The sequence below is a fragment of the Hibiscus syriacus genome, unplaced genomic scaffold (genome assembly GCF_006381635.1).
Source record: "Hibiscus syriacus cultivar Baekdansim isolate YM2019G1 unplaced genomic scaffold, ASM638163v2 tig00110391_pilon, whole genome shotgun sequence".
Classification (NCBI taxonomy): domain Eukaryota; kingdom Viridiplantae; phylum Streptophyta; class Magnoliopsida; order Malvales; family Malvaceae; genus Hibiscus; species Hibiscus syriacus.
In genome coordinates, this window is record NW_024062719.1 from 908,045 (window position 1) to 980,133 (window position 72,089).

The window sequence follows — 72,089 nt, forward strand, 5'->3', positions numbered from 1 at the left end:
TTTGTAGTTTTTTTCCTTCCTAATATGCATTTATGAAAGGCTAATATAATGTTCATAGTTTATTGTTCTTTTCAACATAATTTACCACATTTTGGAGAGAAAAAAAATATATCAGGACTCGTTACCTCGACAAACGAATTCCACTGTATTTTTTTATCTTTTCAACATTAAATTTGCATAATAATCTAAAAAATATTTTTTTAATAAAACTTGTCACCTCGAATTTTTTTAAATATTTGACTCGGAATATAAAAATTATATCTCATGAAACTCATCATGTCGAGGTAACAAATTTACCTTGAATTGTAAAAAATACCATAGATCCCGAATTAATTTGTGGGTGTCCAATTGAGCTAAATAACTAAAGCAGGTGCTGTTGGGCCAAGAAAGCCTTACCTCTAACAATAGTGGACCCAGAGGCTGTCATTTCCTTTTTTTCGAAAATTTCTTGCATTTTCACATTGCCACCAAACAAACATCGTAACTAGGACATTATAGGAGATTAACTAATTATCCCTTCAATCTTAGTGTGCTTACGTGAAAAATAATTGTTGCCAAGGACCCACAAAATTATAAAAATAATAAAATAAAATAACCAGCAATAAACCACTTTTCTCGAGATTCAAGTAGTGCATTTTCATCTGCACTCAAATTTGAATTAAATTTAACTTTTCAAATAAACACGAATTTTAAAATGTTCTCAACAAATCATCAAAACAAATAACGACTTCCATTTCCTCCGCAATTCCACTATCAATTTTTTTATTATCTTCTTCTCCAAATATATATATATATATATATATATTAATGTACTGTGAGAAATCATAATCTTTTTTCCTGATACCTGGAGATTAATCTGAGATGACACATAATATACTGGTTCAAAACATTGTAGAAAATCGATCTACTTCTCGATCTCTCTATAATCGTCAGACAGACCCGTTCAAGAAGCTGTCAACTCAACCTCTGTAATTTGCCCATCTATGGTAAAGTTGGCCTCGAACAAACCACCTACTCCACCACTGAAAATAGTTTATCGCCAGAGCTTTGTGGTGCATCTTGATTCTCACGTTGTGCCAACAATAGAAGGATGGCGTGAGGTTTGTCCATAAAGTTTAAGTGATGGTGTTGAATGACTCCAAGAGCGTTAGAGAGCTGGATGTATTCTAAGCTGGTAGCTTGTAAGATTCAGGTTTTTCGTCTTGTTATCTGAACGACATGTTTCAACAGTAGTAATAATAAATTACTTCTAAATTGTTAAAAAATGTACTGCTGAAAAAAAGAGAGGTTAGCATTGACTAACATAAATAATAGATAAATAAAACGATATAATCATTATATCATATAATCATTATATCATATAATCACTGTTTTATAATCAATTTCATCCGATTGGTATAATCCCTAAACTGGACGTTGTCTCAAAGGTTAATATAATTTTTTAGATTTCATACACTTGAAATAAAGAAATCTAACTCGGTTGGAATTGCTCTTTTCAAAGATAAAGTATAAGAGAATTGTAGAGAAAAGAATGAATTGCTATATAAAAATAGTGTAGTTTGATATTTATATGGAAAAGAATCAATTAAAAACTCTTTAATATCTCCCAAATATTAAAAAAAGTTTTTTCTAAAAAAATATTTATTTTCTATTTAATTTTTTGTTTTATCCAACACATCCATCATGCATGAATCGCTCCAACATCCATGCTCGGCTAGAGATAGTCACCGACATTTGAAGGATTGCGTTCCATATTCGGAACACGTAGTAATGAGGGAACTAACATACTTCCGTTTAAAATGTTTTAAAATACAATGAGTAAAATAAGACAGATTAAAGTTCAGTGAGTCAATTTATAATTGAGAAAATAACCTCAGTGATCGAAAATGCCTTATAATATACGATTTTGACCAACTTTTTTTTCGATTTGCCAAAATGACCAACAAAATCGCAATGCGATCTCTAAATCGCAACGCGATCTCCAGTATCTCAAATCAGTTTCCAGATCCGCAACGCGATTTTAACTATCGCAATGCGAATATGTAAATCGCAACGCGATTCTGACTATCACAACGCGATAATACAAAATCGCTATGCGATTTTCAAAGTGTCATTAGTATCGCAACACGTATTTTATTTTCAAATTCCAAACACGAATATTAATATATCCCGTAATCGCAACTCATAACCTAAAACCCTAAATCATAACTCAGTCCCATCTCCATCTCTCGCTCTCTATGGCGACATCCGTCCCCATCTCCGACAAAATCCGTCCCCATCTCCGGCGAAATCCGTCTATCTCCATCTCTCAGAGCCACCCTCACAATCATTCACGGTCAGAAATGAAAAATCAACCAAATCAACCACCGATGGTTAGTTTTTTTAATTATTTTTATTTTAAAATTTTTGCATTATTATTAGGTTTTTCATATTGAAATTGATGATAAGTTTATTGGTAATTTCAATAATAGATTAACCATTTCACTTAGATTGCTTATTAAATTCATTCGATTGCTACCAATACTGCTAAACTGTTTAGTCTTTAACCCTGTGAAGTTAGTATTTGTCTTTGTTTTGTCTTTTGGTTGAAGTAATGCAATTCATTCAAGTTTCAATTTTAGACAATGACTATTTGAAACCGAGAATCGTAACGCGAAATGAAAATCGCAACGACAAAATCACAACGCGATTTTAGTTTCGCGTTGTGATTTTCTCGTTGCGATTTTCATTTCGCGTTGCGATAGTAAAATCCGTGTTGCGATAATCATTTTTCGTGTTGCGATTTTCATTTTCGCATCACGATTTTAAGTTTCAGAAATTATTCTTCTTCTGCAAATTGAAACTTGAATGAATTGCATTTACTTGAAACGATGCTTCTGGCGACCCCCTCAACAATTCCAAGGCATAACATTTGGCTCTCCAAGCTTGAGAATATGAGATACTAATCTTGAACCAAGCATTCATGTCAGTCATAATTTCATGTCCCCGATATACCCTGCCATTCAAAACATTAACTCAGCCAGAAAACCACCCAACACCTTTTTGTTTGCCTGTCTATGGTGAGGAAAAACTTGGGTTCTTGAACATGTATGTTTATCAATAAAAGTCCTAACTTGAAACATTTCGCAATCTTTTATCCTCTTTGCAATCATATGTCACGTACAGTTTTTGTCAATCATACACCTTGTTTCGAAACGATCTTTGCTCGATTTGTTAACTTTTAGTTGATAGCCATCTTCCACACATTTCGTATACAAAGCTATCTTCAAGTCTTCCTTTGTATCAAAACAATCATCTTTCTTGATACGAATAATTTTTGTGTAACAATCAACTGCTGTCTTTACCAACTCTTCTTCCGGTATCTGAAGTAATTCTGGCATATTCCAGTTATACTCCCGTGGTATTTTCTTTGGGGACTTTTCTTCGGGGATTTCTTCTTCTTCTTCTTCTTCTTATTCAGGATTATATGAGTTACATAATGGATGTTCAACATGTTCATTCACAGTCGTAACTTCCTCCTCATTATCATGAACAACATCTTCCTCGGCATCAACTGTTTCATCATCAAAATTCGGGTATTAACCAATATCAAAATCATTACACGCAGGGTCTGTTTCTTCTTCTGAAACATCATCAAAATCCGAGTATTGATCAAGATCAAAGTTCGGGTATTGACCAAGATTAAATTTCGAATACTGACTAGTACTCACAATTTTTTCTGTTGGCTCATCATCGTCTAACTGGTCAATACGAAAACCAGAATTTGGTGCTGAAAGTTGATTGGGATTTGGATTAGGTAAAGGTTGTGGGTTTTGAGATTTTGTTTGGTATTGGAAATGTGGTGAAACAAAATTTGCTTGGTGATGAAATTGTGGTGGAACTATTAAATTTTGAGCACCATAAACTGGGGTTGAAAAACTTAGTTGATTACTACCCCGCTACTGACCCAACTTCACTACTTCTAGGTTCAACAACATACAATGTAACATCATCTTGCGAAACACTAATGTAAGCAATGAATCGTTCAACATCTTCATTGTCGGTTAACAAATAAACTTTACCTTTTCTTTGATAAGATAGCCTAAATCCACTTAGGGGCTCTAAATTCAATTTATTTGCAACACGTAACATTAGAGTTTCATAAGTTAACTTTTTAATGACAGTTTTAGTTGAAGATTCATGGGTAAAGGCATATATTGTAAAACACCATGAACATTCTCCCATGACCCTCCAAAACACAAATCTATCCAAACATGATCAACATTAGATGATTTCATTATTGTAAATTAATTTACTAAACAAATGAGCCTGCGAAACTAAAACCTGTTGCCGGATGAGGAAGGATGTCGTTGGATATAGAAATGGATGTCGCCGGAGAGAGTGATAGATAGAGATGAAATGAGTTGCGATTTAGGAATTTAAGTTATGAGTTGTTGCTGCTATGTAGTTATATACCCAAAACATTTGTGTTGCGAAACTAAAACCTGTTGCGAATTTGAAATTCAGTGTTGCGATAGTCAGAATTGCGTTGCGATTTACATATTCGCATTGCGATTTTCTAAAATTGCAACGCGAATTTGGAAAATCGCAATGTGATAGTCAAAATCGCGTTGCGAATCTGAAAACTGATTTGCGATACTGGAGATCGCATTGCGATTTTTTTGGTCATTTTGGCAAATCGAAAAAAAATTGGTCAAAATCGTATATTATAAGGCATTTTCGGTCACTGAGGTTATTTTCTCTTTATAATTTACCCATAATTGAAATCATGAAAATTCAATTGCTATTGGCAGTGGCAAACGGTTCATGATATCAACCCGTAAAACCGGCGTCATCCATGCACAAGCGTAACTACGATCAGATGAAAAAGAAACTCTACAACCAAAAATTAATACTTCAAACTTGGAATGAAATTTTAAAATTTTAAGTAATCTTAGAAATTTGATTTTTAATATTGTATGTAAAAAGTGTTTTTATAATCAATTTTTATTATATATGATTTAAATTGATTGATTAATAAATTAAATAATAATAATCTAATAATTATTATTCTCAACATTAATAATGCATAAAAAACCTTTTACGACTGTATTGATCTGGACCGAGTTTGTTCGACCAGAACGCTTGCATAAATTTCTTACGTTGGAGTTTAATACATGGCTTTTGGTTAACCTAACCAATGGTGCAAAGTTTGCATCAAGCATGCAGGACTGGACCATCTTGTCTGGTTCGGGTTTATAGAATATTTGGCTGGAGCGTAATCCTAGGGTTTTCAATAATCCTGTAGATGAATATGGAACCATTATCGAGCGGAGTATGCGGCTGCAGCAACTGTGCAGTGAAGCTAGACGAGACGTCAGGGTATGTCGAAGTATACCAGTAGAAAAATGCAGGAAGTGTTCCTTGGCAACACCCGAGTGATGGATGGGTTAAATTTAACTCGGATGGAGACCGTGACACCTGAGCGATGGGTACACAACCTGTGGGGGAGTCATTTGTGATGGTGATGGACGTTGATTAACTAGTTTTTATAAGTTTATTGGTACTTGCACGGTTATGGAAGTGGAGTGGTATTAAATTGCGGTCGCAACGTAATGTAACGGTCGCATCGTAACGGTTTTGAAGGTCACCGCGATGTAATATTAGCGCAACATGATAAAAAAAGCGTATTACGACTGTTGCGGTCTAAAACCGTTAGGTAACACCGCAACAAGTTATAAATTGTGCTGCAACGTCGCAATACCACAACAAACTTTTAAATTATCCAAAATATAAAATTACATAAATGAAATATTTTCATTTAATCCTTAAAAATCAATTATAAATATATATATCATTAGTAATATTGTAATAGTTATGTTTAAAACTAATAACTAAAATATGAATTATTTAAATTATTTATTCATGTTATTTTAAAAGTAAACTAATTTTCCTTTAAATTATTTATTCACGTTATTTTAAAATTAAACCAATTTTACTTTAAATTGAATCATTTCTCATAGTTAAAATTGATTGAATTAATTTTAAAATTAAATTCTTAGATTAACATTAAATATCATAATTTTATGTTTATTTATTATTATAAAAATTTTACATAAAAGAAAATTTCATTTTCTGATACTATATTTTTAAATATAATTTAAAGAAGTAACAAAAATATTTCTTCTTATTATATATTATAAAATGGATTGTTCAACCATAAAGGCCAGAACGGTAGGTTGGATTGATGTACCTATTCATAATACAAAAAATATATAATAAAAAAATACATGTAAATAAAAAAATATTATAAAAAATAAAAAAATATGATTCTTGGACAAATAAATTTGAAAAAAAGAAGAGTGTAAGTAAAAGTAGTAAAGTATGTAGTAAATGATGCAGGTGTGTAAAAAAGTACTAAAGCAAATAGTAGAGAATTTTTTTAGAAGTGTTAAAAATAATTGAAAAAAATAAATTTAAAAATCAAAATATTAAAAAAATTCACAATCAAAGTAAGAAGTAAAGAAGGAAATGGTAGGAAACATAGAAACTCTAGTTTCAAAGTGTAAGTAAAAATAGTAAAGCATGTAGTAGATGATGTAGGTGTGTAAGACAATACTAAAGCAAATAGTAGAGAATTTGTTTGGAAGTGTTAAAAATAAATAAAAAAAATGAATTTCACAATTAAAATATTAAAAAAATTCACAACCAAAGTAAGAAGTAAAGAAGACAACGGGAGGAAGCACAGAAACTTTAGTTTCAAAGTGTAAACTTTTCATCTTTATCTTCTCTACATTTTCAAGAGATAAGTTCTTCAAAAAAAATATTTTTTCTCCACCATTTTAAGAGATCAATTTTTCCCCTTTCATTCCAACTTCAAGTCTTGTTCGTGGTTCATCTTAACTCAACATTGAAGTGAAACAAGTAAATTATATTATCATTATTTTGTTTATTATTTAGTTTAAAAATTAAATTTATCTTATTAATTGAATTTAGGATTATTATAGGATTGTTATGAAATTATTATATCTTTTGGTGTTAATTATAAATTTATTTCATTTGTTTAAAATTATATAAAGAAGATCCAATTGGTCATTAAGTCTTTATATCAAATTGGTTTATGTGCATGTATAAGAAAAAATGCCACGTTCAAAAAGTAAAGAAGGTGAAACTCCTAGTGATGATTATAGTTGGAGGTGGGGAGAATTTGTTGAAGGTCATCGTAATAATGTTAGATGCAAATTTTGTGATAAAGTTATTAAAGGAAGAATAACGAGATTGAAATAGCATTTGGCTGCAAAAAAATGAATGTAGCACCTTGTCCAAATGTCTCAGTCGAAGTTAGAAAAAAACATTGCTCAACAACTGCAGGAATTTCACAATGAAAAAGATTTGAAGAAGAAGAGGAAAGAATAATTAGAGGAAAGAATAAGATTAGAAGATCATGGAAATTATGATAACAATGATTCTGATGATTAAAAGTTGACTATTGCAAGACAATAAAGTATAGGATCCAAAATGGAATGGGAAGAAAACAACGTCGAAGAGCAAGAACTGGTGAAGATTCAGTTAATGAACCTGGGGGAGGTAGTACTTCTGGATCTTGAGAATTCAGAAGATCATTCAATACCATTGATTCTAAAAGAAGTGGGAAGGAACATCAGTGGAGTAATTCTAACTCTGCTGGAGCTAGATTGGAAAATATGGATCCCATTCTTGAAAAATCAAAGAGTTCGAAGCAACCAAAACTCGCTGCAAGCTTTTTGAAAAATGCAGAAGAAAAGCTAGGAAAATTAAACTCAAAATTAATATTGCATGAAGCTTTATCGAAAAGAATTGTAGAGTCACCATTTCTACAGCCCGTACTTCAAGTTGCAGCCAGAGTTGGAAAATCAGTTAGGGGTCCTTCAGCTTATGAGGTGACAAGAGTGTATTTGGAAGAAGATTACAAAGAAATACAAGAATGAGTGAAAGAATTTATGCCTATATGGGGAAAAAGAGGTGTGACCATCATGTGTGATGGGTGGAAAGGGACTAGAAATCAACATATAATCAATTTCTTGATTTATAGTCCTAGAGGTACCATCTTTAGAAAATCAATTGATGGTAGTTGTGTCACATCTCGTACTGCTGGGTATTATTTTGATATAATGGACAAAATGATGGATGAAATTGGTGAAGAATTTATTGTTCAATTTGTTACAGATAATGAAGCAACAATCAAAGCCAGTGGTAAGATGTTAATGCAAAAGAGAAAGCACATGTATTGGTGACCAAAGGTATAGAACTCTTACGGCCAGGGATTACAAGATTTGCTACCAATTTCATTGCTTTAGAGAGCATTGTTAGAAGCAAACAAGCACTCAAAGAAATGGTGATTTCTGCATAATGGAAAAGGTCTAAGTATGCAAGAAAAAAAGCTTGATTAGAGATGATGGAAGTCATTAACTCCACACATTTTTGGAAAAGGCGGGCGATGTCTCAAAGATCCAAGAACCGTTGGTTAAAGTATTAAGGATGTGCGAATGTAATGAAAAACCGACTATGGTTTTATTTATGAAGTTATGGATAGATCAAAATTGATGATTTGAAGAGATTGTCGGTATTGCTAGAAATATTGGGAAGTAATTTATAGGCGATGGAACAATCAACTTCACAATGATTTGCATTATGATGGTACATTATAAAACTTTTAAATTTAAATTGTGATATGTTGTTTAAATATTTATTATATTATTTTTATATAGGATATTTCTTAAATCCACAATTTCTATACAGAGGAAATTCCACAAGTGATGTGATTTATGAAACCATGAATGGGGTGAGAAATGTCATACAAATGACGGAGCCCAACTTGAATGATCAAATTTTGGCAATGAACCTGGTATGTATTTTATATACTTTAAATTGTTGAGAGAACTTATATATTATTATGTTTAAACTACTAATTCATTTATTTATAATTATTGTTATATCGAGATAAAATGGATTCTTTTGGAACACCATTAGCTCAAGCTTCAATTTTGAAGACTAACCCTGGTAAATAAATAGAATTCAATCTTTATAGTTTTGTAGATAATGATGACATATTTATAAATACTTTATGAATTATATATTAATATTTGTTTTTTTTGTTGAATGGCGGATCAATTATGGAAATTGTGCACCTCAACTTAAACGCATTGTTGTCAGAGTTTTGAGTCAAACAACCTCTTCTTCAAATTGTGAGCGTAATTGGAGTACATTTAGTATAATACATACAAAGAAGAGAAATAGACTCAAGCATAAAAAACTTCAAAAATTGGTTTATGTCCATTATAATATGAGGATGGAGCCAAGACACATGAAAAGAAAAAGTGCACAAGAGCTAGAAATGGGTTTTAATCCAATTAATCTTGAAATTATTTTTGAAGATGATCCACTAAATGCATGGGTTGAAGAAAGAGAAGATGCTACAATCGATAGTGAAAAACATTTCTCACGGTTTCCTGAAGAGTTACTTAATGAAACAGATAAAGAAACTCAAGGTGAATATATGGATGACATTTTGTAACACCCCCAACTCGCACTCGACCCGGATCCGAGTCCGAGGTGTCATATTAACTTTTCAAAATATTTTCTTTATAATTTGGTAAAAATTTATATCCATAATTCAGGAAATGAATAATTTTCATTAATTAAAACATTTAGTTTTACAAAACCTATCAGAGCATATCAATACAATTTTCTTAGTACATGCCAACTAAATATAACAAGGTACACATGATTCCAAATTCTTTTATGATCTGCAATTCGTAAAGGAGTAACTAAATACAATTCTCTTCTTGCTTCCCGGACCTACGTGTAAAAAAATCACACGCTAAGTCGATGACTTAGTGGGGAATATAAAACTTATGACATAACTCTAACTTCTAACAATGCATGAACATGAAGTATTATAATATCATATCAAATCATATATCAATTCATACATACTCATATATAATCACTTTCATCGTTACCAATACACACATATACATATATCATTAATATTCTTATCAGTACTTATTTTACAATCACTGATTCCTTTTTATTATATAAGCATAGACTTAACATTTCTATACATATCATAAAACACATATATCACTACACAACGAACACACATAATATCATATCTATTGATTTATTTATTCTCTTTAAAGCCCATGTACACTTCTGAGAACTTAAGGTATGTGAGTACATAGAGGTTGTGCACATATGCTGTCGCCATAGCTCATATAATTCCCACTAGGGGCGCATAGAATTTTTCCTAAAGGACCACTATGTCCCAGAGGACCACATAGAACACATATGTCTCGAAGGACCATGCCAACTATACCCCTAGCTCTCATTACACATAACATGGGAATTATTATTTATGTTATCACACTTTCACTTATTCATATCATATACACATGTAAGCTCATGGCTTCTTATCACATATATCATGTATTTCATATCACATGTTCTTGCTTTCATATGGTCACATAGCTCATGTCCATTAATCACTTATATTCACATATCACATTCATATCACATGATCACATTTTACATGACACTTATTGTATTCGCATAAATATATATTCACATATATTACTTTCACTTATCTCTTGTCATATATCTTATCTCATAAATATATATTCAAATGTATATATCCTCATATAATTCATTTCATTTCTTATACAATCACATAATTCAATTATATCATTTAACATATATAGCATATCATTTATCACACATACATACATTCACATAGATCATATGTACATATGCACTTAACATCTAGGCATATACCTTTATTCCGATACATCTAACATCATAACACTACATGTTTATGTTCCAATATCCATATATCCTACAATCGGAATTAGACTTATCACAAGTATTAATTCCCATACGTAACTCAATCTTAAAATCATGTACTCACTTGGGTCTCAATGGACACTACCAATCTCTTATCAATGACTATTGCTTATTGACTTGTCCGGACATTACTCTCGATCGATATTTACATAATCATATGTATTATATACATATCAGCATTCCTAATATCATGATTCTAATCCTTCATTTCTTAAATAAAGGAAAGGCTACTTTCATTTCTTGATTAAAATAGGTATCGATACACTCTATAGGGTATCGGCACATCCCTCAACTAGGGTATCGGTACACTGCCTAGGTATCGATACCCAAATTATATTCGATAATTTTTTTTCAAGGGGGTGTCGATATCATCCTTAAGGTATCAGTACCATTTGAATATCTTTAATCTCAAAATCCTATCTTCCATATGTAATTCAAGAATTACACCAAATTTACAACATGTTCTAAATCCACTTCTAACACTTCATATCTTTTAATTTAACCATTGACAAGTCAAATTCAACTTCAAAATCTATTAACTTCTTCTATTTCAATAATTCACTCAAAAACTCATTTTAGTAATTCACCAATAACTCCTCATTCATTTAGCTTCTAATTATCTTTAAGCTTCCTTAAGTTTCCATACCACCCAAGTATTAAAACCCAACTCCAAAAATGAAAGAAAAACCAACTTGAAAGGTAACTTACCTTAGCATGGAGTTTCATAGGGAAAAGAGGAAGAAGAGGAAAGAAAACTTCCAGACTTTTCATTTCTTTCTTTTAATCCCATAAATAAAGCCTTAATAAAAGATATTTTAAGATCTTTTATGCTAAAAGACCATTATGCCCATCTATTTATCCATCTTTGAAAATAAATCCTATACAAAAATTCCTAAATCAGTCCTTGAACTCTCAATTTATCAAAATTAAACCACTAAAATTTCAATCTTTACACTTTAGTCACTGACCCAAAGTTTGGGATGTTACGCATTTCACCTACTCTATCTAATGATGAAAGTGTTCAACTATCAATGTCATGTGGTGGTGATGATGATGATGGTGGTGGTGGTGATGATGATGATGGTGGTGGTGGTGGTGATGATGATGGTGGTGGTAGTGGTGGTGATGATCATGGTGGTGATAATGAAGGTATGCACCAACTAGAATATGTGCACACTTATTCCAATACTTTTTATGGAGATCAAGGTACGTCTAGATATCCTTATGTTGATGATTCAGGTTTGTATGGAACAAATAAATCTATTGGTTTGCAAAATATAAGAGATGAGGATGATAGAACTCATAGGAGGACGAGGTAACACTTTTATGATTCATTTTTAGGTTCATCATCATATAGTTTGGCTACAAATGATAATAAAATTAGTGAATCATCTCAGGGTTCTCATTCCAACCAACCAAATGCATATTATCCACCTTACCTTGAACAAAATCCAAGTTATGGATATTTTGATCATCATTTATCATACAACATGTTTCCTACCAATGATGCATCTTATGATGCACACAATGTGATGTCTTCACATGGAACATGAAAGAATTAAAACCAAAACAATGATGAAAATGAAAATGCTTTAGATCCACCACGTCATTCATTTTGGTGGTGAAGAAATAGAACTTTGTATTTGTATTTATGTATTTTTTTTTCTTTTTAAGTTATGTAAAATGAATTCTCTTATGTTAAAATATGAGAACTTTGATATGTTTTTAATGGAATTATTTATATGTCTCCTACCCATTGTTATTATCTACTATACAGGAGAGTCAAATGATAGTACTATATTAAAATGTAGTTGTAAAATGTATAAATATAATATTTTAGAAGCATTGTGATTTTTGAGGAAAAAATCACACCCACGACAGTCGCAACACATTACGTAACGTCCGTAACATCTGCAACAGTGATACCACAATGGCAATTGCGACACCACAATGGCAACTGCGACAGATGCCGCAACCACTATTTTATACTATGCCTACAATTCAATGACCTTAATGTGACACCATTTCCATCATTTTTCACATTATTGATCTGGTTCAGAAGGATTGGTGTATTCGGTTTAACATGTCTCTCATTTGGGTAATCAGGTAGCAGGCTGTTTGGTTAAGTTGACTAATGTGGGGGGCTTTGAGATTCATCACTTGAATCACCCCCAGTGGAAGTAAGAACCTTAGTAAAGTATCATGAATCAAGCTTGTTGAGTTGATTGCCTTTTATTTCATTAAGTCTTTTTAGGAGTTATTGATCTGCTATTTTATTTTAAGTAATTTGTGTGTATTCTTTTTCTCCATTTAGGATTAGAGAGATTTTTATCGAGACACGTATGATATTTCCTGTGTATGATTCTGTAACATCCCCAAAATAGGGCTAGTGACCAAATTATAAAATTAAAAGTTTAATGGTTTAATTTGAATAACTTGAAAAATTCAAGGATTTATTTTGGAAATTTTATTTAGGGCTTGATATCAAAGTTGGATAATTGGAAGGGTATTATGGACTTTTCAGTTTTCTTCTTCCTCTCCACCGTGGTTTATATAAGGTGAGTTTGATTCAACTTGATTTTTCTTTAATTTTAAGTTTTCTTTTGATTCTTAGAGTGATAAGAAAGCTTAAGGAAGTTTTAAATGGTTTAAAACTAAAAGATGGACAAGTTATGAGAGATTAAGTAAAATAAGTTTTTAAGTAAATTGTTAGGAAAGAAAGAGTAAATGGATTTTGAAGTTGAATTTGACTTGTCATAAGTTGAAATAAGAAATTCAAAGTATTAGAAACGAATTTAGAACATGTTGAATTATTGGTTTGATTATTGAATTCAAGATTATATATGGGATATTGGATACTAGGATGAGTTAAAGTGATCTAAGTTGGTTAGAATAAGTATAGTTGAGCTTAAAGGACTTAAAGAAGGTTATGGTAGAAGAATTAAGTAAGTTTGGTAAAATTTTCGGGTAAAATTTATGAATTTTGGGCAGGGGGTATCGGTACTATTCATCGAGTACCGATACTTCAAAGAGGAAATAAATGTTATTTAAAGCATGGGTATCGATACTGGTTGAATGAGTTTCGATACTCTAAGGCACAAATTTATAATTGTTCAGAGAGTATCGATACCAAAGGAGCAGTATCGATACTGGGGGTATCGATACCATATAGCAAGTATCGATACCATCTCGAAAATAAGGATCATCGAATCAAATTTGGGTATCGATACCGTGTAAGGGTATCGATACCGTGTAAGGGTATCGATACTACAAGCATAGAGTTATCGGTACCATGCTTGTAGTACCGATACTACTTAAGCTGGAATTTAGAAATTAGTGCTTTGATTAGCTTGCAATAGTAAGAATCTTTGCAAGTAATTCGAATTTCGATATTTATTGGATTGTGTGTTCGTGTAGATAACGATCGAGAGCAAAGTTGGACAAGTCGACCAAGTAATATTCATCGAGAAAGAGATAAGAGATCGGGATGGACTAGTGAGGCCAAGTGAGTGTGTATTATTAGGTATATGAAGTTTTATGGAAATAAGACTAGCGATGAGTCTATTTCGATATTAAAGTATATGAATTCATGAATACAAGCATGTGTTTGTTATGATTTGTATGTGTTCCTGAGTATGTGTGTTGACATGTTATTGTATGGGATGTATGATCGATGTGCTACTTGTGGTATGTATCATCGATGTGCCTGAGTATGTATGACAAGTTTCAGATTTGTTGAAATCGAGCTCTCCACCGTTCAAAATTGTGAACCGAGCTTTATAAGTGCCTTAAAATCGCTTAAAATAATTTTTAAAAAAATTTCTGTGATTTTTCAGAAACGGTCGCACGTGGCCCCACGCACCGTCACTGCGTGTGGGGGAGCTTCGAATGATGGTAATGCAGTTGAATCGGGTGCTAGTTTTGTAAATATTTTAAAATAGTGCCTCATATGTAATTAATTTATGTTATGGTGATATTTATGTAAAATCGTTGACCGTGCTAGTTTTGTAAATATTTTTAAAAGGGTGCCTAATTTGTAATTAATTACTGTTAGGGTGATAATTGTGTAAAACAGTTGACCGTTAACCGTAATTGACTGTCGTTGACCACCTTTGACCAGCATTGACCGGCCATTAAACGACCGTTGACTTTTTTCGTGTATACCTATTCTGACATTTTTCAACGTCTCGAATCCGTTTTTGGGGTGTGTTTCGCCAAATTCTAAATCGAAAGCCTCCAAATCGTCAGTCAAATCCGTTGACTTTGACCAAAAATTCAAATTTCCGAAAGGTCATATTTTATGTTTTTCGACGTCTTGAATCTGATTCCGAAGTTTGTTTTACCAAATTCTGACTCGAAAGCTCCAAATCGAGCTTGTTAGCCCAAAAATGCTTAGTATTTTAGCATTTTTGATTATTTATTTAAGATATGGTTATGGAATTAATCCAATAAGATATTTTATGAAGGTACTCGTATTTCACCTGAGCGAGGACCAGTTAGGTCCGGTGTTGTCCGTTCGTCAGATCAATCCGAACCGCGTACTACGAGAATTACCCGTAGGTTTCCGTAAATTATTTAAATAAAGGTTAAGATTATTTATATTAAGATTCCAATATAGATTTTTTCCGATTCGTAGGATCTAGCGCTGCAGCAGAGCGTGATTGACATATCCAGTAGTAGGTTTCCCTATCCGATTTCTCAGACTGTTACAGGTGTGTTTCCTGAAGGTGTTATCTTACAGTTTTAAACTATCTATCTGAACTGTTTTATATTCTGAGGATATTAAATATTTTTATGAGAAAAATATATGATGTTCTGAATAATGTTTATTTAATGTCTGATTTACCGTATATTTCTAATATGGTTTATAGGTACATTATTTTTGTACATGATTTCTAAATATGGAACATTTCCATATTTAATGGATTAATTACCGTTTTTACTCCAATACATACATGTTTATTATTGTCATTGGGGGTATGATTGAAGGAAGTATTCCAGTTCCCTTTGTTGTGTGCAAGGGTAAGCCTTATAGTTTCTCAGGTCCCTTTGCTATGTGCAAGGGTAAGCCTTACAGTTTCCCAGGTCCCTTTGCTGTGTGCAAGGGTAAGACTTACAATTTCCCAGGTCCCTTTGTTGTGTGCAAGGGTAAGCCTTACAGTTTCCCAGGTTCCTTTGCTGTGTGCAAGGGTAAGCCTTACAGTTTCCCAGGTTCCTTTGCTGTGTGCAAGGGTAAGCCTTACAGTTTCCTAGGTCATTTGCTGTGTGCAATGGTAAGCCTTACAGTTTCCCAGGTTCCTTTGCTGTGTGCAAGGGTAAGCCTTACAGTTTCCCAGGTTCCTTTACTGTGTACAAGGGTAAGCCTTACAGTTTCCCAGGTTCCTTTGTTGTGTGCAAGGGTAAGCCTTACAGTTTTCCTAGGCTCCTCTGCTTTGTGCATATGTTAAGCCTTACTGGTGTACAGGTGGTGTATGGTTTGGGTGAACCTACACATTCTGGTGATTGGATGGGGGTAGTGTTCATATTTTTAAAACATATTTGATCATTTGATTTTTCATCTGAATTACTTTGATATGTATGTTTTTATACACTGTATGGAGCACACTGGCTTTTTAGCTCATTTTGTGAATTTTACCCCTTTCAAATAACAGCAGACCGTAAGCTAGCAGATTTGGCATCAAGGGATATCAACTACTTTTACTTTTGTATGAACAAATAACTCTATATGTTTTTTAGTTGTATTTGGTGACATGTATTTTTCTATCGTTTTGGATATAAACGTATTATCAATATGTTGTTCCGTATTACCTCTAATGTTTTACAAGATGGTTTATAAAATGTTTTAAATATAAAAAGAAACTCTGAATAGGATATGTGACTGCTTAGGTTTGGGTCTAGCATTCAGGTCGGGTCTAGGGGGTTACAAATGTAATGGTATGTAGTGATATAAAGGTTGAGATAAGTTAAATAGCATTAATATATATGATAATAAATAAGAATTAGATATAAGCTCGTAAATATTGGTATAAGTTATTATACTAACATATAATATTAGTGGCATGGTAATATATAGGAACTCATATGAGAATACATTTTTAAGCAACAACATATGTGAAGATGAATTAAGTGAAAATATGAAACTAGTATAAACTTTATATGATATACAGATGATTATAAAAATCGGTAGGATAAGTTATATGGTATTATTATACAGGTTATATTAAAATATGTATAAGAGTCACTGCTTGAAGTATATAAGTTGAAAGGTGATCCTAAGAGAATAAAGAATAAGTTATATGATATAATTTATCTGAACACATGTATGTATTAATACATCTGGCTAGCATTATATGTTATATGATACAAAGTTATGTGAGATGTGTTATAAGACAATGATCTATGAGAACACATAAAAATGTTACATGAATTATGTGATGTGTGTTATGAGATATGACTCAATGTGACTACATGATAAATGATATAAGTTATGTAATGATGGATGTGAATCTTTGAATATGTGATAAGAATAAATGATAATGCCCATGTTATGTGATATGAGAGCTAGGGTATAATTGGCATACCAAGAGTTGAGGGTTATATATGGTCCTTCGGGACAAATATGTGATCCTTCGGGATAAATATGTGGTTCTTTGGGACAAATATGTGGTCATTCGGGACAAATATGTGGTCTTTCAGGATAAATTCTATGTGCCCCTAGTGGGATTTTATACGAGCTGTGGTGACAACATTAGTGCACAACCTCAATGTACTCACATATCTTTAGTTCTCACAAGTATACCATGGGAAAATAAAAGATATAACATAATAAGAAGCCTTGTGTGATATTATATGTTTTGTTGTGTGTGAAATATATGATCTGATGTGTATAAATGTTAATATACCAAATTAGATGATAAAATGAATTAAGAATAATAATATTAACAATTATAAGAATGTGAATGACCGATTTGACGAGATATGTGTCGGTATGTATTTGCTACATAAAATAGTACATGATTTTGTATGATATGATGATATGAAATAAGGTTAATGATGTTAAAGATGAGATATGGGTATGTCTACATTTGATTATATAAATATTCCATGGTCTTGTGTGATATCATAGTATAAAGTGTACATGCATTATTAATTATTTAGAGTTCTATTATATGTTGTATGCCTCACTAAGTCATCGACTTAGCGTGTGAGTATTTCACACGTAGGTTTGAAGAGATACAGGAGCAAAGAGGAGTAAGACAGGTTAGATTCTCCTTCCCAAAGATCAGATCAAAAAAGCATTTTGCATTATATGTACTTTGTTTTATTAAAAGGAGTTGGCATGTAATTAAAGATTTGGATCAATTGGGCTCTGATAGGTTTTGTAAAAACCATATATTATATATATTTTGTTTTATAATAAATGTCAAATGAATTTTTTTATCCACCTTGTAAAAGTAAATGCTTTGAAAAGTCAATGTGACACCTCAGACTCGGATCCGGGTCGGATGCGGGTTGGGGGTGTTACAGGTTCCTTTTCTATCATATACTATTTAAAAAAACTTTTACAAATAGGTTCATGTTATTATCGATTTAATATTTAGTCAATATTTTTATTTAATAGATATTGGTGAGAATTTTTAAGGTTGAGAGTCGATATATCTTTTAAAAAATAAACTTGTAAATATTTAAATTTATTATTAGATCATACTTTTAATATAATTTAAAGACACATGATAGTGTTAATTTTTTATTATATTTTTAATACCTTGAGAAGGCGTATGATAGCGTTCCCCGCGATACGATCTGGAAGACATTGGAATCGAGACGGATCCCAACTGCGTATATCCGTGCGATTCGTGATATGTACTGTAGATACACTACCTACGTCAGGACTACAGTTTGTGACACCGAGGCATTCCCGGTGGAAATCGGACTCCACCAAGGGTCAGCTCTTAGCCCTTACATCTTCGCTTTGATTATGGACGACATCTATTGTGTGACACCAGACGGTGTTCCATGGTGTATGCTTTTCACTGATGACATTATCTTATTGGCTGAATCAAAAACTGAGCTGAATAGTAGACTGTCTACCTGGAAAACAGCTTTGGAAGAAAAAGGACTAAGGATCAATATTGAAAAGACAGACTATTTATGTTCAAACTTCAGTGGGAACCAAAACGATGAAGATGTAGAAATATGCATAGAAGGACACGTTCTCCCCTCAAAGGATTGTTTCAAGTACCTAGGGTCTATGATACGTAAAGATGGGGGTGTAGATAAAGAAGTTTCACACTGTATAAAGGCGGGATGGCTAAAGTGGAGGGCAGCTACTGGAGTTTTGTGTGACAAGAAGGTACCTCTAAAACTTAAGGGAAAATTTTATAGAATGGCAATAAGACCAGCGTTGTTGTATGGATCAGAATGTTGGGCTATCAAGAAGGATCACGTAAGGAAGATGGAGGTCGCAGAAATGAGAATGCTTGATGGGTGTGTGGTAGGACTCAATGGGACATGACACCAAACTCTGCTATTAGGATGTCCTTGGGGGTGGTGCTGTATCCGAAAAATTGAGGGAGGGAAGACTACGGTGGTTTGGGCATATCCAAAGACGACAACCATCTGATGTGGTTAGGAGGGTAGAGTCGATTACAGTCGATGGTACCATAAGGAGAAGTCGACCAAGGCGGAAATGGGAAGACTGCTTGAGATCGGATTTGAAGGATTTAGCCCTTACTGAGGACATGACCTCTGATAGGAAATTATGGCGACTTAAGACCAGGGTAGCCGAGTAGGGCGAGTCACATCCATTGGGTGTATCATCTTTGTCTTCTTTTAATGCATTTGTAGTAATTTCATTACTTATACTTTTTATACGTTTCTGTCATTGAATTAATGAAGGCCTAGAACTAAGGTAGCGGAGTAGTGTTGCCTTAGTTTAGGTTTTAACCCATTTGACTTTATCCATTCTCGAATCCTGCTATCGTTGAATTCTTTGTATACTGTTCATCATGTTTCCTCTTTATAATTTTGGACGGGTCTTACTTTTCTGTCTATATGTAGATATTTTTACGCAGGGGTGTATTTGCAGGGATTATTTCCCATTACAGACGTGCATATGAAGATTGTCCAACTACGTATTTTATTTATTTATTTAAACATGCATTGTATTTTTATCTTTATTTTTAATTTTTTGACTGCCGGAGGTCTTCCACGGAAGCTGATATCAACCTGGCGTTGGGGGACAACCTACTACCCTACCTCCCTCTTACCCCATTACATATGGGAATAGGGTTTTGTTGTTGTTGTTGTTGTTGTTTCATTTTTAGGCATATGATGATTTAGTTATTATTTTTATAATCTGGGTTTTATTATTTTTTTTTGAATTAAAATTGATATTTAATTTTTAAATAGATTTAAAAAAAATAATAGTGCATATATTAAGGTAGTATTTGTCAAAAACAATTCTTAATTAATGATAATGCAGACATACCCTATTGATGTAATTACTTGAACCCAAAATAGTTAACAAAAACAATACTCCTTTTTATTATTAAATTTACTCAATATGTTTAATATTACATAGACTTAAATTATTGTGTCAATGTTGACAAAATTTTAAGGGTAAACTACGTCAATGGTAAATAATGTTTGGGTAAGTGTTCGTTTTCACCACTTATGTTTGAAAAGTCAAATAGATCACTAACGTTAACGTTTGTTATAAAATGGTCACTCAATATTAATAGTCGTTACTGTGGGTGATGGAAAGCTATTGTGGCATGTTAATCTGACATTAATAGTCGTTATTGTGGGAGATGAAAAGTTGGTGTGACATGTTAATTTGATTTTTTGGCACTGTTTTACCATTACTTTGACTTACCCTTCTCTTCCATCTCCACTCTCTCATCTTCATACTTTTTTGTAACTCAAAGTCACCATTTTTGGATGAATGGGGGGTTTCTTGCACAAACAAGGAATGGAACTAAACAAAGCCAAAGGGAGCTAAACAAAGAAGTAGAGAGAGTTTAACGGCTCACTATTCACCCTCATTCATCCAATTCCATATTAAATAGTCAAAGACAAGGGCTTTGTTTAGTTTCATTCCTTGTTTGTGCAAGAAAGCCCCCATTCATCCAAAAAAGGTAGATTTTGAGTTACAAAAAATTATGAAGATGAGAAATAGGAGATGGAAGAGAAGGGTAAGTCAAAGTAATGGGTCAAACAATGCCAAAAAATTAGATTAAACATCAAAGATGAAAATAAATACTTACCTAAACATTAGTGACCATTGACATAATTTACCCAAATTTTGACAGGTTCTTGATATTTATATTAAAAATAATCTTTGGACTCTTTTTTTAAAAAAGTTAGGTGTTGATTTGTTATTTTCAATTAAATTTCAAACTTGATTTAGAAAAATATAGATCAATAAAGATAATAAATATTGTAAGATAAATATATTATTGAATGTTTATAATATGATTAAGGTGCCGCATCCGTCTTTCGGGTGGGCCCAAAATTGGGCTTCGACTTAAATAAGTGGGTTAGAGTCGCCACCGATCATTTATTTTAAGAACAAAAATTGGTTGATCGGATACCTCGATTTCTTACCTGATCTGCATCTTACCAAAGATATGTCGGATTCGAGAGTCAGTTACAGTCAATGAATGATTAGCTTCCTTGAACTGCCCTTTCGGTACTCATCTAATTTTCAGTTGTCTTAATTGAGAAAATTGCAAGTTAAATTAAAAAGTAAAATTTGATCTAAATTACTTACCTCCGATCGATTTAAAAAGAATACCCTTAAAAAGTTAAAAAATGTTAAATTGGTAAAGTAACATACTAAATCAAAAGAAAAAAAATAAAGTTTAAATTATGACACTTTAAGCAAACAAAAGAAAAAAAAGTATTTTTATACATGCTGAGGAATTAACAGAAACTAAAACAAAATAAGTTGCACATACTAAAATAAAATAATGTAGGAAAAAAGTCTATTAAATTAAAGGTAAAAAATGTTAATTGTGAAATTAAATATAACCCTTACTAAAAAATAATAAAAAACTAAATATAAAAGGAAGATAATAAAATCAATAAAAAGAAAAAATTAGAAAAAATCAAATTGAAAAAGAAGGAAAAATGAATAAAAAAGAAAAAATGGCTCAATTGAAATGAAATAAATGAAATAATATAAAGGTTAGTTAAATTGAAAAAAATAAAAGAAAAAAATTAAAATTAAAACACGAATTAAATAAAAAAGGACCAAATTAAAAGAAAATTAAAATAGATGGTAAGTTTAAAAATGAAGTAGGGGTTAAAATTGAGTTTAGAGGGCAAAATGAACTTTAAAACAAATGGGGGTTGAACCCATAATTACACCATTTTCTCAGCAAAACATGTGGATCCCCTAGGGGGTCCGACCGGGTCAATTGGGTTCAGTATAAAACCCAATAATTCACAAACAAGTCTCATTCTTCCCCCTCCCATCGAAAATGGATCAAACAAAAATCCTAAAATCCTCTGCAATGTTCTTCATGTTCTTAAGCAGATGAAGAACACGGCTGCCTGGGTTCATAAAGAACCTATATTTCGGCCACTGTCACCGTTCATCGGCAGCGAAACCAAAAAATTTAGTTTTTCGAAAGCTCTTTTCCCCTCGTTTCAAAAATCAAGTTGGTTTTTACAAAATAGCCTAGGGGAGGGCTAGATCTGAGAAAGATCTTTCGAAAGCCCTCCCCTTTTTCATCGGTTTTTCGAACCAAAATGAGAGAGAAAAATCGAAGCAAAAACCCAAGGATTACAGCGCGTCAAGAACTGAGAAATGATAGAAATTTTACCCTTTTTATTTTCTTTTTGAAGTTTTACAAGTGCTCGTATTTTCTAGTATTTTCCTTGTGTATTCTTGTGTTTCTCACTTATCTTCCCTTTTGATTTTGTAGGGATTTATAGCTTTACAAATCCCCTTTTCCCGTTCAGTTTAGAGTCCTAATTAGGCTAGTTCATTGAGTTTATTGGTTTACCCTAACAAAAATAGTCCCCCACTAGGTGATATTATCTTCGAAATCAGCCAAAAAAATAGGGGTTGTGGATGAACCCCCCCTTGCTTGGCAGCTGGGGTTGTTAGGTTTAGAAACCTTAGCCTTGATCTTCATTTTGGGCCGTTGGATCTATCTTGATCCAACGACATAAGCACTAGCGGCTGGGAGCAGAAAATAAGAGGCGACGACTGACTCTCTAGGGTTTCAAAAACCCTAAGATATTGATTGGGTCGGGTCGGATCTGCTACAGGTTAGAGCCGAGTTGTTCTGTGGGCGGGTTGGATTTCAATCGGATTCTAGGTTAGCTTATTTGGGCCTGAGACAAAACCAACACAACACATTTTAATTAATAATATATACTAATATCACTCATATATTATATAAAATGAATATATACGCCAACATATATACATTATATATTATATAATGTAAGTATATATTATAAATATGTTTGTACCACATAATATTAATGGGCAACATAAATAATATAATATATATTATACAAAGTAATATAAATATATAATAAAACCATATATTATATATAAGGTCGGACGAAAATGAGTGTCTACAGTTGCCCCTCTTTGTCTTTTTTCGTGTAACAAAAAATAGGACAAAGATAAAATGACACAAATTTTCGTTCAGTATGACGGGGTCTTTGAGTCTAATATCCTCCCTTGTGGATTTGAAAATTGACTCTGATATTTCAATTAGGAATAACTCCTTGTTAAATTGAGTTGCGGATGACTCCTTCGTCGCGAAGTCGAGTCCGTCTTGAAATAATATCCTTCTTCATGAAATTGAAACCGTAGTTTGGCATTTGAATCGGAAGGTGGCTTCTTGTTGTCAAATCGTAGTCAACCTTGGTCTTTTCCTCGATTTAAAGACCTTGGTTTGAAAATTCGACTGGAAAGTAGTTCCTCTACACTACCATGTAGTTGATAAGCCCTCGAGCTGAATGGAATCGAACTCAAAAGTTTTCATTGACATATAGTTTTTCTCAACTTAAGTTATGTTGTACTAGGCTAATAGATTGCCTCAGATCTTCTTCTTGACTTAAAGACCTTGGTTTAAACTTTACCCGAAAAATAGTTCCTCGCTCTGAATAGAATCAAACTTGAAGGTTTTTGTTGACAAATAGCCCTTCTCGCCTTAGCTATGGTATAAATTTGATATGCCCTTTAGCTGAATGTAATCAAACTCGAAGGTTTTCGTTGACATGTAGCCCATCCCGCCTTAAGCTATGCTACAAATTTGATATGCCCTTGAGCTGAATGGAATCGAACTCGAAGGTTTTTGTCGACAGATAGTCCTTCTTGCCTTGAGCTATACTGTAAATTTGATATTCCCCCCTGAGTTGAATGTAATCAAACTCGAAGGTTTTTATTGACATATAGCCCTTCTCGCCTTGAGCTATGTTGTAATTTGATATGCCCTTGAGCTGAATGAAATAACCCTTCTCGTCTTGAGCTATGCTGTAAATTTGATATGCCCTTGAGCTGAACAGAATTGAACTCGAAGGTTTTTGTTGACAGATAGTCCCTTCTTGCCTTGAACTATGCTATAAATTTGATATTCCCTTGAGCTGAATGGAATCGAACTCGAAGGTTTATGTTGATGGATAGTCTTTCTCGCCTTGAGTTATTATGTAAATTTGATGCCCTTGAGCTTAACGGAATCGAACTCGAAGGTTTTTGTTGACGAATAGCCCTTATTGCCCTGAACTATAATGTAAATTAGATATGCCCTTAAACTGAATGGAATCGAACTCGAAGGTTTTTGTTGACAGATAGCCCTTCTGGCCTTGAGCTATACTGTAAATTTGATATGCCCCTTGAGCTGAATGTAATCCCCTTGAGCTGAATGTAATCAAACTCGAAGGTTTTTGTTGACAAATAACCCTTCTTGCCTTGAGCTATACTATAATAGGCTGGGAGGTATCCCTCTATTTTTACATATGACTCATTCACTGTGAAACTAAGTCAATCCACTTGGGCACGATATCCTTCGTTGTGAAGTTGAAATCGTGGATGGCTCATTCGCTGTGAAGTTGAGCTTTGAATTGGACGTCCTTCGTTGTGAAGCTGAAATTTGACCTGAATGAAACTGGTTTTTCATTGTTGTGTCACATATGACTCCTTCGTCATGAAGTTGTGTCAATCTTTTGGGTATAGTATCCTTCATCGTGTAGTTGAAATCATGGGTAGCTCATTCGTTGTGAAGTTGAGTTTTGAATTGGATGTCCTTCATTGTGAAGTTGAAATCCACTCTTGTAAATTTCATCGCTTTCGATTTCAATATCTTTTGTTGTGAAGTTGAAATTGACTCTAAATGAAGCTGATTTTTTCATTATTGTGTCACATATGACTCCTTCGTCATGAAGTTGGGTTAATATTTTGGGTACGGTATCCTTCCTTTGTTAAGTTGAAATCGTGGATGACTCATTCGCTGTGAAGTTGAAATCTAATCTTGTAAATTGCACCGCCAAATTGTCTTTGGTTGGATATCCTTCGTTGTCAACTTGAAATCTAATCTTTTACAAGTTGCATCATTTTGAGTTCGATATCTTTAGCTGTGAAGTTAAAATCTAGCTCGAAATCTAAACTGGAAAGTTGTTTGTTGACAGACAATTTTTCTCGACTTAAGCTGTGTTATGAATTTCCTCTAAATGAAGGATGGCTCCCTTCGTAGGTCTAAGCCGATAATAATTATTTAAATGACTCCTCTTCACGGGAAAGCCAAGTGATATATTTTGTCAGCCAGATGTCATCTGTCATGGACTCGAAATCTGGCTTGAAAATGTTAACTGGAAACTAGCCACTCATCGTTAAGTTAAGGTGAAATGGATCCGTCCTGAATTGGCTCTTGAACCCGTCTGAAGTTGATTATAAGATCTATCGATCTTTCAATTAGTCAAATTGGTTGAGGTGTCGCTCCTCACTGTTGAGTTAAGCAACCATCATCAATCTTTTTTGAAGGTGCTTTTGAATCGAATATCTTTCGTCTTGAAGTTGAAACTTGAATCTAAAGATGCAAAAATTATGTATGTGAAAAATGATAAATGTGATGCTCTTAAGTATGTCTAAGATGTATTTAACATGAATTATTTCTTGTTTTATCTCCTGGATAGAGCTTCATTTTTGTCTGCTGGTCATGTCCTTGGAATCGATCATGCCCCATTTTCTTCTCGAGTTGTTGACAATGTCACAAGTTCTATCTGATCACTTGGACTATTTGCTTTCAAGAATGTGAAATGCTCCGTTGTTCTGGCATTGTTTATTCTTTCTTCAATCGAGGTAAAATGAACCTCAACAGCTTCAAGGACCTTTCACATTTGAGATTGTCCTGTTTGAAAATGTTTTTCTCCTTTATTTTATTTTAGGAGGGGAAAAAAGATATGCGAATATAAGAATTTTGTAAAAAATTGCCCCTTAATTCAGGCTCACAATCGAATCAAATCATAAACATGAGTTCACAGAAAATCAAAAGAATCAACAACTCTTCAATGCTTTCAGAGTTGTAGCTCTTTGAAAAAAATCTAAATTGATGAGTTGGCCTCAGGTTGGCTTCCTATTTTCTAAGGTTTCGACCACCAAAATGTCATTTCTTTTTTGAACATCGCAACCTGCCTCTTTTCTTTGGCTTGGCATTTTAATTAGATGCGGACAAAATAACACAACTAACATAATCAACTACTAGATCTTCTATTTTGGTTCTCTGAAATCTTGTATTTTTTCAAGCTTCGTAGACTCCTCTAACAAAGACAGTGTCAAAATATCGATCTAAAAATGAAATTTCTGAGTGCTCGTGTGAAATTGACTATAACAGGTGTTCCTTAAATCCCTTAGTTCATCTTTACCGAAACTCCTTATTTAGATCAATTTGATTTAATTTGCTATTGTCTGGCTAGCTGAATCTTATCCATAAATCTGTGGCGTTTAACCAATTACTCTAGAAGGACAGCTCAAACTTTATTGTATAGATATTATAATCACCTTTATCAAGCTAGCAGAATCTTATCCATAAAGTCGGGACGTTTAACCAATTGCTTTAGAGGGGCAACTCAAGCTTTATTGTATACATATAATATTATAATTTGGGTATACAGATCCAATTTCTTGAGTTTTTCAAGAAATACCTGTTATAGTCTAGGTGTTCTTGAAAGTCAAGAAATCTCATCTTTAGAGTTCAATTTCCAAGCAACTGACCTAAACTAGATTTGCTTACTCGACTATTTCATCTGTAAAGATCATGATCATCATTGAACGTCCTTAACAAAAGTATAGTAATGTCATACACAAGAGATGCCTCATGTTGTCCGCTCCTATGCATACCTAATACCAAGTCTCTTGTTCATTCCCTTATGAGAGGAGAAGGTTATATCGGTTCTTGCAAGAGAAGGGTATGGTGTTTGAGCGTATCTTCTAGGGTAAGGTCAAGGTCTTTGTTTTATCAAATTTAAATCATGTCACTTTGTCAAAGATCTGTAACTCTGAATCATTTACATAATTTTTTAATTTAGTTGATATTCAGAGAATTTCAAGTTGTAAATTTGATTCAAAGTTCACCATTTTTATAGTAGCATAAACTCATTTAAATATCCTTACAAAAAGAAAATGTGAAAGTTCAAAAAAAATTAAACAGGATGCTGCAAAATGGAATAAAACCTCATTAGGATGCCCCTGCCCTAGAAGCATTCAATTGATTCCGGCCAGACAACCTTGAAATCATCTGGTCAACTAATGAGTCTTGGTTCCTAGTGATGGAATCCAAGGTATCTTGTTGATTTTGATTTATGTTATCTTCAAGTTGAGAAATCTTAGCTTCCATTTCCTTTTTGTTTGAACGGGTATTGTAAGGATGAGGTGTATCCAATGTTTGTTGTGTCCAGTGTTTGTTCTTTTATTATGAGACATCTATTGTTAGTTAATGTGAATGTAATGAAAAAATATAATGCGAAATATGCAAGAATGCATGATGCACGAAGTTTCAAGGCACTGATCCAAAAAATGTGTTTGTTACTATAAATAATCTTTATAGGGACAAAAGTGCTATTTTTTAAGAGACATAAACATCTTAAAGGTGTATTATGACTAAGTCTTCTAGACTATGAGCAGCTTCTAACAGATCGAAAAATCTTATTCTTTTATCTGTCGCCGGTTGAATACCTTGTCGAGCTGCTCTTGCTTCTCTGACTAAATCGTGCAAGTGTCGAGCTTGTTCCAAGAAATATCGAATGACTGTAATTTTAGCTTTCAACCTTTGCTGAGCATGTTTCCTAACGGAAACACCATTAGAGCCCTCCATTGATAGGAGCTATCCGAAGTTCATTTTCTTGTTTTTTTTAATTCGTCAACAATGGTCTCCAGTTTCAGAGCCATCTTGTTTTGTTGTCTTTGAAGGGACTCTCCAGGTCAGTAACCTTTTTCTCGTCTTGCCCCTGCAACCTTTGCCAACCCATTTTTGAAAAGTTGACTTTCCATGTACTTGATTGTGGGCACCACGTTTTCTTTATTGAATGTAACATATTGCTATCTTGCAGATTGTCTCCTTTTTCTTTCTGAGTCTTTTCGGACCACAGTCGTACCTCGACATTTTTCATCTCTTGTATTACAACCCCTTTGTCCATTAATGCAAACTATTTACATTTAATGAACATATTTTTGTGAATTAACACCTCTTTTGAATGATGTGAATGATAAAAAAATAAAATAGAATAAAATAAAAGGGGGAAAAGAAAGGAAAAAAAGTTAGTGAGATAAGGATAAAAAAAATAATAATGAAAATAAAAAGTTCTACCCCACATGATATCTAACCAACATGCTTTAATTCTTAACTATACATGTTTTCTACCCCACATGGTAATTTTAAGCAAATCCTAACTGCATATTTGTCTAGTTTGTATGCTTTTAACATAAAGTAAAATATGAGATAATTCAAGCATCCTAGGTTTTGAAATAGGGTTTCAGGGTGGGCTCTAACTCCTTGCATTCTCCCAGTTTAGGTTTTAAAGAAGGTACCCAAGTTTTCCTTGCTTGTGCCCCTTGGACTTGCCAGACCCTTAGTCCTAAGCCCATTACAAGCTTATCTGGACTAAGTTAAACTCGAGAGCGTACATTCTCTTATGTTTGCACGGATAATAAATTCACACGAATACATAAGGTATATGAATCCCAAAGGTTACTTGTTAGGCCCGCACTGAGAATAAATTCTCACAAAGGTGTCACTTTCACCCCCACTTAAAAAGGGTTCGGAGCTTAGGTATAGAGCCAGAGATGAAAACTTTTTCAAAAATCTGAAATCATTGAAAAAACGTCAGTACAACTATTTGCTTGAAAAATATCAAAGGTAAGTAATAAGGATCGAAAATGTATCTTAAAATTTAACTTACATTTTTCATTTAAAAAATCAACTGGAAATTAGCCTTAGAGTGACTCACTTACCTTTCCCAGGCACAGTCGCCAAGCTATCACAACCGTCTTTCGGGTGGGCCCAGAATTGGGCTTTGACTTAAATAAGTGGGTTAGAGTTGCCACCGATCATTTATTTTAAGAACAAAAATTGGTTGATCAGATACCTCGGTTTCTTACTTGATCTGCATCTTACCAAAGATATGTCGGATTCGGGAGTCGGTTACAGTCAATGAAGGATTAGCACCCTTGAACTGCCCTTTCGGTACTCATATAATTTCCAATTGTCTTAATTGGGAAAATTGCAAGTTAAGATCCAAATTACTTACATCCGATCGATTTAAAAGAATACCCTTAAAAAGTTAAAAAAATCTTAAATTGGCAAAGTAACATGATGAATCAAAAGAAAAAAAAGGTTAATTATGATACTTTAAGCAAACAAAAGAAAAAAAAGTAAAAATACATGCTGAGGAATTAACAGAAAATAAAACAAAACAAGTTGCACATACTAAAATAAAATATTGTAGGAAAAAAAGTCTACTAAATTAATTGTAAAAAATGTTAATTGTGAAATTAAATATAACCCTTACTAAAAAAATAAAAAAAACTAAATTTAAAAGGAAGATAATAAAATAAATAATGAAAAAACTGAATTGAAAAAGAAGGAAAAATGAATAAAAATGGCTAAATTGAAAAGAAATAAATGAAATAATAAAAAGGTTAGTTAAATTAAAAATAAAAAGAAATAAAAAATAAAAGAATTTTTTTTAATTAAAACATAAATTAAATAAAAAAGGACCAAATTAAAAGAAAAATAAAATAGATGGTAAATTTAAAAATGAAATCGGGGTTAAAATTGAGTTCAGGGGATAAAATGAACTTTAAAATAAATGGGGGGTTGAACCCATAATTAGACCTTTTTATTGGCAAAACACACGGATCCTAGGGGATCTAGTTGGGTTATTGAGTCAATCGGGTTCAGTATTAAACCCAATAATTCAAAAACAAGTCTCATTCTTCCCCCCATCGAAAATGGATCAAACCAAAACCCTAAAATCCTCTGCAATATTATTTAGCAGATGAAGAACATGGCCACTGGGTTCATAGAGAACCCAGATTTCAGCCACCGCCGCCTCACTAGTCACTGTTGATTGACGCCAGCCGCCTTTCATCGGCGACAAAACCAAAAAAAAATCTAGTTTTTCAAAAGCTCTTTTGACCTTCATTTCAAAAATGAAGTTGGTTTTTGCAAAATAGTCTCGGGGAGGGCTAGATCTGAGAAAGATCTTTCGAAAGCCCTCCCCCTTTTCATCGGCTTTTCGAACCAAAAAGAAAGAAAAAAAAAATTGAAGAAAAAACCCGAGGCTTACAGCGTGTCAAGAATCGAGAAAGGTAAGAAATTTTACCATTTTTTATTTCTTTTTCGAAGTTTTACAAGTTCTCATATTTTCCTTGCGTATCTCATGTGTTTCTCACTTATCTTCCCTTTTGATTTTGCAGGGATTTATAACTTTACAAATCCCCTTTTCCCGTTCAATTTAGAGTCCTAGTTAGGCTAGGTCATTGAGTTTATTGGTTTACCCTCCTGAAAATAGTCTCCCACTAGGGGATAATGTCTTCAAAATCAGCCAAAAAAATAGGAGTTGTGGCTGAACCCCCTTGCTTGGCGGCTGGGGTTGTTAGGTTTGGAAACCCTTAGCCTTGATCTTCGTTTTGGGCCGTTGGATCTATCTTGATCCAATGTCATAGACACTAGAGGCTGGGAGCAAAAAATAAGAGGCAGCGACTGGCTCTCTAGGGTTTCAGAAACCCTAGGATATTGACTGGGTCGGGTCGGATCTACTACGGGTTGCAGCCGGGTTGTCCTATGGGTGGGTCGGATCTCAACCGGGTTCTAGTTAGCTTATTTGGGCCTGACACAAAACCAACACAACACATGTTAATTAATAATATATACTAATAGCACTCATATATTATATAAAATGAATATATACGACAACATATATACATTATATATTATATAATGTAAGTATATATTATAAATATGTTTGTACCACATAATATTAAAGGGCAACATAAATAATATAATATATACTATACAAAGTAACATAAATATATAATAAAGCCATATATTATATAAGATCGGACGAAAATGAGTGTCTACATAAGGGTAAACTACGTGTTTAGTACTTAAACTATCAGTTTTAGTCTGGTTTAGTATCTAGATTTTTAATTTTTTCTAAACTATTAGTTTTGGTCCGTTTTAATACCTAAACTTTAAAAAAAAATGAAAACTCAACGTTAAATTTTGAATAGATATACTAAGATTAAACAAAAACTAAGCTTTAGGTATGATTTTGAAACAATTGAAAGTTTATATACTAAAATGGATCAAAATTGATAGTGTATAAGCTAATTGCGTAATTTACCCTTTTAAACGCACGTGTGTGGCAGTATTGTAAATTTTGTTGCGGATTTTATAATACGCAAACAAGTGTATGGATGAAAAGAGAGATTTGAGGAATTTGGTTGTTAAGAATGAGTAAAAATAGTGTGTATGATGTAATATAAAAGAGCGATGCATTTCCCATTCTAATCATCAACCCAAATAAAATAAATCCCAGTTTTTGTGACCAACAAGCTTGAGCTCAACTTGTTGGGTTCGGCTTTGTCTCTCATCTGAATAAATTGTTTGGTAGATCTCAGGGATTTTTTGTTTTTTACTTGTTTAATAACACAAGACAATGGGTGATTCCAGCAGATTTAGTGTTGGCATCCTTGGATTTTGGTGTTCGCTTTTGGTTTTAATCCAAACCCTGCAAGCTCACATTGGGGAATACGATGATTACTTGAGGGAGCGGGAGTTAATGGCGAAAGAGAATCTGGAAAAGGCTTATCGGGCTAACCCGGAGCAGATTGTTAATCACTACAACGAGCATGCGGCCAAGACGATGATGGGTTTGAATTCCACGAGACGTGATATGAGGGGGAAGAAAAAGAATGGCGGTCCTTGCGTGGCGTCTAATCCCATCGATCAATGTTGGCGGTGCGATGAATATTGGGAGATTAATAGGATGAAGCTTGCCGATTGCGCCCTCGGATTCGGCCATGGCACCACCGGTGGAAAAGACGGTGAGTTTTATGTTATCACCGATTCTTCCGATGATATTCATGACCCAAAGCCTGGAACTCTCCGTCACGCCGTCATCCAAACGAGGCCGCTTTGGATCATCTTCCAGCACTCCATGGTGATCACGCCGGAACAGGAGCTTCTCATAATGACCAACGATAAAACCATCGACGGAAGGGGAGTTAAAGTGCATATCGCTTACGGCGCCGGTATTACCATCCAGTTCGCCAAGAACATTATCATCCATAACCTTCGTATCCACGACACGGTGGCTTGTGAAGGTGGCACGATCAAGGATGGTGAAGGACACGCCGGGGTTAGGACAAAGAGTGACGGAGATGGGATCTCTATCTTCGGATCAACCAACGTTTGGATCGACCATCTCTCCATGTACCGATGTTCCGATGGTCTTATCGACGCTATTCAGGGCTCCAGCGCCATCACCATTTCAAACTGCCATTTCACCGATCACAACGACGTGATGTTGTTCGGAGCACACGACTCGTACGACCTCGACGAGAAGATGCAGATCACCGTCGCGTTGAACCACTTCGGAAAAGGGTTGGTCCAGAGAATGCCGAGAAGCCGATTCGGTTTCATCCATGTTGTAAACAACGACTACACCCACTGGCTGATGTACGCCATCGGCGGCAGCAGCCACCCTACCTACGTCAGCCAGGGCAACCGCTACTCCGCCTCATCGGAAACAGTAAACAAAGAAGTCACCAAAAGAGATTACTCCCCGGAATCGGAGTGGAAGAACTGGAACTGGATAACCCAAGGTGATCAGTTCGACAATGGTGCCTTCTTCGTCGAGTCCGGCAGTTCGTGGGTGACCAAGAAATACGGCGGCGACGTAATGCTTGCATACCAGCCTGGTAAAATTGCGCCGTTACTGACAAAGGATTCCGGCGCACTCAACTGCATAAAAGGCAAGGCTTGCTAAGCACTTCCACTTATATCCGACATGTGATCAGGCAGCGTTTTCGACATGTTGGGAACTGTTACAGGAAATGTTCATCGTATGTTATTCCAATTTTCCTTTTCTTCCTTTTTGGTCCCTGTCCCTCTCCTTGCATGGAGATATAGGTAGATGATGTACTCCAACATTTCCTGGTTTTTACTATGTAATATGTATGCTGCAGGAATTCCATTTCTTCAATAAAACATCTTACATTTTGATCTACTGCTCAGATTTTATTTAATTAGTTCAAATCTTAATAAAAAAAAGTTTGTGATTAGTTAGGGATATATTTGTTTCTGTCTTTAGGAAGAAAATGTTGAAATTAAATAATAATGATATAATAAAACTATTCGCCTTAATTATTTAAAAGTTTAAAGAATTAGAATATTTAAAAATTTAATAAGACTAAGGATAATTTTTAAATGTTAAAAAAGATTAAAAAATTGATTTAGAATATCATTTATAGTTCTAAAAACATGTAATGCAGTTAGGGGTCCTTTGGAAATACTTATCGAATTACTTTTTGGCACAAAATTTCGTTTAACACGTAAAAAACATTCTTAAATAACTCATTTTCAACTAAAATTTCACTCTTAAAAAACTCGAATCCTAACTCTTATTATTATAAGGCAGAGATGGTAATAATATTTTAACTAATTCCAAAGAAAATCTTGTAATTTATATTGGAAATGTAATACATATCCGGTTAATGAAAAAAAAAAAGACATCTAATTTTGGATTTCAGAGTAAATCCTTATTAATGATGTAACTAAAAAATTGACTTAAAAAATTTCAAATTAATTAAATTAGTAGATTTATTTTATAATTCAAATTTTATTTTTAAAATATTAATTTTTTTCGTCATTGGATCGGTCTTTTCATTTGATATTTTCTCATAGATGAATTTGGCAATGTCACGACCAATCAAGATGACGTTTATTAGTAATCATGTTGATCATCCCTCTTATGAATCCTCAGATTGAATTTAGATACGTAATTTTACGTTCGTAAATAGTTTCTCGCAATGTCCGCTTAGATTTGTGGTTTTCGATGGTCTTTCAATAGGTTAATCACATTTTATGGTTCATTTACTGATACAATCAGATTTATTCATATCTATTTTTTCGTTTTAGTCATTTGGTTGATTTTTTTTATCTTTTTCGTGTAAGGTCCTTCTATGATTTAAAGTAATTAGTTTCACTGCTATAGGAAAATATCCTATTTATGTATTTGATTTATTATAATAATTATAAATCTTTATTATAATTTTAAATATTTTTTTAATAAAGATTAGTTGCCTTGTCTTAAAAAAAACACCAAAACCTGTAAACTTTATAGAAGTTGCAATAAATAGTGTTCAATCGAGCTTCAACCTTTAGTTTGTTCTATTGATAGATGTAACCAAACAAAGAAAAAGAAAATTTCATGACATATCCCATTAATTCATGCATTATTTATTTATGACTGTCACTGGTCCCTCTATTTTTTTTTTTTTGAAGTTTTAAAATGGAGTGAAATTGGTCTTTAATTCTGGAAATTTGGTCTATTTATTTGTTAATTTAAAAATAAATTAATTGTATAGCTTGTATTCAAATTATGTTTCTTATTTTGAATTATTAATTTTTTTTGAATATTTTAATTTTAAACTAGGACTCTATATTAAACTAATTTTCAAACTTTTGAACATTCTAATTTTATCCTTAAGTTATGATCATCATTTTAAATTATTTCACAAACTATCGAATCTTTCAATTTCATCCTCAAATTCATCCAATAAGTAATTAGTTTCCACAATTATTTAACCTATTTTTTTCAAACATATAATAGTTTAGCTTGACCTAACTATTTTATTAAAGAGAAAATAACCTCAGTGACAAAAAATCTTAGATAATATACGATTTTGACCAACTTTTTTTGGATTTGCGAAAATGACCAACAAAATCGCAATGCGATCTCTAATTCGCATTGCGATCTCCACTATCGCAAATTCACGTTGCATTTCGCATTGCGATAGTTGAAAATCGCGTTGCGTTTTTCCATTTCGCGTTGCGATAGTTGGAGATCGCGTTGCGATTTTCCATTTCGCGTTGCGATAGTTGAAATCGCAACGCGATCTCCATCATCGCAAATTCGCGTTGCATTTCGCGTTGCGATAGTTGAAAATCGCGTTGTGGTTTTCCATTTCGCGTTGCGATAGTTGAAAATCGCGTTGCGATTTTCCATTTCGCGTTGCGATTTTCCATTTCGCGTTGCGATAGTTGAAATTCGCGTTGCGATTTTCCATTTCGCGTTGCGATAGTCTACAGTTGTCGTTGCGATTTTCCAAATTCGTTGTGATAGTTAAAAAAAAAGATTTTGTTTCTTAAGAATTTTCTCTAAAAAGATAGTATACGCGCGGACGTGTCGAAGACACGTATTACCATTACCATTACCATTACCACGACCACGACCACGACCACGACCACGACCACGACCCGACCCGACCCGAGACGAGACGGACGGCGGCGGCGGTGCGCGAGAGTCCCCCTTGTTCTCTATTACTCAACAATGAAGTGGGAAAGCCAAGCCTTAAATACCATTCCCAATAGTGTTTCTAATACAATGTGGGATTGAGCATTACCAACACTTGTTTCCAATACAATGTGATTATTCAGGAAACAATTAACAATCATGCACCTTAAAATAACTGAATCAACAACCAATTACATTAGTATTATACGATTAAATATGTCATAATTAAAAGTCAATCTACAATCAATCGCGATTATTGTAATTTTAAGCAAAACATTCAAAAATAATATCACTATTTAAGGCTCAATCCCACATAGTATTGGGAATAAGTGTTGGTAATGCTCAAATCCCACATAGTATTGGAAACACTATTGGGAATGGTATTTAAGGCTTGTCTTTCCCACTTCCTTGTTGAGTGATAGAGAACAAGAGGGACTCTCGCGCGCCGCCGCCGCCGTCCGTCTCGTCTCGGGTCGGGTCGGGTCGGGTCGTGGTCGTGGTCGTGGTCGTGGTCGTGGTCGTGGTCGTGGTAATACGTGTCTTTGACACGTCCGCGCGGATACTATCTTTTTATAGAAAATTCTTAAGAAACAAAATCTTTTTTTTAACTATCATAACGAATTTGGAAAATCGCAACGACAACTGTAGACTATCGCAACGCGAAATGAAAAATCGCAACGCGAATTTCAACTATCGCAACGCGAAATGGAAAATCGCAACGCGACTGTAGACTATCGCAACGCGAAATGGAAAATCGCAACGCGATTTTCAACTATCGCAACGCAAAATGGAAAATCGCAACGCGATTTTCAACTATCGCAACGCGAAATGGAAAAACGCAACGCGATTTTCAACTATCGCAATGCGAAATGCAACGTGAATTTGCGATAGTGGAGATCGCAATGCGAATTAGAGATCGCATTGCGATTTTGTTGGTCATTTTCGCAAATCCAAAAAAAGTTGGTCAAAATCGTATATTATCTGGGATTTTTGGTCACTGAGGTTATTTTCTCTTTATTAAAAGGGTTGAGATTAGTATATACGGATAGTTTTGGATGAAATTGAAATGTTAAAAAAATTAAGGACTAATTTAGAATGAAAGTCAAAATTTAGGAGTGAAATGAAAATAATTAAAATTTTAAAGATTAATTTAGAATAAGAATCATAATTTAATGGACTACAATTAATTTATTAAAGATTAAAATTAAATTTATAAGCATGTTAATTGGCTTCCACTAATTTTAAATGTGTTGCGAACTTCGAATTTGATTTTCATTAGTCTATGATAACTATAAGGTAATATTTGTTGAAAAAATCTCAATCATTTGACGACGATGAACACTCAAATATCCCTGCAAACGACATAATTGAACCCAAAACTTGTAAGAATGACGATCATGTCATTGATCAGTAAGGTTTTGCATTTTAAACTAAACATTCAAAAGCTAGAATATTATATATTTAATGAAAGTCTATTAACAATATTATAGATTAAAACATAATTTTTTAAATCAAAGAAATAGAAGATATACATTCCTAGAAGTTAAAATAGAAGGACCTACACTTGTTAGGTGATGCTATAATAACATGGACATCTCTTAAACAAGTGGGGTGGATGTTAAGAGGACCTTACATCTAGTTTAGGACTCTAACTCGACTTAACTATAGATTAGGGGTGAGAAATTATTATTATCGAAATAGCTAACTAAGCAGATATAATTTTAACCAAATCAACCGATTTAGGAACATTTTTGGATTAAACCGAAAATTGATCTCATGTGAATACCAGATACCAGGGTTTCATACCAAAATAATAAAATAGGGGATAATATTTCAAATTCTAAAACAATACAGGGATGGAAGGCAGAATTAAAACTCGACTTGTTTATTATAGTCTACACAAGAGTGGCTCTACCAGCAAGAAGTCACTAAAAAGAACGGATGAAAAAGCACCGAATTTTCTTGGGTTCCCTCCCTCTCTCTCAATCTCCCTCAAAGTAATAAACCACTGTAGCTCCATAGAGTTATCGAGAGAGATACCGAGTCACTGAGTGAGAGAGGGAGGCTTTTTCTTCTTCTTTTTCCCTTTGAAAAGCAGCACAAAAATGCCACCTAACGCCCATCGAAACCATGCCCCAGAAACGCGTTCATCCACCGCCAACGGCGACCACCACAACTCTATCACCGCCCCACCTCTCCAACGCCACCACACTTACTATCCTCACCGTTCTTCCTCTTCCTCCGCCTCTTTCAAAGGCTGTTGTTGCTGCCTCTTCCTTCTCTTTTCCTTCTTAGCCCTTCTAGTGCTCGCCGTCGTCCTCGTAATAGTCCTCGCCGTTAAGCCCAAGAAGCCCCAGTTCGATCTCCAACAAGTAGGTGTTCAATACATGGGCATTTCCACATCCAATCCTTCCTCTTTCGACGGCACCGCCACCTCCGTCGCGACCACCCCGACGACCGCCTCTTTGTCTCTGACCATCCGCATGATTTTCACGGCGGTGAATCCCAATAAAGTAGGGATCAAGTACGGGGAATCCCGGTTCACCGTCATGTACCGCGGGATTCCTTTGGGGAAAGCTTCGGTCCCCGGGTTTTACCAAGAAGCTCACAGCACCAGAACCGTGGATGCAACCATCGCCGTCGATCGAGCTAACTTGATGCAAGCTGATGCAGCTGATTTGATCAGAGATGCTTCGCTTAACGACCGTGTCGAGCTCCGGGTTTTGGGTGATGTTGGCGCCAAGATCCGTGTGATGGACTTCGATTCCCCCGGCGTTCAGGTCACGTCTTCAACTTCTCTTCTTTTAGAAACAATTTAACCTCATTTCTAATTACACCATTGTCCTCCATTAAGTTTAGAATTACATTTTCAACCTGTTTGAAAGCACCGCAAGGGGTGGCGCTCGGTCGGTCGGTGGTAGCTGGCTTATAGCCACCGCCATCCCCTCTAGATGTCATTTTCAACTTTTTTGGGCTCTGTTGTTTTTTTTTCCTACCAACTTCCACTCGTCTTTGCTTTGTTATCCATGCTAACTTGCACCCGTTACGGTAGGGGATGTTTTTCTTCCTTGGATACTTTCCTTTGTCTAATTTTTTTCGATTTCCAATAGCCATATAAATCGAGTTACTTTTTTTTAATATTATTATTTTATCTACAAAAGTCGAATTTAAGACACGGTAAAGAATATTTTTACCTCCAATAATTCTTTGAATTTCTGGTTCATTTGGGGATAGAATTGTCATTTGGCGGTCATTGTCTTAGGGAATGTACTTAGTTCTCGATGCATTTTTTCATTGATATTTGACTAATTGATTGTCTTAGGACACGTATTAGAAGACGATTAAAGGTATGTTTAACTTTTAATAAGGGCAATAATTTTTACTTGCTTCTCACGCGCTTTTATGGCACGCACCAATGGCATTTGGCTATCGTGCGGCTAGCTTTATTTTCATGCAATAGTTGACCATGAATCTATGCATATATATTTCTTAAAATCAAACAAATCAATCCATTGGTTTCTGGGATTTATTTATCTATCATTTCGGATTTAGGATTATTCTTTTTTGGGATTTTTAAATTGTGATGTTGTTGCTGTAGGAGTGGAATAAAATAATAAATGTGGTTTAATTTTAAGGGCAAAGTACATCAAGTGTTATTGAACTATATCCAAGTGATCATTTTCTCCATTGAACTTTTAAAAATTATAAAATTTTCATTAAATTTATCAACATTTTACACTTATGTAAAGTTTCCATGATCATTTAGTAACAGTTTGATAAATTTAATAACCATTATATAACTTTTGAAATGTTAGTAACCAAAACGATCATTTGATTATAGTTCGGTGGGCTATGATGTATATACCCTTTAATTATTTAACGGGGGTAGAAATGAGAAGCTTTTTGTTTTGTTGCTGGTTTCTTCGCCATGTGATTTTGGGTAAATGGTGGGCTATCACTTGGACCCACTTGACTTCCTTCTCTGCAACAGTGGGATCCACCTCCCATGAATTTCTTTTATTGTGTGATCCACAAGTTTTTTTTTTAACCCCAATCCTCTTCCAGAATTCAATAGTGCTCGGAAATCTCGTCTTATACGTATAGTAGTCGAGATTAAGTTATGTCTAGTGATAAGCCTTGTGGATGAAAAACAATATAGAGTGAATTTGTCCCCCAAAACGGGGTTTAACCCGACTTGATCAACCCCCTTCTGGATACCTGAAATTGGGACTTAAACCGAATTATATCATTATATTCATGCTTGAATATGCGCTCGAAGATCTCGGGTAACATAAGCATGCATTATGGAACCTTCTTGGAATCTCACTCAACATTGCTTAGCCACGAAGTAGGTGCTTTTCCATCTCATGTATGGTATAGGGACCCATGTTCATGGACCTTAAATCTATACTTTCATAATTGTCATGTGATCTCTCCGCATGCGCTCTAATGGGGAAGCATAGCATCATATCATATCATGTTCATGACATTTTTGGACATTCAATCGTTTTTTGGTCAGATTACTACTACATTGATGATGATATATATGTTGTGATTTTCGTTTTGCTGAAATATTTTTGTGTTGGAATGGGCAGGTATCGGTGGATTGTGCAATAGTGATTAGTCCAAGGAAGCAGTCACTTACATACAAGCAATGTGGATTTGATGGATTGAGTGTTTAAAGCCCTAAACCTCCAAGAGTTTTTCTTACTATTTTCACATTGGTTGAAAAAAGGGATATTTAATTTTCTTTCATTGTTCTCTTATCCACGAATGGATCTGAGTTAAAAAAGCATTGAAGGGGGGGGGGGGAGCCGGGATTCAAGGGGGAGAGAAAGAGGCAGAGAATCACTTCACATGGTTCGAGTATTGCAAAAGTAAAAGCTTAGGCAAAGAAGATTCTAAATGGGAAAAAAGGATCAAATTTTGGTGTCTCCCCGCCACACCCTTACAAACCCAAGGTTTTTGCTTTTTTTTTTTTTTTTGTATCGGTTCTTCGGTTTGAAGGAAGAGGAAATTGTAAAGTTAGCATGTGCAGTGGGTTGATCCTAATATTAATCCAACTGCCACAAGTATCTTTCTCTGTGGTATTCTTGCCTTGTGGGAACCCATTCCCTTCTTCTGGAATCTGATTAAACTATCACAGCAACTACCAGATGTTATAAAGCCTTCAGATTTTCAACATGAGATTAGAAAATCACCAGCTTGATTTTTTACTTTTTTTAACCAATTAAGGACAAATGGTATATTTTTAATCCCGCTTCAAGAGCATTTCAAAGGCTCCAAGATACATTTTAAGGCAAATGTCGAGACAAAAGATGTGCACATGTGAAAGTAAACATTGAATATAAAAAAAGAAATAATATTTTTAGTAATATAAACTCTTTTATCGGATTATATACCTGTAAAAGTGCATATTTCAATCGAGTGAAGTGAAAAAGAAATTTAAGTTGATGTTTATAAATAATTTTTTATTGCTTAAATTTTATTTATTTTTTAGTTAAATCAGAATCGAGAGAAATTAAATATATTTGTTTAAATATAAATATAATTATTTATAATTATATGATATTAATTTATTTTAATTGAAACAACTCTCTAACCAATATATATAGGGATATGATCTACTTACACTTAGTGTAAAAAATTTAATTTTATACCTTTTTATGATTATTAGATAAGGAAAATCTAAGATTGCTATTAACGGTAGAAAATATTAAGATATTCACTAGAAAATAAAATAGTTAATCTCAACCTTTAATTTCTTTCATCAAACGATTATAAAAAAAGTGCAAAATTAAAAACTTTACACTACGTGTAAGTATATCACAACTCATATATATATATATATATATATATATATACTTATTTTCACCATCGTACAATAAGATTTATAGTATTATTTAATATGGCCAACCATGAAATGGAAGCAGAAAACCAAATTAGCCTTGTATAACAATTAAATAACAGTCTCTGATTTAAATTTCTATGGGTCAACAAAACTTTTACCATTTTTTTCTGAAAATTGTGTTTAGTCATCATCATACCCCCCACGTCTCCATCTCCGTATCCTTCTCCATAGTCATTGTCTTCCACCGGTGCTTGATCGGCATCTCCACCCGCATTGTAGGGCACATTAGTTTCCTCATTGTCCATTTCATCCACCATTTGTGCATCCTTGGTAACAGCCTTCATCGACTCCAGATATTCATCATTCAAGAATGATGCATATGGCTTCCCTACCTGCCCAGGGTATTTCTTAGCAATATTTTCAAATGCATTCATTTCAACCTAACCATTTGCCCCAAAAGGGAGAGCAATCAGTCGATTCGGGTAAATGATTGAAAAATCAGCTTACCAAACCAACCCATACTTTATCCGACAATCTGACTACTAACTTAGGAGTTCAATGAACTAACTGAATTGATATATCGTCTGTTAAGTAGTTCAGTGAAAAGACTACCACCTTAAAGAGACAGTCTCGCTTCTCGGCACTTTCTACTAGGTTGCTCCAATGCTCATCCCTCTTCAGTGTTGATGCTGAACCTACAACCTGCAGAAACAACTAAATCTGTTAAGTAAATGATTCATCCAAACTTCAAATTCAAATAGACTCGTTATATCATAGTACCAGTACAGAAGACTTTGCTCGGGTGATCCCGACGTTCATTCGCCGAAAATCAGCCACAAAGCCTATGCCTCTATCTTTGCTCGCCCTAACACAAGAAAATATTACATCCTTTTCCCGTCCCTGAAAAGAAAAACAGAGAGTGCATTTATCTTAGATCTAGTATGTTGGATATTTACCTGGAAACCGGACGTGTAAGTGCATGAAAAGCTTTTCTATTTCAATAAGAGAACAAGAGTATTACCTGGAAACCGTCAATGGTACCGATATCCGCAACCTTTTTTGACTCAACCCCAAACATTTCCTGAAATTTCTCTTGTAAAAGCTTGACTTGATGTCTATAAGGGCTTATAATTGCAAATTGAGAGCTTAAGTGCTGGGTACATGGTTATCAACTTATTATACATGGCAAGAACAAACTCAATCTCATCAGTATTTACCCAGGACCCACTTCCGGAGGGTTGTGATTCTTTCCCTTCATGTATATCGAAAAAGCAAAATGGTCCAAAATAGCGGTATTTGTGCCATTCACGAGTAGTTTGATCTTGAACATCTGATCCATCTTCTAATGCTTCATCATAGAACTCCTTTGAAGGGAAGCTTCTTATCTGTTCAACAAATAGATTAGATTCCATGTATCATGCTAATAATAGATTATCTAATCGAAGACAACACATTGTACAAAGCAACTCATAAAAGCTTAAGTCGCAGCCGGATTATGTAACTGTCTTAATCCTTAACATACAACCACATGATGCAAAAGAAGCATCATTAATTAGAGCTGGAACCATTAATAAACACTAACAATCTTTTAAGACATAAAGCTGCTAAATAAGTGGATGCAATTCAGCACAGCATATCCAAGTATCTATAATCTGCCGTCTCATTGCACCAAATAGGGTATATCTACCGCTATCACATATCCATTGACATCTTTAATATCACCGATATTTTAGTTGTTAAAAGGAATTATAGCTCAACAAATAATTAGTTAACATAACTTATATGAATTTGTTCCTTTGGATAAGTAATATCAATATTCATTTATTTTCTTACCTCAGGATGCATACGATACTGGGTCTTAAGCATCTTTACAGGATAACCAGCCCTCTGAAATCTCTTGAACAAGCTTGTGCCATAGCTTCAAAATTAAGAAGTGTATGAGAGAAAAATACAGGGATAGAAGATAAAGTTACTTAAGCACATTATTAAGTGTTTTACCCAAGTTTCTCAGCAACAGGCGAAATTACAGTAGCTGGTAATTGAACTGGATCACCTATCTAAGGAAAATTAGTAAATTAAAGAACTGCACTAATGGCATTGCCCAAGAAAATGCAATGGTAAATAATGTTAATATCAAGAAGTTGGTACATGAGCAGTGAAGCTTTTCTAGGCATTGTAGAATGAAGATCTTTACAAAAGAATTTCACACTGGGGTGAGATTTACAAGTTTTAAATGTCTATTTTCTTTATTTTAGTCATATCAAATTTGCTTGCGTGCAAACTAGAAATGTATCTTGCAAGTTGAAAATCGACATAGAATCTGTCATTCAGAAATTATGGGCATTTCTACATCAATGTTTCCATATGATCCGAACATGTTCTATTCCTATATGATCATCACAATCACAAAAATTGCCACTATGGAGAACAGCAGAATCTAGAGCACCAGTCTATTTTACCATTACACCGACCAAAAAAATTTCTACCCTCATCTTTAAAGGCAGGTTATTACCAACATCACTATTCACCAGCACTACTATTTTAATGATTTTATACCACACCATTTCCACTGTAACACTCAACTCAACCACCTAATAATTTCATTGTTTTTTAAATATGCTCAAGTAAAATGATGATAAATTACAAATTTCAGGTTATACTTACTTGATAGTTACATCCTTTCAAGGAACTGTTAGATGAAGAAAATAGTACCAAGTATTCACAGCATCTTTGAGAGACTGCCTCTACGGAATGATGCGGTTTAAGACCAATGCGAACAATTTTAGGAGTATATGCACGGACATTTTCGTCACGAACACCTGTATGAAATAGAAAAATATAATGTATAATTATATCAAAAAATGATGGCCAGATAAAAGCACGTAGACTTGAAAACATTTCAGACAACTTTTTAACCAACAATAATCTCCACCCTCCAAAATAATTTACAACATTAAGTACCTAGTCAAGCACTTTCAAGCTTTTACAATGATATCAAAACACAGCCAATATAACTGGTTTCATTTACTACTTTCAGATGAATGCTTCTTCAGTCTTGTCACCTTTTCATTTTAGTTAGAAGAACTTAATATAGAGAAAAAGATTGAACATGCAATAATATATATATATATATATAATCAAGTTTACTAGAGAGGGACAAAAATCAAGATAAATGCTGGATTAAGTTGTTAAAGAAAAACAGTAATAAATAACCTTCTGGTGTCCCTGTTTCAAGAACAATAATATGCTTTAAACTACAATATCCATTCCACAGAAATTTGATGATTAAGTCTAGTACAATAGAATATAAAAAAGGAACCACTGAAGAATGTTGAAAAATGGTTTACTAGTACAATCTATGACTTATAGCAGCTATTTTTCTCTAAAGAAGTAAAAGAGAGTGAGCAAAAGTCATACCAGTTTTTAAAAGGCGAAAAATAATCTCATCAAGAGCAGAATTCGACGGTGCACATACCAGCACCCTTAACCGGTATTTCCGACTGGAATTAACAACTTCTGGTTTCTGCACAGCAGTTGAAGATAGAAGATAATAATTGATCAAATTGTTCAAAGCTAACAAACCAACATCAATACTTAAGCCTACCATCTCATTTCCAGAGGTGGGAAAGAAACCATCATCACCGTCAATAGGCATGATAAGATCCCTGGGATTGCCACTCATTAACCATGGAGAAGCTCGTCCCCAATGTTTGTATCTGCATAATACATAACAATTAGGGTCCAATAGGTCAACAGAAAATATGCATGTCAGATTCGGTTGTATGATGCTATTTTAGGCACAAAAACACTAGCATCTTGAAAACAGCCACTCTATGAAAAGAAAAATATAAACTTAAGATCATTGTACCTGAACTATTATATTGACTTAGAACTGGAAAAGTTTTTAAAATATGTATTTGACAAAGAAAACTTTAAACATCTTCATTTAAGTTAGGGGAACATATAAGGGTAGCTCTCAGGTGCATTATCATTTGAAGAATGAAGATCAATGGCCATCTGAGAAAACATAAAACCTTTCTACACAAACTCCAACTGAAAATGTATGCGAGATGATAAAGAAATTCAAGACATCCATGGTCAACTGTGATTCGATGCAGGGATGAAAGATGGATTCAGAACGTACTTTTCTTCGATGGGTAGTTCTGGTCCACACTTTAGTTCAAGCAATCCACCCCTGTGATAAAAAGATATGTATGAACGCAAATATATGCTATTGTTGGTTTATTTCTACGAGTGGCACATTGCCCAAGATCTAAGAAAATAAAGAAAAAAAATCATACTTAGAGTGCATTCTTCCTGGAGTTTGTCACAGTTGGAGAAGGGAGGCGAGAGGGAGAAGACGAAGGAAGAGAGAAGGGTATCGAAGAAGAATTGGGAGAATTGGGGGAAATGAAGAAACAAGGGTAGGGATTGAGATCGAATTGGGAAATACTTACCTGAGAGGGGAGCACGTGAGGCGCACGGGAAATATTAAAGCACCAAACCAGCAGATCAATATGCTTGGTCCAATAGATACAGATGAAGCATGGGTGGCCCAGTAAAGCCCAAATCCTGTGGAGATAACAAAATTGGTTAGCAAGGATAGGCCAGCTAGCATAACAGATTTTCTATTATGTATGTAAATAAAACAGCAATGTAATGGAAATGATGGTTATGAAAGGAATGAATGAGAAACGTTTTCTGTAATCTCTTTTCTTTCTGTTCCTAAACCCTATTCCTTCGATAATTTCTTCTTCCTTTTACCCAATCCATAACAAATTGGTATCGAGAGCCTGCATTTTCCTGGCCATTGAAGCTGTAATGCCAAAGAAAAACCAGACAATGACTGAATCCCCAGATTTTGCAGCACTACAGAAACAGTTGGAAGATTTGACTGCTTTGGTTAAGCAGTCTCAGGATGAAACCAAGATCCCTAAATGGTAGGAGAAACAAGAGGAGCGCATCACTGTTTTGGAGTCTAGAATGACTACAAATCAAGGGTCCGTCGAAGAACTTTTGAGGATTTTGACTGGTCGAAAAGGAGATCAAAATCAGCCTGATGAGGAACAGGTACAGACCCCTAATTCATCTAACATGAGTGGCAAGCATACTGTACAGGTTACAGTGGTTAATGACAAAAATAGGTTTACTTATAAACCTGATGAGCCTGGAATTTTAAAATCTAAGCCAAATGAGTTGCCTGCTCATATAACTAGCTTTAAAAATGATAATCAAGTGGGGGAGAACAGTGCTGTTAAGAACAATACAGTGGGCTTAGAGGTGGATAGAAGAGGCACAGGGGGGTCTTACAATACTTCAGGGATTATGTTGCATAAGCCCAAAATCGAGCTACCTTTTTTTGAAGGTAGTAATCCAAGAGGTTGGATACATAAATGCCTTAAGTACTTTTCATTATGTAGTATTGCTGTGGAGCAAAGAGTGGAAGTAGCTACAATGTACTTAACAGGAAAAGCAGAAATTTGGTTTGCTGGCTACATTATGCAAAAACATCATGTTACATGGCATGAGTTTGAGGCAGACCTATGTCATAGGTTCTGTGATAAGGCATTTGCTGATATAGTGGAAGAGTTCACTAAGCTGGTACAGAAAGGGTCTGTTGAGGAGTATCAAGACAGATTTGAAGAGCTACAGCCTTATATGTTGTTACAGAATCCTACTCTGTGTGAGGATTTTTTTGTCTCTCTGTTTATTAGTGGATTAAGAGATGATATTAAACATAGCGTCAAAGCCCTAAACCCTAAGACATTGTCTGAAGCATACAGGCAAGCTAAACTGTATGAATTGTCTGTTGAATTTGAAAGTAAAAGACTGAAGCCAGCTTTTAGAAACCCACCCTACCCAAATTCCCTACCTATTTCTAAACCAACTCAGTTACCACTTCCACAAAAGAGTTCACAAACTGTGCCACCAAAACAGAATTTAATAGAGTACAGAAGGCAAAATAATCTGTGCTTTAAGTGTGGGGAGAAATTTGTTCCAGGCCACCAGTGTAAAACAAAACAATTGAACATGATGATTGAAGAGGAGACTGTTCTTACTTCAGATACTCTGCCTACTGATTCAGAACAACCAGTCATACAAGAAGAAGAGAACCTAGAAATATCTATGAATGCTATCACTGGGTGTATTGGTCATAACACACTAAGAATTCAAGGCAGTATACATGGTCAACCATTGAATATTCTAATTGACAGTGGTAGTACCCACAGTTTTTTAACACCACAGTGGGCTGAGGCTGGTATACAGGTGAATACACCTTACCCTTTGGCTATTACAGTGGCTAATGGTCAACAACTTTATAGTTCAACAAGGTGTAATATGGTTGAATGGCAAATGCAAGGACATTCTTTTGTTCATGATTTCAGACTTTTACAATTGGGAGGGAGTGATATGGTGTTGGGAGTAGATTGGATGAAACTATTCAGTCCAATCTTGATGGACTTCAACAAAATGACTCTCAGTTTTGTTCATCAGGATGCACAAATTGTTATACATGGTCAACAACCATCTCAAATTTTGCATCAAATTTCAGGGGCTTCTTTATTGAAAATGACAACTTCAGAATCTGTTATTTTGGGACATGTGGTGTTATTATATATGACAGAAGACTCTAAATCTATCCTTGCAGCTATTCAGCCTCTCTTAGAAAAATACAAGGATATTTTTGAGGAGTCAAAAGGCCTTCCACCAGAGAGAAACCATGACCATGGTATTCCTCTTAAGCCTGATTCAATTCCTGTCAATCTTAGGCCCTACAGATTTCCACATAACCAAAAGGCAGAGGTGGAAAGGCAAATTGCTAATATGTTGTCTTCCTCTATTATTCAGCCTAGTAGGAGCCCATTTGCATCTCCATGCCTATTAATTAAGAAGAAAGATGGATCTTGGAGGTTCTATGTGGATTATAGACAACTAAACAGCATGACTATTAAGGATAAATTTCCTATTCCTGTTGTGGAGGATCTATTAGATGAATTACATGGTGCTGTTTACTTTTCAAAGATTGACCTCAAATCAAGGTATTGGCAAATCAGAATTAAAAATGCAGATATTCACAAAACTGCATTCAGAACTCATCAAGGCCACTATGAATTTAAGGTAATGCCTTTTGGCCTTACTAATGCCCCAGCTACTTTTCAGGCATTAATGAATGAATTATTTAGTTCATTCCTTAGAAAATTTGTGTTGGTGTTTTTTGATGACATTTTAGTCTACAGCAGTTCTATGGCAGCTCATATTGCTCATTTACAGAAAGTTTTAGAGGTGTTACAGGCTAATCAATTATTTGCAAAGTTGTCCAAATGTTTTTTTGGACAAAACCAAATGGAGTAATTGGGACATATTATATCAGCTGCAGGTGTTGCTACTGATCCTAGTAAAGTTGAAGCAATGAAGAATTGGCCTCTTCCTAAATCCTTGAAATCTTTGAGGGGATTTTTGGGATTAACAGGCTATTATAGGAGATTTATTAAAGACTATGGTGCTATCAGCAAGCCACTGACACAAATGCTTAAAACAAACAATTTTAAGTGGACTAATGCAGCTTTGACTGCCTTTGAAGAACTTAAAAGAGCTATGAGTAGTGCTCCAGTTTTAGCTCTCTCGGATTTTTCAAAAAATTTTTGCTTGGAAACAAATGCAAGTTCAGGAGGTATAGGGGCTGTCCTATCTCAAAATGGCAGACCTATTGCTTATTTGAGCAAGGCTCTTAGTCCTAGAAATTCTAGCCTCTCTATTTATGAAAAGGAGTATCTTGCCATTCTTCTGACAGTTTCTAAATAGAGACATTATTTAGAGAGAAATCCTTTTGTCATTAAAACTGACCATGAACCTCTAAAGTATCTCTTGGAACAGAAGTTGACTACTACAATTCAAAAGAAGGGCCTGACTAAGCTTTTGGGTTTGGATTATACTATTCAGTATAGAAAGGGAAGATCCAATGTGGTGGCAGACGCTTTATCTAGGCAATGGGAGGATCAAGGTCAGTGTTTTGTTATGGGTACAACTATAATCATTCCTAGCTGGGTTCAAGATGTGGAGGCTAGTTATAAAGAAGATCTATTGGCTGCTGTCAACACACATTTTCGTCCTTTTAGGATTCAAACTCCTAAAGATAGGATAGAATTTTGCTAGGATTCAAAAAATAGGATAGAGTTCTACTATTATTTAAATTCCTAAAGATAGGATCCACAAGCACTATAAATAGCCATTGTAACTCACTATTGTAACACACAACGATTTACACACAAAACACATAGGAAAGCACGGAAAATACAAAGGCAAAGTTGTTGTAAACGATTCGAAAAGGAAATAAAAGGTAGCATCTTTTTTTACATTGGTTCGTTCATTTCTCGCATGTGCACGTTATTTTTCTTGAGATTTGGTTCGAATAACCCAAAACGTGGGTTGCGCCGATGACTAAAAAATGGTGGGATTTCGAAGTTTCGAACCTAGATCCACCCCCAAGGCGTGTTCATTTTTTTAAAATATTTAATTCTCCCCCCTAAATCATTTTTTTCCTACTTTATTATTCTTGTTATATATGCATATTACTTTCTATTAATTTTATTATATATGTATATATGTTTTTTTATTAGTGTTATTATATATATATATATATTTCCTATTTTGCATGTATATACGTATATTATTTTGATTTTCTTTTTTTTATTATTATTTTACTATATATATATATGCTTTTACTTTTTTATATATTTTACTCATTTATTTATCTATTTTTATATTTATCCTATATTATATGTTTTTATATTATTTTACTTGTTTTATTTATTTATTTGCATTATCATTTTATTTTTTAGTTGTTTGTTGTGCATATTAGTGTTATTGTTTTTTTTTATATATTCTATTCATTTTATATTTACTTTATTTCTTACTTAATCTCCTTATTTTATTTGTTTTACTTTATTTATCATTTATTCATCTCTTCTAACCCATATTTTGACTTTTAAAGGGTATATTTGTAAATCCGTCAAAGGTAAGTAATTTTGGATCATTATTTTATCTTTTAATTTAACTTGTTATTTTTCTTAATTAAGACAACTGGAAATTACGTAGTACCGAAAGGGCGGTTCAAGGGTGCTAATCCTTCCTTGACCGTAACCGACTCCCGAGCCCGACATATTTCTGGTAAGACGCAGATCAGGTAAGAAATAGGGTATCCGATCAACCCATTTATCTTTAAATAAATGATCGGTGGCGACTCCAATCCACATTTTTCAAGTCGAAGCCCAATTCCGGGAACCAACCGAAAGACGGTTGCGACAGCTTGGCGACTCCGCTGGGGACGGTAAATGAGTCAGGCTAAGGTAATTTTCAATTGTCTTTTTAACGAAAAGGGTAAGTTTAAATTTTAAGGTAATATTTCGATCCTTTTTACTTACTTTTGATTATTTTCGAGTAAATAGTTGGATTAATCGTTTTTTTAATGATTTCAGCCCTTAAAGATTTTTCATCTAAAGGCTCTATACCCGAGCTCCGAACCCTATTTAAGTGGGGGTGAAAGCGACGCCTTCGTGTGAATTTATTCTCCGTATGGGCCTAGCAAGTAACCTTCGGGATTCATATACCTTATGCCTTCGTGTGAATTTATTCTCCGTATGGGCATAAGGGAATGTTTCCTCTCGAGTTTAACTTAGTCCACACAAGCCTGTGATGGGTTTAAGACTAAGGGTCTGGCAAGCCCAAGGGGGCACCAGCAAGGAGAACTCGGGTACCATTTTTTTAGCACCTAAATCGGGAGACCATGGAGAATTAGAGCCCACCCCAAAACCTCATTCCAAACCCTAGGCTGCTTTGTTTTCTGCTTTAGTTTCTGTTCAAAGCATGTGAACTAGACAAATATGCGGTTAGGATTTGTTTGAAAGTAGCATGCGGGATAAAGATCATGTCCGGGTAGGAATAATAAGCATGTGGGGTAGATATCATGTGGGGTAGGACTTTCATTTTTATGATCGTTTTTTATTACTTTTTTCACCTCACTAACTCTTTTCATCTTTCTTTTTATTTTATTTTATTTTATTTTCATCACTTGCATCATAAAAAAGGTCATTGATCCACTAAAACGTGTTTGTTAAAATTTGAATAATCTGAATCCATGGACAAAGGTGTTGTAATACAAGAGATTAAAAACCCCGAGGTACGACTATGGTCTGAGAAGACTCAGAAGAAAAAGGGAGACAGTCTTCAAGGAAGCTATGTGTCAGAGCTGGTTAGCTACGCCTATATCAGCCTAAAACAGAATAATGTGCAAAGAACTTCGAGACATCTGAGATAGTTGGAAGAATGATCGGAAACAGAAGTTCAGTCAGCGGTATGGTGACATTGTATTTTTGCTTCATGTTAAGACCGATGAGCCCTTAATCAGAGTCTTGGTTCAATTTTGGAACCTGGGATACAGTTGCTTCACTTTTAACCAGGAGGACATGGTACCTACCATCGAGGAGTATACTACATTGCACTGTGAAAGCATTAAACTGGAGCGAGCCTACATCAAACACATCAAGAGTGAGCCTTTCAAGAACGGGCTGGCTAAGATTGCAGGAGTTGATGAAAAATGGGTGACTGACCGACTCCGAAACAAAGGTAACGGGCAAGGAATTGAGTGGATCCACATAAGGGAACTAATGAAGGACCACCCTGATGAATGGAAGACTATAGACCTTTTTGCACTAGGTCTGGATGGCTTGATCATCTTTCCAAAGGTTTTGGGATGCATTGACGCAGCCGTGGTGGAACTGTTTGAGCAACTTCCGAAACGAGTCAACCCAGCACCGACCATCTCAGCCGAGACCTTTTGGTCTCTCAACCATTACCGAAGAGCTGGCGGAGGTAGATTCATTGGATGTGTTCAGTTCCTTCAAGTCTGGATTCACATCCACTTCTGGAAGACTAATGGGGTTGCCTACTGTAGATTTAGCACTACGTATTCACCTTTGAGAGAGTTCATCACCATGACATGACATGAAGGCGCTTTAAAAGAGAAATGGATGAAAGTCTTCACTCATCTTCAGGACCAAAATATTACCTGGAGAGCCCCCTGGTTGTTCCTCAGTGATGTTCTTTTCAAGTGTGGGAATTCTGACACTATGACCCTATTTGGACTTTGAGGTGCAGTTGGGTATGCTCCGTTGTTGGCACTTAGACAATATGGGGCACATCAGTTTGTCCCAGCAACATATGGATTATCTATATCAGAGTTTATGTATCACAGTGACAGTTATAAGAAGATGATCAAAGAAGCAGTCGAGTCATGGAAGAAAGTATCTCGGATGGATGTCTAGAAGATTTAGTCCGAACATACCTTTTATTGTTTTTATATCTCTTACAAGATAAAACATTTTTGTCTGAATAAGGATTATTTATAATAATGGACACTTTTCTGGATCAATGCCTCGAACATTTCATGCATTCTTGCATTTTGCATTTTTGCCTTTTTTTCATTTTCATCTACAATTTTAAGCATTTTCACAAACATGAAATTAAGTCATGAAGGACTCGATGAAGCGAATTTAACCACATGGAAGCAAGATTGTAACATTAAAGAGCCTAATTAGCTGATGATAGGACAAAGCCGGCCATGATGATCTAAGAAAAGAATCCTCGTATCCTAAGGACTACGATGTTGAAGCTGTTAGCTGTTACCACATAAGAAGCCCCAAACATTCCTCTGAGAACTATAAGGCATTGAAGTGCAAGATCCAAAACCTGATGGATTCAGGGGCATAAAAAGCCGAAGAAGGGGACATGACATATACCATTTGCACTTAGAGGATTGTTTTGTTTGAACACGTCTCTGATCTTTCATGTTTGCTTAATCTGTTAAACGATTGAATTTATGCTACTTTCTAAGGTGGAGCAATTGAACGAGTTTTAATCTTTAGTTCTTCGAATATTAAATGAATTAAGGATTCTTTTAATTCTTCAAGAATTATAGAGTTTTGACATATGACAAGATTAGACATTTCTTATCCTATCTCAAACCCCAGAATAAAATACCTTGATTCTTTGCCCAAAATAACTCATGGTCATTACCAAAAAGACCAAATTTTGACATTACCTCCCTTTGAAATTCTTGAACATTGCCTTTATCTTTTTTGATACACCCATACTTTTCTTTGAGTCAATAAGATCACACCACTGCCTTTTTAGACTCAAAATTGACATTTTAACCCAAGGCATTGAGTTGTTCATCTGAACATGAGATTTAAAGACACAACTTGGGGCATCTTGCGGGGAGCTTGAACATTGAGACATCTGGGGAAAAAAGAAGAATTCATCCGAAATAATTCTATCATGCGTTAATTACTCTGTTTTCATGTGAATAGAATTAATCCTGAAAATCTATCCCCCTGGGGATACCTCTTCTGTGAGGACTTCCATGTATGAAATGATGAACGGCTTTCTTTCTTTATCCCTTTACAACAGGAGAAAATATATATCTCTTGTGTCCCCTTTTGAGCCTGTAGTATTTTTCTTCTGATTCAACCCTAACCAAGGATCACCCTCCACATTGGGGGGCAAGGTGGAAGAAATCTGCTCACATAAGTGAAGACATCAATCAAAAGGAGACACCAAAAGGTGGACCAAATGGCAAGTGCGAAGATCCAATCAAGAACAACAAAGAAAAGAAGCAAAAAAGCAAAAAAAAACAAAGAAAAAGAAACAAGAACAAAAGAAAAAAGAGCAAAAATCAAAAGAAAAAGGGACAAAAGCACATGCAAAGATTCCCTAAAGACAAATGGCACATCAAGCTTCAAACTATGAGATTGATCAAGCACAATCATTCCCGAATCTCTGAATCACTTCACTCGAAGATCATGGAACATCCAGAGAAAATCCAGAGAAACACATATGAGCAGATCCAAATTGAGCAAGACAGGATTGAAGGCATCAGAATGAATTGATCTTTGGTTCAACACCCTGAAACACTTGTTTGGGCCTATTTATCCTTTTCTTTCATAACCATGAGCCTTGGCCTACATTACGTGCCTTAAAAGTCCCTTCTAATCATACATGGATTTCTAAACAGAAGATACTATCTTCAGATTTCATCCCGCCCATCAGGATTAATCTTTGTTTGCAAAAAACAATGTAATTAATGTATGATAGAGAAAAATAACAAAGGGGGGTTCAAGACGTAAATCCTGAATAACGTCTTGAAACCAAAGGAGTGTTCGAGTTGAAAACCTGAAAAGGCGGCTCGAATATAAAAATTGTGCAACTGAGGCGATCACACAAATTCCTCGATAAGGCATCACACAATCCGAGTGTGACCATAAAAGCTGGGAGTCGGAGAACACTTCTAGTAGATGAGCATGCAAGCTACCCCATCAAACCTTTGAGCATCAAATGTCAAACCATTTAGCATCAAATGAACAAAAATGCCAAACCTTTGACCAAACACAATAACCTGAGACTTTTTATCCTTTCTTTGCTTGACCATTTCCCAAAAATAGCTTTGATCTTGGCACATGTCAAATAGCTATAATTTATTGAAGGATTAACATTGTAATTAATTCTTTGATATCCGATGAACTCTAGTTTTATGATTTGTCTCAATTGTAAAACCGTGAAAGTGACAATATTTTCAAAACTTTGGATCAAACATCTTTCAAAACTCTTTTAATTGATATTTTCAGAACTTTAAAAATAAAAGAGAAAGAAAAACATTTTTTTTCAAACAAGACAGTCTCTCTAGAGTGGATCTTGGTAAATGACATGTGACTCTTAGACATAAAGCTCGTGCTCAGAATCAATGATGAAGCAAGAAATGAGGAACATTTGGGGCATCTTTGAAGATTCAACATCAAATATTGGGGCATTTTTTTATATTGGGGCATATTTGGGGATTCAACATCCTAATGCAAATTATCAGACCTTTTTCAGGAGATAAAATATAACCAATTCATGTTACATGCATCTTATGCATACATTTTAGAGCATCATATCTATCATTTTCTTTCCACGTACATAATTTTTACAGCTTTAGAGTCAAGTTCGACTTCAAGACGAAGAATACTCGATTCAAAAGCACCTTTACAGATTGATGTCGGTTGTTTAGATCAGCAGCAAGAAGCTACACTTCAACCAACTCGACAGATAGAAAGATCGACATTCATTTTCAGATTCGACATTTCCAATATAAATTCTGTCTCGCTTGAGACAATGTCATTTAATGCAGATGATTATCTCATTTGAGATTGCTTTTTTAAAACAGACTTTGTCTCACTTGGGACTGTTTTACTCGAAAGAGGATTTATTTCACTCATGATTGTTTTTCTTAAAACAAGATTTGTCTCTCTTGAGACAGTTTCTCTTGAAACATAAACATTGAAAACATTTCCCTTGAAATAAATTTCGTCTCTCTTGAGATAGTTTCCCTTGAAACAAAATTTTGTCTCTCTTGAGACAGTTTCTCTTGAAATAAATTTTGTCTCTCTTGAGACAGTTTCCCTTGAAACAAAATATTTGAATATGTTTTCTTTGAAACAAATTTCGTCTCCCTTGAGACAGTTTCTTTTGGAACTAAGTTTTGTCTCTCTTGAGACAGTTTCTCATGAAACAACATATATCTTTGAGATCATTTCCCTTGAAACAAAATCTTTGAATTTATTTCCCCTGAAACAAATTTTGTCTCCCTTGAGACAGTTACTCTTGAAACACAAAATCTTTAAATTTATTTCCCTTAAAACATAATTTTGTTTCCCTTGAGACTGTTTCTCATGAAACAACATATATCTTTGAGATCATTTCCCTTGAAACGAATTCTATCTCTTTCAAGACAACTTCTCTTAAAGCATCATCTGAACCGTTACACTCAGCTCAGGCACATACTTGAGATGGTCGAGAAGCGTTTCTCAAATCAAAAATAGAATGTGCACATCAGATTTGAACATTTGAAGAATTCAAGATCAGGGATCAAAATTTGAAGATTCAAGAATCAAGTTTCTAGACAGGCAACTGGAGATCGAGATTTCTCTCCAGAGCCCCAAGATAACATATGTTGCATATGCATTTTAGGCACACCTAAGAGCATTGCATCCATAGCATCACATATATGCATAACTTTTTCAGGATTTAGCTAGAGTCAATTTCAACTTCGCGGCGAAGGATATTGAACTCAAAGCGACACGATTTGCTCGAGAGTGGATTTTAACTTCACGACGAAGGATATCTAGCTCGAAGTCAAACTTCACAATAAAGGGGTCTCCACGGTTTCAACTTCACGGTGAAGGGAATTGTGTCCACCCGCAACATACAATACTTGGATTTCAACTTCACGACGAAGGATATTCAAGTCAAGGCTCAACTTCACAACGAAGGGGCCATCTGCGATTTCAACTCCACGACGGAGGATATCGTGGCACTCGAGACAACGCAAGTTCAACTTCACGACGAAGGGACCGCTGCTTGTCAACAACAACTTCTCAATTTCAGAGCCAATTTCAACTTCACAACGAAGGATATTGGACTTCAGACAACGCAAGTTCAACTTCACGACGAAGGGACCGCTGCTTGTCAACAACAACTTCTCAATTTCAGAGCCAATTTCAACTTCACAACGAAGGATATTGGACTTCAGACAACGCAAGTTCAACTTCACGACGAAGGGACCGCTGCTTGTCAACAACAACTTCCCAATCTCAGAGCCAATTTCAACTTCACAACGAAGGATATTGGACTCCAGACAATGCAAGTTCAACTTCACGACGAAGGGACCGCTGCTTGTCAACAACAACTTCCCAATCTCAGAGCCAATTTCAACTTCACAACGAAGGATATTGGACTCCAGACAACGCAAGTTCAACTTCACGACGAAGGGACCGCTGCTTGTCAATAAAATTCATTCAGATTCAATTTCAACTTCACAACGAAGGATATTGGACTCGAGACAACACAAGTTCAACTTCACAACGAAGGGACGGCTGGTTGTCAACAAACAATTTCCCGGTTACAGAGCCAATTTCAACTTCACGACGGAGGATATTGGACTTGGAACAATGCTACTTACTTGGATTTCAACTTCACGACGAAGGATATCCAACTCAAAGAATGATTATCTGCCGTCAAAATTGTCGAGTTCGACTCCATTCAGCTCGATGACACATCAATCGCACTACTTTCCGGTTGCAGTCGAGGTTTTCAAGTCGAGAAGAGGACCTGGGTTAGCCGTGCCTTAGTGACAAGCAACCATTTTCAAACAGCATAACTTAAGTCAAGAAAAAGCTATCTGTCAATGAAGATTTCTGAGTTTGATTCCGATCCAAGGTCTTTAAACCGAGAAGAAGACCGAAGGGTAACGGGAAGCCACGTGCTGATTCAAATTCCGAACTACGGCTTTAATTTCATATTATTTCAAGATGAACTCGACTTCACGACGAAGGAGTCATCCGTAACTCAATTCGACAGGGAGTTATTGAAACATCAGAGTCAATTTTCAACTCCACCGAACGAAAAGTGTGTCTTTTAATCTTTGCCCTATCCCCGTTACACGACTATGGGCAAAGAGGGGCAGCTGTCAACACACATTTTCGTCCTTTTAGGATTCAAACTCCTAAAGATAGGATAGAATTTTGCTAGGATTCAAAAAATAGGATAGAGTTCTACTATTATTTAAATTCCTAAAGATAGGATCCACAAGCACTATAAATAGCCATTGTAACTCACCATTGTAACACACAACGATTTACACACAAAACACATAGGAAAGCACGGAAAATACAAAGGCAAAGTTGTTGTAAACGATTCGAAAAGGAAATAAAAGGTAGCATCTTTTTTTACATTGGTTCGTTCATTTCTCGCATGTGCACGTTATTTTTCTTGAGATTTGGTTCGAATAACCCAAAACGTGGGTTGCGCCGATGACTAAAAAAGGGTGGGATTTCGAAGTTTCGAACCTAGATCCACCCCCAAGGCGTGTTCATTTTTTTAAAATATTTAATTCTCCCCCCTAAATCATTTTTTTCTACTTTATTATTCTTGTTATATATGCATATTACTTTCTATTAATTTTATTATATGTATATATGTTTTTTATTAGTGTATTATATATATATATATATATTTCCTATTATATATCGTATATTATTTTTGATTTTCTTTTTTTTATTATTTTTTACTTATATATATATATATGCTTTTACTTTTTTATATTTTTACTCATTTATTTATCTATTTTTATATTTATCCTATATTATATGTTTTTATATTCTTTTACTTGTTTTATTTATTTATTTGCATTATCATTTTATTTTTATTTAGTTGTTTGTTGTGCATATATTAGTGTTATTGTTTTTTATTTTATATATTCTATTCATTTTATATTTACTTTATTTCTTACTTAATCTCCTTATTTTATTTGTTTTACTTTATTTATCATTTATTCATCTCTTCTAACCCTATTTTGACTTTAAAGGGTATATTTGTAAATCCGTCAAAGGTAAGTAATTTTGGATCATTATTTTATCTTTTAATTTAACTTGTTATTTTTCTTAATTAAGACAACTGGAAATTACGTAGTACCGAAAGGGCGGTTCAAGGGTGCTAATCCTTCCTTGACCGTAACCGACTCCCGAGCCCGACATATTTCTGGTAAGACGCAGATCAGGTAAGAAATAGGGTATCCGATCAACCCATTTATCTTTAAATAAATGATCGGTGGCGACTCCAATCCACATTTTTCAAGTCGAAGCCCAATTCCGGGAACCAACCGAAAGACGGTTGCGACAGCTGCTGATTGGATTTCTAAGTTGATTGTGAATCCTACTGTTGATAATAATTGGAGATATTCAAAGGGTATCCTTAGATTTAAGGATAGAGTTTATATTGGAAATGCTGGAACTTTAAGATTACAAATTCTTCAGACATTACATGATTCACCTTATGGTGGTCATTCTGGAAGTCAAGCTACTTATCAAAGAATTAGATCCTATTTCTATTGGCCTAGACTTAAGGCTATGGTGGCAACCTATGTTAGAGCTTGTTCAGTTTGTCAACAGACTAAGGTGGAACATGTTGCTAAACCAGGACTGTTACAGCCATTACCTATTCCTCACCAAGCTTGGGAGGTCATCACTATGGATTTTATAGAAGGCTGCCTACATCATTGAGGAAAACTGCATTTTAGTAGTGCTTGATAAGTTTACAAAGTATAGTCATTTTTTGGCTCTATCACATCCTTACTAAACAGTTGAGGTGGCTAGATTATATTTGGACCATATATATAAACTTCATGGACAGCTTAAAATGGCCCTTTCAGGCAGAGATAAGACTTTCACTAGTCTCTTTTGGAGAGAACTAATGAAACTCTTAGGAACTAAGACCTTGTTTAGCACTGCCTACCATCCTGAAACTGATGGACAGACAGAGAGAGTGAACCAGTGCTTAGAACATTACCTCAGAGGTCTTTGTTTTTATCAACCCAAACAATGGGCTAAATGGTTGCCACATGCTGAGTGGTGGTACAATACCACCTACCACACTGCATTAAAACTATCACCTTTCGGGCTCTCTATGGCTACAAGGCTCCTACAATGGTTTGGCATACAGAGACTAATGTACATGCAATAGCAGAATTAATGCGTAGCAGGGAAGAAATCAGACAATTGGTCAAGGTTCAATTAGTACAGGCCAGTAACAAAATGAAACAAAAGCAGACAAAAACAGGTCAGAGCGAGTTTTTCAAATTGGGGATTTAGTTTTATCGGTGATGCAGCAGCAACTTCAACCGATCCTCCTGTTATTGATGATGACGGTCAGTTCAAGATCGAGCCCAGCAGACTAGGCAGAAGAATTATTAATCGACGGAATAAACCAATTACACAGTTGTTGGTTCGCTGGACTAACCTGGATGACACGCACGATACTTGGGAGACTATTCGGTGCTTCCGGGACAGTTTCGTTGTTTGATCCTTGGGGACAAGGATCGACTCATGGGGCGGTATTGTCATAGTTGGAGAAGGGAGGCGAGAGGGAGAAGACGAGGAAGAGAGAAGGGTATCGAAGAAGATTGGGAGAATTGGGGGAATGAAGAAACAAGGGTTGGGATTGAGATCGAATTGGGAAATACTACCTGAGAGGGGAGCACGTGAGGCGCACGGGAAATATTAAAGCACCAAACCATCAGATCAATATGCTTGGTCCAAATAGATACAGATGAAGCATGGGTGGCCAGTAAACCAAGTCCTGTGGAGATAACAAAATTGGTTAGCAAGGATGGCCAGCTGGCATAACAGATTTTTCTATTCTGTATGTAAAAAAAACAAATGTAATAGAAAGGATGGTTATGAAAGGAATGAATGAGAAACGTTTTTTGTAATCTCTTTTCTTTATGCTTTTAAAACCCTATTCCTTCGATAATTTCTTCTTCCTTTTACCCAATCCATAACATTTGCATGCAAAATAGCACTCAGGACCAAGGATGGTCTGTGTCTTCCCTGTTCCAGGTGGCCCCTGGAAAAAACTATATGGTCAACTAACAGAAAGAAAAGTTCCTTTTTTTAAGAAAATAGCCAATAAACAAATAGAAGAAACCAAGTGAGATGCTAAACCTGTATCAAGACAAATGCTTTACGAGATAGACCAGCCTGCAACAGAGAGGATGAATAACTCTTTGGTTATGATGGGTCAATAATAAGGTAGATCCAAACCAAAAGTTGCTTAAGCTAAAACTGAATGGACTATCAGAAAAATGAGAGAATCACCAGGTCAATAACTAGTTTAATAAATTAACCAGAGACTTACATGAATAGCTTCCTGCTGAGATTTGTTGAGATTCTCATTAAAATAATCATGAAGGGATCCAATATTTTCCAGGCTTGGTCTTCAGAACCAGAATCTCTTTCTGTAGCTTTAAGTATTAATCCTTGAAAGGGAGAGAACCAACTGAACAAAAAGCTATATATTCGCGTGCAATAGTTGATAAACTACAAACCTGCAGAGACAAACACATTAACCATGTTCTCAGCAGCCAGTGGATTCACTTGCACCTCCATCTATCAATGTGATGTATTTGATGCATAAAGGGCAGAAGTAAAATCAATGCATGGTCAAAGCAGGAAAGACACAGCTTAGTACCTTTATGCTGAATAAACGCTTCTCCCTGCAGTAGCAGTAGAAGTGATAAGAGCCTGCATACGCATCAACCTTCCAGAACTTTTTCACAACAGGATTTACTTGTGTGAACTCTCCAGCTAAGTACATTCTGAGTCTAAGCGTATTCTTTTGTCTATGCTCCACCAATGCAAATGCATATGTCGTTGGAGTTTTTTGCTTCCCACTTTAAACTGCAACAGTAAAAGCCTAATAAAGAATCCACAAATTCATCGGACTCAACATGTTTCCCTTATTACAGAAACAAAAATGCCTTTGGTCGCCAATAACAGGAAAATATCATGAATAAGAAAAACCAAAAACATGGCTAAGATTATAACTATCTACCATTATTATACTAAGTTAACTGAATAAATTCAAGTCAGCAATGCTCCAATAACAATGAAAGGAAATTGTATACCAAGAAGAGGGGTCTAAATAATTATAGACTATAACGGAACCATAACAAATATTTTCTTTGATAATCGAACCATTTTGATCAAAAAAATGCACTTTTTACTTTTGCAACGAACAGTTAGTAGTTAATTTTTTTTTTTTTTATCAATTTATGGTCTCAATTTCCATTAGCTTAAGCTTTATAGAAACCATTTTTAGACAGTAAATGAAGCTTAATTACCTCTCTTTTGAAAGCAGCAAAAGGTCATTCTGCGATATTGATTCGTCCTCCCCTGCTTCATAAGTAATGGCAGGCAAGTAAAATCCATCCGCCTCATGCATTCCATGACCACCTCAGCTTCCAATCAGTCACTGCAGTGCTTATGACAAACATGAGAAGAGAGAAAGATTTTGTTTAGGCAAAAAAAAATTACTCGCGAATAAAACAGAGAGAAACACTTACCTTCCTCCTCATCTTTTCTCTGAACAATCTGAGATTTAACTTCCTCGAACAAAAGCGGCTCGAAGTAGCCAAGTAATCATCAACGTCGTTGTACTTATCCTTCACCTCTTTAAAGCCGACTTTGCCTCATCTTTGCCGTTTTTCTGATTCCAATTCCAAAATGAAAAAAAAAATCCAAAAGGACATTGAAACTGATAAGGAAAAAAACAAGAGAAAAGCGTACGTTAGATAATTTGAGGAGGCGAAATAGTCCCAGCCAAGAATAATTTTACAGAAACGAACATGGAGGCTTCTTCTTGAAGCTTGTCTTTGTCCACCCCATGGTTTTTTTCACTCTTCCGCTTCATAGACTTCAGTGGACAGACTTACGTGACGTTTGGTCGGAGCATTGAAATCTAATTTCATATTGTGTTTAATCGGCAATAATTAAATTTGAATCTAATTTTATATTCTGTTTGGTTCGCAGACACATTCACTGTTTTGAAAATCGGATCAGACCGGTCGGTTCAACCGGTTCAACCGGGAACCGTATGCTAGTCCGGTTCAATCTAAACCGGTTAAACCGCTACTAGTGAATCGGCCAAACCGCTGAACCGTTCGAACCGGACCGGCTGAAAACCGAAAAAAACCGGAAATTTGTTTTTTTAAAAAAAAAAATTAAACCAAACAACGTCGTTTGTTAACGAGTTAAGTCGAACTCGAGTATTACTGAGCTCGACTCGAACTGAAAACTTTAAAAGTAAGCTCAACTCGACTCAAACTCACAAGCTAAAAATTATCAAGTTTAACTCAAACTCGAAATATAATATTGAAACTTGAACTCAAAAGGCTTGAACTAAAAAAAAATTAGAAGTTCGATTGAAGCCTAAAGTTCGAGCTTGATTGAAGTGAAAGAATAGTTCACTCAATGCTCACCAAAAGGCTCCATGATTTTAAATGCCAATTACCTCTATTATTTGTAGAAGTTAGTTGTGATGCTCTTTTATTTCTTAGTAATGTGGGATTATTTTGTTCTCATATTTTTTCTTTAGACTTTTGGATGCTCTTTCTATGTTTCTTAGCCATGTGGGATTGTTTTAAAAGAAATTAAACACAATATCATTTTGTTATGATTTTAACCACAAATTTATTTTTAATTATAGTTTATAATTATTTATTATTTAATATGTTTTACCTTAAATATTATGTTGTAGTTAATTTGAATCATTTTGTTTCACTTGATTTTAGTTTTTTAACTTATATATGTTATGACTTGCTGAATATGACTTGTGATATAAAAAATTATTTTTATTAAATATTTTTGGTATTTTTATTTAATTTTTTAAATAATTATGACGTCGTCCGGTTCTTCCGACCGGTCGGACCGGTTCGACCAGTTGAATCAGTGAACCGGTAGCATAGTCGGTTCGCTAACCGGTCCGGTTCTGAAAAACCATGCACATATTAGATGAATTTGATTTCAATAATATAAAATGACAGAATTGACCTTCTTACTTTTTACTTAATTTTAATTTGTTTTATAAATTAAATGTAGTAATATTATAAAAAAAATTAAAAAAAATAAATTTTAATTTTATTGATTGATCCATTTCAATAAATTAAAAACCATGCTAATAAACATAATAAGTTAAAATCATTCTAATTAGGGATGGCTATGAGTTGGGTTGGGTAGGGATTTTGGTCCACCTGACTCGACCCGAGAACAAGGGAACCTCCATCCGAGACTCAAATATGAATTAGAAACTTGACCCGCCCCGAAGAAATAAAAAAAATTATTTTTATTCAATAAAAACAATGACTTAATTGAAAAAATATATATATAGAGGGTATTATTGTAATTATTCCTAATATATAGGTAAAATTATATATTTTTTGGGTCGGGTCGGGTATTTTTCACCCGAAACCCGAACCGACCCGACCCAAATATCACTTAAAAAAACTGACCCGAACCGACCAAAATAAAGTTTCACCCGACCCAACCCGAATATATGAATTAGAAATCTGACCTACCCTACCCGAAATAATAAAAAAAATATTTTTATTCAATAAAAACGATGACTTAATTGAAAAATATTATATAGAGGGGTATAATTATAATTATTCCTAAATATAAGTTAAAATTATATATTTCCGGGTCAGGTATTTTTCACCCTAAACCCGAACTCGACCCGAACCGAATATCACTTAAAAAACCGACCCGACCGACCAAAATAAAGTTTCACCCCCAACCCTAATATATGAATTAGAAACCCGACCCGAAATAATAAAATTTTATTTTTATTCAATAAAACAGTGACTTAATTGAAAAATATTATATATAGAGGGGTATTTAATTATTCCTAAATATAAGGTAAAATTATATATATTTTCGGGTCGGGGATTTTTCACCCTAAACCCGAACTCGACCCGACCCGAATATCACACTTAAAAAAAACGACGCGACCCACCTGAATATATGAATTAGAAACCCGACCCGAAATAAAAAAATATTTTTATTCAATATATGAAAATTACCAAAAATTGATGAGGTAGTATGATCAATTCAAATTCCTCCAACAAGGGAATTGAATTCCTTCCAACAAGGAAATTGAATTCCATCATAGAATGTATGAAAATCACTTTCCTCATTTGTGAAAAGTTGAAGCCATGAGAGATTCCAATTCTCTTGGAAAACTTAAACAGACATGGGAAAAATGGTAGAATTAAATTTTTCAATTCCCCGTAATTCTAGGGGATTCATGCGAATCAAACGCCACCTTAAAAGAGATAACAGAGTTTAACAAAGGGGAAGGTTTAAGCAGCGACGATCACTGCGTTCGAACTATTGGAGCTCGGATCGTGGATACTAGTTTTTGGTTAGGTCACAGTTACAGTTTTTTTCCTTGGGTCGTGGCCTTGTGGGCTTGATGGAAACGGGCTTTTTTATTTGGTTTCGGATTCCAATGGGCTTTTATAATTTAATATGAATCGTCAATTTTGGAAAAATAACGTTTTGATCACTTATATATCAAATTATCTTATTTTGATCATTGACTTGCTAACTTTAATTAATTTAATAACATGATACGTTAATAAAATAACGTTTGATCACTTATATTATCAAATTATCTTATTTTGATCATTGACTTGCTAACTTTAATTAATTTAATAACATGATACGTTAATAAAATAATTTTTTATTTAATTTTTAAACTTATATTTTGTCCTCTTTGAATTTTTTTAAATCTATATTTCTCTTAAAAATTTATCTCTTCTACCCCTAATTCTAACTATCATATTTATGTTATTGTCGTATCAGTTGTTTAAATCTCTTGTTTAAATCTCAACATCATTATACTCTTGTTGTTATTTGTAGTGTCAACCATGGTGCCTTTATATTAAATCTTTCGTATCGTGTTTTTATCGTGTCACAACATGGAAGCTTTTGGACGATGACTAGTGACCTACTTACCTTAGATCAGTAAAAACGGAGGCGGAGCGACGATTGTGGACGAGCGATAATGTTCGTGAAACAACAAAGGAAGAAGGAAAACAAAGGAAGAAGAAAAGAATAGGGAGCGCTACTGAATGTTAAAATAAAGGTAGAGATTCGTGATTATAATTAAAATGGAATAATCTCATAGACAATCCTCAAATATTATATGTTTACTGAAAAGGTTGCATAATTTACAATAATTACAATTGGTCAGAGAAATAATTTAGGGATTTACTATTCTAAACTTAATATTGTTGTTTGAGTCTTGATATTTGACTTTATTATGATTTATATATATATACATATTTATAATTTTAAAATTATTTATATGCCATACCTTGCCGCCCCGTACCCTATAATTTTAAAAATTACCATTTTCCATCCCCGTATCAGTGCAACAGGTTTCAAGCTTGATCTAGATTTTTATCCATGTGGAAGTTCTATTGAGAAACTGATGTTTGAGGTTTGGAGCAGTGTGAATAAATAAGAAAAGCTCATTATCATTTATGTAAATCCTGTCCGAGTGTAAAAATTTCATACGAATATTCGAGTGACTTCACTTATCTTTCTCTCTATATTCTTATTATCATATATAAGAAAAGCTTTCCATAGCGTCGTGAAAAATATTCGCTGAACGTGGTGTCAGTAAGCTCTTGCTGGGCTGAAATGTAAAGGAATTGATCGGTGACAGAACACCAAACACACCTATTAGTCGATTGGAGCAATGATCTGACAGCATCAAAGCTGATGGTCCTTGCACCGTCTTCCAATCATAACTGCCGTGCCAGCTTGCTTCACCAAATACCAAGGTACCCCTTCTTCCCCCCATTCACATTTTGCTTGGGAAATTTTTTTCAATAAAGTAGCATGCACCTGATTAACCATGCAAGAATTAAAGAGAAATTTAGGGTTTACTATGATGCAAGCCTGCCATTCCGGTGGTGGCATCAGTGATACAAATTAGCTTACAAATAACACAACATTACCAGTTTTCCATCCTACCGAAGGTCACCTAAGGATAAGAAGTGACAAAAAGAAAGATGATTTAAAAAGAGAGTTAAAAGATTGTCTTTAATCTTTTTCACGTGTTTCAGAGGGGCCTCAAGTATCATTTTTTTTTCTCTTAATCATTTGCTATTCACAAGCTAATTTGGTGTCAAAGCTGCTGAGGCAGATAGCAAGCCTGAAATGCAGAGAGGGGGTAACGGTAATCCATGGTGAACATATCTTTACCAACCTTGCCAAACTGCAGTATTATCTTATCCAGATCAGGTGGGGTAGGCAGAGATGACGGGGTGGGCACCAGCAGCTGGTGTGTGGCAGCAATCAACTGAAAGTTCTTAACCGATGCAACAGTTACCCGCCCTCGGAAATTCAGGCACCAACACTGTAACTGCTCATGCCATCTCGGGGGCTTGTTTTTGAGGATCAAGGGTTTCCTTTTCCCATCCTCCTCGTCATAAGAGGTACCACCGATTTCCGAAAATCGAGCACTGCTGAACTCGACAGAGTGATCAAGAGACTTTGAGAAAGAAATGCTCCGAATGAGTCCTCGAAAGGGTGGTGAAGAAGCTCGGCTGGCCAGGGACACACCACCAGCATCAAGAGCTGAAGTGGGGATAGAGTGCATGATGCAATGCATCCTTCGTGGGCCTCGTGTACCGAGAACATTTAGCTCGTAAGAAATCTGAGCTATGTTGTAGCTGCCAGTAGGGACTTTAGGGGAAACTTTCTTGGAGTAAAATCTTCGACTCAAGCGGCCCGGTGGATGAACATGAGTAGAGGTGCAGGCAGGTTGGGTGTCGTATATTATGAATTTTGTGCCGAGGAAGTTTGACCTGGAACCAGAAATAGAAATAATTTCAAATTCACATTCCATAAACAAGAAAACGTGTGTTAGATATAAAGAATCTTTTTTTAAAAGCTAGCTTCGAATGTCAAAGAAAACATTCGGGCGAAGGAGATGTGGAAATCAATTTGAGTCTCTAGAACTAATCCAACATTATTCTAATTGCTACCATTCCTCGGAAATTGAAGTGATTCTACTCGGCTTCTGCCAGATTCAAATTGCTAACACTATTTCTTGGAACCAAAGGGTTGTTTTTGCATTAAAATGTCACAACTATATCACATTCATACCTTAGCTTTCCGATGTAACTGCTGCTTGAACTTGAAATGTTGTCTGCATTCATAGAAATGATATACTCCGTAGAAGTAGTCCTACGAGTCCTTTTTGCAGAAAGAAGGAATTTCCCATTCTCAACTAGCAGGGCTGCAAAACAGAAAAAAGTACACAATACAAGGCGGTTCACTTAGAATGAACAAAGTGATAATGTGGAAACCAATACAAGGCACTTAAATATCTGCGAATGGCAATGCATAGCCACATTATTGCATTTCAGTGGTTGCTTTAAATGAAATAATTCAGGGTCGCTGGGAATCACACTTACCAGGGCTAAGGCACAAAACAAGCGATATGTTAATTTAGATTATCCCTTTTAATGAAACTGAATGGTTCCATCACGTGGCCCAGGCTGAAAAGTCAAACAAGAGAGTTACAGAAGCATTCTTGGTTCTAGATATAATAAGAACTGATTCTGTTTCAGTATTATTTCCAAATAAATGCATAGATACATAATCAGAGTAAGCTATTTACAAGAGCAACTCAAACCAGAAAAAAGGAGATTTTCAAATTTCAATGAACGGTGATCCTACCTGCTTCAGAGACACAGGAAAAGTAAGCTTCCCACAGAGTTCAGGACTCTTAACAATGTCTTTGCAGATGAATCTCCAAGATCGGCAAACAGATGCACATGCAACAACATTTTCCCGAGCAGGCCACGTGCTCTCACTCTCCTCCAACCTCTTGATCACATCAATAAGAAGCTCCGGGGGGAGGTTAGCCCATCGGCTGTTCTGAACAACAACAGGCTCATCATGCAAATCACGTAAAGAACCATGTGATTTCCTCTGTGATGCCCGATTAATCTAACGTCAAAACTCCGCCTTGACAAGCTCCCAAAACTATCCCTCACATCACGAACCATGCTACGGAAAGACATTTTTCTAGCAGAAAAGCTATGCCAGCTCAATTAGAAATTTTCCAAAGATTTCGGATAAAAATACTCTGTCCGCTCTGCCCATGAGAAAAGAAAACTCAGTTTTGACCACAAATTTACCAGAAAAAAAGTACATAAAAGAAAGGAATCCTAGAAATAGATGGAACATTTAACAAGTAAAACGACATTTTCCCCAAAACTAAATATCTTAAATTCGAGTAAAAATAAAGGAGCATTATAGTTCATGAAATTCGACATAGCAACAAATCACCATTAAATCAAGCGATCAGTAGATAACTTAAGCATTTTTCTAAAGTCAAAGAACATATTTTAGAGGGAAGATAGCCGACTTCACATTTTCCCATCAAATTTCCACAGAAAAGAATATTTTCTCCCTAAGCGACAATATTCAGCTCAGATTACAGAAGTGATCCATACCCAAAAACCAAAAACAAAAGATAAGAACAATTTACCTTCCAAAAGTAGGCCTTAAAAATCCCAAGGCTGAATCTGATCAAACCGCCATAGCTTTAGCTTCAAAACCCACTAAAGATCTGCAACAAAAAAATACAAAATTTACATACAAACCCATATTTTATTCAAATCTAAACCTCAGAAACAAATAAACAAGGAAAATTGAACTGGGTTTGTTGAAATCTCACAATAAGGTAAGATGAGATCCAAATTCAAGTACCTTTAACATGCAGCAAATCTAAAGACAAGATCCGAACCAAGAGGAAAACCCAGAAACCTTATTGACAAAAAATCAACAGAAAAACAAAAAGTTGGGTGATTGGAAATGGATCAAAGTCAGAAGAACTATTCAACAAAAACAGTCTTCTCTTTCTTTTTTGGTTGTTGAAGCCTTTGTATCCTGTGATTTTATCAAATCCGGACTCCAGATCCACATTAAATTCAGCTTACGGGGTTACCCTTCCAAAATATTTTTTTTTGAAAAAGTATACTCTAGAAATACATTTTTGTTTTTGATATATTTTTATATATTAAAGTTCTTTGGGGTCGTTGATGATGTTTTTTTGTTTTGTTTTGTTTTTGGATTTTTTTTATGTTGGTGTGCATGAGCTACATAGCTAAAAGAGATGACTCTAAACCAACCAACGACTAAATGCTCCGTTTGCATTTTTTTTTGGGATAAATATCTCCGTTTGCATTATCTGACTGCGAAACGGCACTTTTTTTTCTTGGAAACCAAACGAGTTATAATGTTGTATCTGAATTTAATGTACATCTCATTTTGTTTTTTCCTTTGTCCTTTAGAGGTCTAATGCTCAATTTAATCCCTCTATTTTATGAAAATTTAAAACTAATCCACTTATTCAGGGAAAATTGGTTGGATATTACGATAACAATATTTTGAATGTGTTTTCTTTTTACTCTTCAATCCATTCATATCATTTATGGATAATAAATTGCACTTAATGAAAGTTGCAAAAGCGTTATAAACATAGTTTTATTGGTGTCCATAAGTATCACTCGCATTTATGAATAGAAATATCATTTAAAATGAGAAAAAAGTTATTATTTGTGTTTATTATTTTATTTTTTCTATTTATTATACTGTTTATGTTTGAAATTTGTAATTGATATTTTTAATAATTTTATTTCTAAGGTTTGAATTAAACTTTTTTTTTTTGAAAGACAAGGAGGAAGACCAAGCTAAAAACCTAAGGAGTAAACCTATATCAAACAGCCAATTAATCATGGCTACCACAGAGCCTTTCCTTTTCTTTTTCTTTTTCTTTTTTTTGAATAAAAAAAGATAAAAGACAAACTAGATAGCAGTGTCGTAGTTCACTGCACAGCAAACATCTTTCAAGAAGACTTCCCTAATCTCCTCCGGAATTGTTTGAAAGAAATGTGTCCCAAATGATCGTGTCCAAGCCATCCGAACTAAAGCATCTGCAACTCTATTGTTCTCCCGTGGTGTAAAGACAATTTCCAAATTCCAGTTCCTAACAAGAAGCTGTTGAATGTGTGGAAACATCGATGAGCTTGAACTTCCTCTCCTATCGGAGCCAAAACCAATTGCTGATAAAGATTCCCTACTATCCGTTTCGACCACGATCGAGCTGAAACCCAAACTCCAAGCCAATGATAAACCTTTGAATATGTCCCAAAGCTCTGCATCAAGCACTCAACAAACACCAATGGCTTTGGCAAAACCCATGATCCAACCACCCATATGGTCCCATAGAATACCTCTACACGCCGCTAAACTCGTGTCAAATCTACGCCCTCTATCAGTATTAAGTTTAACCCAATTTATGGGCGATAAAGACCAAGGTAATCCCCACGAAACAGTAGCAGTGTAACCCGCCTGAATATAAGAGCGAGTTCGAACAGCCTGCATCGCTTCATTTTGTATTCGTTTACTGTGGTGTAAGACAATATCACAGAGCCTTTCTTTCAACCCGAGTATATGCAGTATTTAGCTGGATTAGTTGACCCACGGGTCGATTACCTATTATTATAAAATATTTACTATTACTCACGGAATTATTCAAACTGTAGATTTATTAATGATCTTTTAATTTGATCATAGTAAATAGTTAAAATTTTACACTTATAACATTTTCGTTATAATTAAAAATTTAAAAATAATATATAAAAAGTTAAAAATACAATACTTGAGGTAATCAAATTAAAATGTAATATTTTAATTCAGAATTTATGCGTAACACTTGGATTAATCCATTTTCAGCATGTTCCAAATTGTTATTTGGATTCATCAATATGGAAGATCACCGAGGAATGGATAAAGACGAACACCAATGGAACAATATGATGTAC

The 72,089-nt window shown here is 34.8% G+C and overlaps 3 protein-coding genes and 1 pseudogene across 3 annotated transcripts; 2 read left to right on the forward strand and 2 right to left on the reverse strand.

Annotated features, from left to right (window-relative positions):
* Positions 1 to 32,028: 32,028 nt before the first annotated feature.
* Positions 32,029 to 33,391, forward strand: LOC120123230 (pectate lyase-like). The gene has a single exon (XM_039142157.1). The coding sequence runs from the start codon at positions 32,044 to 32,046 to the stop codon at positions 33,373 to 33,375; it is 1,332 nt and encodes a 443-aa protein (XP_038998088.1). The 5' UTR covers positions 32,029 to 32,043; the 3' UTR covers positions 33,376 to 33,391.
* A 4,472-nt stretch (positions 33,392 to 37,863) lies between these two features.
* Positions 37,864 to 40,634, forward strand: LOC120123153. The gene is made up of 2 exons (XM_039142110.1): positions 37,864 to 38,684; positions 40,500 to 40,634. Exons 1-2 carry the CDS (start codon positions 38,010 to 38,012, stop codon positions 40,584 to 40,586), a joined length of 762 nt encoding a protein of 253 aa, XP_038998041.1. The 5' UTR covers positions 37,864 to 38,009; the 3' UTR covers positions 40,587 to 40,634.
* A 1,216-nt stretch (positions 40,635 to 41,850) lies between these two features.
* LOC120123152 (probable helicase MAGATAMA 3) lies at positions 41,851 to 46,389 on the reverse strand. The gene is made up of 11 exons (XM_039142109.1): positions 46,213 to 46,389; positions 45,900 to 45,950; positions 45,360 to 45,471; positions 45,173 to 45,278; positions 44,420 to 44,574; positions 43,754 to 43,812; positions 43,589 to 43,673; positions 42,777 to 43,140; positions 42,536 to 42,655; positions 42,371 to 42,457; positions 41,851 to 42,147 (listed from the first exon to the last, which is right to left on the reverse strand). Exons 1-8 carry the CDS (start codon positions 46,371 to 46,373, stop codon positions 42,871 to 42,873), a joined length of 999 nt encoding a protein of 332 aa, XP_038998040.1. The 5' UTR covers positions 46,374 to 46,389; the 3' UTR covers positions 41,851 to 42,147; positions 42,371 to 42,457; positions 42,536 to 42,655; positions 42,777 to 42,870.
* Positions 46,390 to 67,093: 20,704 nt separating this feature from the next.
* LOC120123154 lies at positions 67,094 to 70,379 on the reverse strand (annotated as a pseudogene).
* Positions 70,380 to 72,089: the final 1,710 nt, after the last annotated feature.

Excerpts from the sequence above, each read along its gene's own strand:
- LOC120123230 (XM_039142157.1), top strand. The coding sequence starts at position 32,044 with ATGGGTGATTCCAGCAGATTTAGTGTTGGCATCCTTGGATTTTGGTGT.
- LOC120123153 (XM_039142110.1), top strand. The coding sequence starts at position 38,010 with ATGCCACCTAACGCCCATCGAAACCATGCCCCAGAAACGCGTTCATCC. Across the intron at positions 38,685-40,499 it reads TCGATTCCCCCGGCGTTCAG|GTATCGGTGGATTGTGCAAT; the intron begins GTCACGTCTTCA and ends TGGAATGGGCAG.
- LOC120123152 (XM_039142109.1), bottom strand. The coding sequence starts at position 46,373 with ATGCTAGCTGGCCTATCCTTGCTAACCAATTTTGTTATCTCCACAGGA. Across the intron at positions 45,951-46,212 it reads CTCACGTGCTCCCCTCTCAG|GGGTGGATTGCTTGAACTAA; the intron begins GTAAGTATTTCC and ends TTTTTATCACAG. Across the intron at positions 43,813-44,419 it reads TGAAAGGATGTAACTATCAA|ATAGGTGATCCAGTTCAATT; the intron begins GTAAGTATAACC and ends AATTTTCCTTAG.